Genomic DNA, 67,364 nt, shown 5'->3' with positions numbered 1-67,364 from the left:
GATTTATTTTTTAAGGTTAGGGTCTTCTGTAGCCCAGGGTGGCCTCGAACTCCTGATTCTGCTGCCTTCACCTTTGCTGTGCTACTCCCTCACACCTGGCTGCAAATGGTTCTCTGAGATGACCTCAAGGTCTTCCGGGGTCTCATGTGCACAGCTCTTCTGGAGAAAAGCAGGTGGAGGAAAGTCTTCAGGGCCTGACTTACCCCCTAAACCGGGACCTAAGCTAGGGGAGCTGGCCTCTCTCTTCCCATGGCCTAGCACTGGGTCAGAATGTCCAGCCAGGTCACTGGACCCCAGGACTTCTATACACAACCTTTTGAGTTTGAGCCTTCAGAGTAGCATGAACCAACAAACCAGAGAGTGAGAGCAATGTGCAGCAGGCTAAGACTAATGAGGGCCTCAGGCAGGCAGGAGAGAATGAGCATCGTTAGCTTTGCTCCGGAAGCCAAATAGAGCTTGTCTCAGCCCACTTACGTGACGTTTCCAGGGTCCTCTCCTAACCTGCCAGCTGTGGACACCCTTACCTTCTCAGAGGCTCACTGGGAAATTAAATGGGTGCAAACATGGAATTGGACTGGTTCTAGCCTTTCCGGCCACACCCTGCCACAACTAATGTGCCAGAATGAAGGAGACCTGGGTTCAACCTGACACCTAGTATATGAAAATACAGTCTCAAGAAAGCCTATGTCAGGGGTGGGAGAGATGGCTCAGCAGTTAAGAGCACTGACTGCTCTTCCAGAGGTCCTGAGTTCAATTCCCAGCAACCACATGGTGGCTCACAACCATCTCTAATAGGATCCAATGCCTTCTTCTGGTGTGACTGAAGACAGCTACGGTGTACTCATATACATAAAATAAATAAATAAACCTTTAGAGAGAGAGAAAGAGAGAACACCTATGTCAAAGACATAGACAATAACTGCGGAGGTGAGATTTGAGTTCAGCCCTTAGCACTGTATAAGCTGCTGAGTCTGGGTTTCTGTAGGTTCACATACACCCCAGGCCTGCTTCAGAAGCAGTCGTGGAGGCCTGGGGCCTGGTGCTGAAGCTGCATGGACTCCCAGGATGTGCAGGCTTGTAGAAGCTTTTGGTGGCATGCCAGCTCACTTCTGTCCCCTGAGGTAACCTGGGTTGGGAACCTGTTCCTTGACAAAGAAAATGCTTTGAATGTAGATTTAAAGGGAGATTTTTACTTTGGGACATTTCAACCCCACCTTCTTAAAACTGTTATGCAAAGCTGGACCTGGCAATTGGAGCCTTGCCTGTTATCAGGCTAAGGCAGCAGGGTCCGGAACCAACCTAAGACACAGAGGGTAAGACATGTCTCAAAAACCAAACCACTTTAGAAAAGAGGTTGGCAATTTTCCTGGAATTAAAAAATACACCCAGGAGCTGGGTTTGTCTCTCAGTTGTCCATTGCTTTCCTAGCAAGCACAAGGTTCTGGCTTCCACACCAGTACCAAAACAAACAAGCAAAAGACTAGAAATAGATGCTACAGAGAACATTGGAGAGTAAGAGCCCTTGCTGCTCTGGCAGAGGGGCCAGGGCTGGGTTCCTAGTGTCCCCAGGTCTGCTCATAACCACTTGTCTCTTCAGTTCCAGGGACTCTAATACCCTCCTCTGACCTCTGTGCATCAGGCACATGGTATACATGCAGGCATGCACATATACACATAAGATAAAAATAAATGATAACAAAAGGGGCTGGAGAGATGGCTCAGCAGTTATGAGCCCCACCTGCCCTTGCAGAGGTTCTGAGTTCAATTCCCAGAACCCATATGGTGGTCCACAGCCATCTGTAACTCAAGTTCCAGAGGAGCCAACAGCCTCTTCTAGCCTCCATGGGCACCAGGAGGTTATATTTGAGTGTGTGTGTGTGTGTGTGTGCTCAAGGTGCACTTACATGTCTATAGGCAAAACATTCATACACAGAAAAAAAGAAACATTTAAAAATAATAAATTAGGGCTAGAAAGATGACTCAGCAATTAAGAGCTCTTGTTGCCCTACTGCAGGGCCGGGCACCCACATGATAGCTCATAACCATCTGTAACTCCAGAGGATCTAATGCATTCTTCTGCCTTGTTTGTTCCCTGACTCCTTTGTTTATGCCTTAGGCATGACCATATGTTTTGTATGTACCTAGAATGGTATAAAAGCAGACTGGAAAAGAATAAACCAACTGCAGCTTCAGCCCTGGCTGGAGTCTTGTTATAGTGTTGCCTTTTTTTTTTTTTCTTTTGGTTTTTCGAGACAGGGTTTCTCTGTGTAGCCCTGGCTGTCCTGGAACTCACTCTGTAGACCAGGCTGGCCTCGAACTCAGAAATCTGCCTGCCTCTGCCTCCCGAGTGCTGGGATTAAAGGCGTGCGCCATCACGCCCGGCTTAGTGCTGCCTTTTTGGTCTTTAATCCTCACTCACTCCCTCAAGACCATGTTGACTGACTGAACTGGCTTGGTCAGCCCGGAGAACCCCAAGCCCTGCCTACCTCGACTTTGCACAGTTATAGCTGTAGGCATCTTTATTCACTCATCAGGGATAACTTGGGGGGCAAGGTCACAGCATCACTTGGGTCTACTTGGAGATCCTTGCGTCCCTGGGGGTCAACCAGGCCTTGGGGCCAGCATTTAGCATTACAGTACAAGCAAAAGACCAAACCTCAATGCCTTTATGCTCCTTATCCTCTTCCACATCCAGAGGGCTGAGATTATAGGCTTGCACCACAGTGTCTGTTTTTCCGCTGTGAGGGATCAGACCTCAGGCCTCAAGCATGCTCAGCCACTGAGCCACATCTTCATCCTTACATCACCTCATCAGTTCAAGAACTGAACCCAGGCCATGCCAGTGAAAGTCCCAAGTGCCAGACTTTAGCACCAGGGACACCTGGCTTTTGGAAGATTCTTTGTGACCCAGCACCGCCCTCATTTCCTGAAAGTCCGTGGTTCTGAATACCAAAAGCATTAGATAGGTTGGTCTCAGTTGAGATTCAGCAGATCCAAAGGTGGCTCAGCTGCCCAGGAATGTGGGAGTCCCTGCTTTCTGAACTGGGGAATGTAGCTATACAACCACTCCTACATTCTGGGGAGCAGTAGCGCTTGATCTATCCTCAATCTCCAGCAGACAGGAGCAACTCCAAATGAGAGCCATTCAGGGAAGGAGGTCAGTGGTGACCAAGAGAAGAAACACGTGTCATCTCACATTCCCTTCGGTGCTGAGTGGGATTTCTAACTCTTTGATTGTCTGATGTCGGGGGGAACGTCTGCAGTGGGCCAGAACTACTTAGGAGCCAGAATGACGGCAGCTTAAGGCCCAGACACTCTAGGGAATCTATGAGACAGTGGAGACAAAACCTAAAGGGAAAGCAAAGCTCTAGTCTGCCCGGTCCAGCTTCCTCTTTCATGAGGTCATGTCAAAGCCATACTGGGGCGGCACAGTGCCAGGGATTGAGTGAGGTTGTTTTTTCCCTAACTTGGTTCTGAGTCACATAGCATCTCCTCTTCCCAGAATACCACAGCAGGGCTCACCCTTGGCAGCAGATCAAGCCAGTCCTAACACGCGATCCCTAATGGCATCTGGCCAGCCCTCAACTTGAGCATTCTAGCCCAGAGGCTTCTCTGGGAGGGGACATTCCCTCCCAACCTTTAAAGAAAAGGCCCTGTGGTACTGCTCTCGAGGGGGAGGGAGGCACAGCAGATTTTCGGGGACCTATAAAAAAAACCGCTGCTGAATCATGGGGCTTCAAAAGTGCAAGTCCAACGGAGGGCCTGTAATCTAAGGCCTTCGACTGTATAGATCAGTCATCGGTAAATACAGGGTACCACAAAAGGCATGACAAAGAGACACCTTTACCCACTCTACCTTTCCCCCTGATTTGATCTTGTGTAAAAAGGGTGGGGTGGGCGGTTGTTCAGTTGGTAGAGTGCTTGTCTAGCATACAGGAAGCCCTAGGTTCAGTCATACCCTCCAGTTGCTAACACTGAAGTAATGACGGGAGCTGCAGGCCGACTCCAATATGATCAAGGTGGAGTGCTTGCCTAGCACACAGAGGCCCTGTGTTCAGTGTCCAGTACCCAGTAAATTGCGACTAATCCCAGCAGTTCAAGGTCCTTCTCAGCTACTTAGAGAGTTCAAGGCCATCGTGAGTTACATGAGTCTGCCTCTCTCTCTCTGTCTCTGTGTCTCTGTGTCTCTGTCTCTGTCTCTGTCTCTGTCTCTCTGTCTCTGTGTCTCTGTGTCTCTATCTCTGTCTCTGTGTGTGTGTGTGGGGGGGGGGGGGCATTCATGCCACAGTCTGTGAATGAAAATCAGAGGACAGCTTGTGGGAGTTGGCTTTCTCCTCCTGCTGTGTGGATCCTGGGCATAGAACTAAAGGTTATTTTAGGCTCTTTAGGCTTGATGGCAGGCATCTTTGCCACAAGAGCCATCTCATCAGCCAGAGACATTATCTAAAACAAACAAACAAACAAACAAACAAACAAAAACAAAAAACAGGCAGTGCCTTTAATCCCAGCACTTGGGAGGCAGAGGCAGGCAGATTTCTGAGTTCGAGGCCAGCCTGGACTACAACATGAGTTCCAGGACAGCCAGGGCTACACAGAGAAACCCTGTCTTGAAAAGAAAAGAAAAGAAAAGAAAAGAAAAGAAGAGAAGAGAAGAGAAGAGAAGAGAAGAGAAGAGAAGAGAAGAGAAGAGAAGAGAAGAGAAGAGAAGAGAAGAGAAAAAAGAAAAAAGTTCTAGACCTTGGAAAATTGGAAACAGCGTCCTACAAGATGAACAAGTCAGCCTTCATAGAATTACAATCTGGCAAGAAGGAAACCGAAGCCAAAGAGAAGCCCTATTCTCTGCTTCCTGAATCTAGTATAGGAAGCATGCGTTGGTGCAGCTGGACAAAGCTGGGCTGAGCCAGACCGAGCTGCATTACAGGCAGGTAGACCTGTTCCTGCTGCAGCCTGTCCGGGAGCTCCAGGCACTTTTGTCCTGCTTTTGCGTCATAGGAAAATTGCCAGAAGCTGGCTGAAGCTAAACAATCAACTTCAGGGGTCATCGATTAACTGCCTAAGACATCCCTCCGTGTTCTACTCCTATCAATGAAGGCCTCTGGCTAGATTTGTTCCAGCTAAACTGTGTGTCAGCCAAGAGCAAGGGTGAGCGTGTAAAATTCACTTGCATTGGCCAAAGAGGAAGTAAGAACACAGAAATCTCTCCTTTCTCCATGATGAACAAAGAACTGCAAACGCTGCCTGAGAGAGCCTGGGAAAGAAATGGAAAAGAAACTGCAGATTGCAGCTCCTGTAATCTTACTGTTAGGGGCCTGCTCTCCTGCTGGGGCCATCTTTACTTCAATGAAACTCCTGTCCACAGACTCACAGTAATGGCTCCTACCCAAGTAACATGGACTGCAGGCCAGGAAGTGTCTTAAGTGTTTGTTTACTTATTTATTTATTTATTTATTTATTTATTTATTTATTTATTCTGGATCTTTTTTTGAAGGGGGACATGTTCATTATCCTCCTTCCTCAGTTCTGTTTATTGTATTTTATTTTATTTTATTTTATTTTATTTTATTTTTCCTTTGTGAGTCAGGGTCTCTTTATGTAGATCTGGCTGTCCAGGGACTTGCTAGGTCAAGCAGGCTGGTTCCAACTCACAGAGATCACCTGGCTCTGTGCCCCTGGTGATGACATTAAAGGCATGTATCCCTGTCACACGGCCACTCAGTTTATTTTTTCCTAAAATTTACTTTATTTTTAATTATGTGTCTGTATTGTGGGGTTGGGGAAGGGTATGTGCATATGAGTGCAGGTGCCCTTGATGGCTAGAAATGGCCACTGGATTCCTGGAACTGGAGCTATAAGCTACTATGAGCTGCTGGATGTGGGTGCTAGAGCCCTCAGGAAGAGCAGCCAGTGCACTTAACCACTGAGCCACAGCCCCTTGGTTATTTTTAAATTGGTGTCCACTCACTGTATAAAATGAAGGGCTTTGCTTTATCATGGTGTTATATATAGTACGCCTTGCTCAGACTCTCCCTCCTCCCCTCGTCTTCCCACCAGCTCTCAGTTTCAGAGGCTCTCAGTGAGCCTCTGTTTCTCCTCTCAGGGCTTTTTATGTTTTATGACCTAGATTGCAGATCTGAGAGGAAGCATGGGATGAGTCCTGTTACATGACGACACTCCTGTATTTAATCTCTGCATGAGAGGCCAGTGTGCCCACTTGTCAATTGAGGGAACAGATTAGCATTGCATGGTTAATAAGTAGTAAAAGTCGACTTTATGCAGTCTTTCCTTGATGCCACTAGCTTATATAATATGTTCCTTTTATCTCCCTTGGTTTCCAACTCAAACGTGTCTCATTCAGCAACACGGTTAGGTGCCCTACATATGAGGGGCTTTTTGTTCTCAGCCCCCAAACATCTGGCTGCATCCCTCCATCCTGCCTCCCTTTCTCAAAATCACACTTTCAAACCTCTACTGTTCTGATCTGTGTGTGAGAGCTCGCAGGGCAGTGGGGGCCGGGGCAGAGAAGCCGGAGCCACAGACAGTTTTTCCAACTTCTGCTTTGAGGAAATGAAGGCAGGGTTCTAAAGGGAGAAAGCTGAACGAGTACTGGGATGAAGTTCAGCTCCTCAGGAGACATAGTTTAAAAACCACATATTAAGGGGCTGAAGCAATGGCTCCATAGATAACTCATTAGACCCACAGCAGCTCACAACCTTCTGTAATTCCAATCCCTGGGGTCCTACCCGCCTCTGACGTGCACAGACAAACATAAAGGAAAAACATCCATCCATACAAAACAAGTGTTAAGCTAAAACGTTGTTTTAAAACCCAAATAGGCCCCAGGCCACCTACTGAGGATACCATAGGGGTGTTTACAAATACAGTGGTAAAGGGCCCACGGGGGCTGTACGCTCCTGAAACTCATCCATCCGCTGAGGGTTTCGTTAGATTCGGGTGTGGTTCAGAGATGAAGCACAGGGTTAGCATTCAAGAGGTTCTGGGTTCAATCTCCAGCACCAAAAAAGTATTAAAAGGCTAAACAAATAGATAAAATGATGATTTTGCAACTACTACAGAGTAAACAAACAAGAGGCCGAGAAAGAGGTGAGGGTGGGAGCCGAGCCAAGTCAAGGGAAGGAAAAGAAGGAATGAGCTGCTCTGGAAGAGGAAGGGAAGGAGAGCTGGGGCGGCGGCGGGGGGTGGGGGGGGTGGGGGGAGGGGGGGTTGGGAGGTGGTGGGGGTGTGTTCGAGCAGCTAAAGGCCTGTTTCTCCAGAATGAGAACCCAGCTGGTGGGATCAGCCCTTGTTACTTCCCAGCTTTAACTCGTCACTCAGCCCCCACTCTCATACCCCCTCCCTGGCTTAGGGATTCCATATTTTCCTAGCTTCCTGGGTGGCAGACCCTGCAGTCCCCAGAGACACTGGGAAATGGGGTGAGACGTCGTGAGAAAGAACGGCAACAAGCTGGATCCTCTGGGTCATCGCTCGGTCCCATTCTGGCATGGCCACAAGAAAGGTCCCTGATCGGAGAGGACAGTGAGGCTAACTGGACCCAGCTGGAAGTTGGGATTCCAGATGTAGGAGTTGGTGCTGAAACCTGAACCTGAGGTCTTTTTATTTTCCCTCCCTGACCCAAGCCCTGGGGAAATTTTCCATCACAAACAAGTTATGCATTCCTAACCATGGGGGCCTCCTGCTCACTCCCTCCAGTTTCCTTTCATCCTCAGTACCCCCCTCCCATCTGTGCGTGAGGGTCTGTGTGCACACTCGTGAGGGTCTGTGTGCACACTCGAGGCATCCGTGCTCTCTCATTGGCCCTGCTTTAAGTGTGTGCGTTCTTTGGAAAGAGAGCGTGAGCAGGTGTGTGGTAGTCTCAGCTCAGGTGTAGATGTGAAGATGCTGGCAAGACCGTACTAGAAAACGGATGTTTGTTTATGCCTACAGGAAGCAGTGTATGAAAGGTGGAAGCAGTGAAGCATCTAAGCCAAGTGTGAGGCTTGTTTTCCTAAGCATCCTTGGTTGAGAAAAATGAGAGCTCTTCTAGGGCTGACAAGATGGCTCAATAGGAAAAAGTGTTTGCTACCAAGCCTGACGACCTGAGTTCAATCCTAGAGCCCATATGGTAGGAGAGAACTGACTCCTAAAAGTTGTCCTTTGAGCCACACATCACCAAATAAATGTAATAATAATTTTAAATTTTTTCAGGTTGAACTGAGGGAGGTGGTGGCCCACGCCTTTAGTCCAGACACTCAGGAGGCAGAGGCAGGTGGATCTCTGTGACTTCAAGGACAGCCTGGTCTAAAGAGTGAGTTTCAGGACTGCCAGGGCTACACAAAGAAACCCTGTCTTGAAAAACCAAAATAGCTCTTTAAGCCGTCACCTCTCTTACTCTCTAGCCCTCCTTCTCTCTTTCTCTCCCCCCCTCTCTCCACGTGGCCATGGCCCATCTCTCTTTCTACCTTCTCTCTTTCTCCCTGCCTTTCTACAATAAAGCTCTAAAACTGTAAAAAAAAAAAAAAAAGAAAAAAAAAGAAAAACCAAAATAAATAAATAAAATAAAACTTTTGGGTTGAATATAGCTCAGTGGTAGAACATAAGCCTAGCATACACGAGGCTCTATTTAAAGTCCCCATTTAAAAAGAAGAAAAGAAGTCCCATTTTTTAAAATTAAATTTATTCATTTTATTTTTATTTGTGAGCAGTTTTGCCTGCAGGTATGTCTGTGCACCCACCTGTGTATCTGTTTCCAGGGGAGATTGGAAGAAGCCATTAGAGCCCCTGGAACTGGAGTTATGGATGATGGTGAGCCACCATGGGGACACTGGGATTCTAAGTCAGGCCCTCTGCCGGAGCAGAGACACTCATATCCTCCCAGCCACCTCTCCAGCTCCCCAGCCTTTCTTAGGACATTGTTTATCTGAGAAGTCTAGAGGAATTTATTAATGTTCAGAAGCTTGCAGGACCTAGCTTGTCTAAGGATACTGTGTGTGCATGGTTCTGCATATAGTTCTTTATTTTCATCTTCACTTAATAAGATTATGGAGGGACTGGAGAGAAGCCTCAGCAGTCAGGAGAACCTGCTGCTCCTGCAAAGGCCCTAATTTGGTTCTTAGCGCCCAAATCAGGCAGCTTATACCCACCTGTAAATCCTGTTCCAGGGGTTCCAGTACCTTCTTATGGCTCTTCTGGTCCTTGCACATGTGGAGTGCACATATATGCCTGTACACACACACACAGACACACACACAGACACACACACACAGACACACACACACAGACACACACACACACAGACATACACACACAGACACACAGACACACACACACAGACACACAGACACACCGACACACACAGACACACACAGACACAGACACAGACACACACACACACACGTTTTTAAGGATTATTGAGCTAGAACTGCTTGCAAGGCCCTGTGCTGGGTTCTATGAAGGACAGGGTGTGTGAACCACAGCTTCTGACTGAATGATGGAGAAAATCATATATACTCACCAGGCTTACAATGAGATAAAGTTCCCACCCAGGTACAGCCCAGAGCCCTGGAGCCCCTGAATATCCTTTCTCTGATGATACTCAATGGATTACCTACATCAAGTGATCTCATGTCTCCTGGAGTCTCATTTCAGTCAGGTTGCTGTTCGTCCCTGCCCGAGGTCCCTACAGTAGCTTGTGGCCCCTCATATTCTTCCCCTCGGGGGCATGGTCCTCATCCCAGGCAGCTTCCAGTTTAGACTGCTCTTATTCCTGGCCTGTGCTCTATGATCTGGGGTCAAACGTGGGTTTTCAGCCTGTCTGGTGAGCTCTCCTCTCTGCCCAGCTCCTCTCCTCCTCTCCCACCATCCCACTGTTAGCACTTTCCATGACTCTTACACAGGAAACTTACCGTGAGGTGGCTTTCCTTGAGATTCCCCCAAATCAATCCTGTACTTTTCCAGCTTTGAGCCTCTGCTGATTTTTTTTCTTTCTTTCTTTCTTTTTCTTTTTTTTTTTTACAGTCACCCTTTACATCTGAATGTGTCATATCCCACCTAACGGGTCATCTCAAATGTCACCCCTGACTGAAGCCTCCCTAACTATGAGTCAGATGTGAACACTAACTCCTCAGGGTCCCCATCAGAAGAGTCTGGTCATGGTCCCCTCCTAAGTCCAGGGGATAAAATCTTTCAGACCAAAGTGACAGCTTTATCTGGCTTGCTTTCCTCTCATGGAACTGAGCTCTGAGCTCTCAACAGTGCACATATATTCATATATAATTCAATTACTTATTTGGGAGTATGTATGTGTGGGCATATGTGACCACGTATGGGAGTCAGAGGGTGACTTTCTAAGAATTAGTTATCTTCTTTGACCATGTGGATCCCAGGGGTCAAACTCAGGACATCAGACTGAGCCATCTCACCCAAATTGTTTGTTTTAAGATATCTCTCTCACTCTCTCTTTCTCTCTCTCTCTCTCTCTGTTTTTTTTTTTTTTTTTTTTTTTGTTTTGTTTTTTGTTTTTTGAGACTGGGTTTCTCTGTATAGCCCTGGCTGTCCTGGAACTCACTTTGTAGACCAGGGTGACCTCAAACTCAGAAATCCACCTGCCTCAGCCTCCCAAGTGCTGGGATTAAAGGCATACACCACCACGCCCAGCCATATATCTCATTTTTACTTTACGCATATGAGTCTTTTGTCTTTGAGTATGTATGTGTACCACATGCATGTGGATGCCTACAGAGATCAAAAAGGGAAAAGGGCATCAGATCTCCTGGGATGAGATGCCACTTGAGTTCTGGAAACTGATTCCAGGTCCTCTGCAAAAGCAGCAGTGTTCTTAATAACTGTGCCACCAATCAATCTCTCTCTCTCTCTCTCTCTCTCTCTCTCTCTCTCTCTCTCTCTCCCCCTCCCCCCTCCCCCCCTTTCTATGTTATGGTTTTGGTTTGTTTGTTTGTCGTTTGAAACTGGAGCTTGTTTTGCTGTGTCTTCCTGCCTCTGCTCAGCAGGCTGGGAAGAGGGCTGAAGTTTCATGTTGTGATGGGTAGTTTCCACCACACTTTCACTCGGACTGTTAGGTGCTCAGAAATGTTGACTTCTGTGTTCAGGGAAAGCAGTCTCTCAAGCATTACAGAGATCCCGTGGGTTCCTAATGGTGCTATTGACGACGGGCACAAAGTCTCATAATTTTAGAAACTTCTTCACTTTACATCTTATTTTGTGACCCACCTAGTATGGGGCAAAGGCAGGAGCTTCGGACTTCCTGCCTTCCCTCTATCCCTTTGAATAGCGTCTCAGGAGTGTCCCTAGGTAACCATTGCAGTTTTGTGTCCGTGTGCTCTGTTGAAATCTCTGTGATGTGTGTATGGTTTTCACGTGAACGGAGGCAGGCAGAGCCGGGTCTGTGGGTTCTAGTGTGTTCTTAATCTTCTTGGAAGTTTGTGCAATGACTTCCCTCCTGTTTCCTACGCATACCTCCAAGTACGTGAATGTGTTTTCTGTGGTCCCTTGATCTTGCTGGACTTCACTAAGGAGGGTGGCTGGACCATCTGCTACGTGTCTGAGAGACCCTCTCTAGCTACCTCATGTCCGGACGTGAGCTTACTCCCAATGTTTTTACCCACCAGCATTCACTACTCCCAGGAAAGAACGTGCACTGGGGCACCTAGAGAATAACCAATCAAGGCTCCGCCTACATTTTGCTTCCTCCTTGGAATTTCCAGCCCTGTGCAGCCAACTGCTCCCCAGCTGCGAAGGGCGGAGTTCCCCCCGGCCCGGCCCCTTCTTTGGCTCTATAAGTAGCTCTGCTTTGCGGGGGATTTGCACTCCTCTACTCTCTCTGCACGACGTCTAAATTATGTGCCACTCGCGCAACCATCTCCACACCATGACTGGCCTGAGGGCCCCTTCTTCAGCTCCCTCCACCGGCCCGGAACTCCGGCGGGGCTCTGGTCCCGAGATTTTCACCTTCGACCCTCTCCCGGAGCGGGCCGTAGTGTCCACCGCGCGTCTGAACACTTCTCGCGGGCACCGAAAACGCAGCCGAAGGGTGCTCTACCCTCGAGTGGTGAGTATCGCCCGAGTGGGCAGCAGGAGGTCGCGTCGCCCTGGAACTTGTAGGGAACAACTAGACGCGGGGACCTTCGATCTGACGTTTCCCTCTTTTGTCTGCTCAGGTCCGGCGCCAGCTACCAACCGAGGAACCCAACATTGCCAAGAGGGTCCTCTTTCTCCTGCTCGCCATCATCTTCTGCCAGATTTTGATGGCTGAAGAGGGTGTGTCGCAGCCCCTGGCTCGGGAGGATGCTACCAGCGCCGTGACACCTGAGCCCATTTCTGCGCCCATTACTGCGCCCCCGGTCCTCGAGCCTTTGAACCTGACCTCGGAGTCCTCGGACTATGCGCTGGATCTTAAAGCTTTTCTCCAGCAACATCCGGCGGCCTTCTAAACGCGATGGGTCACAGTCCGAAGAAACAAAGGCACCATGGGTACCTGGTGCGCGAGAACGTATCCCAAACTGGGATTTCTAAGGCAACGCTAACTCAGAACACTACCGCCAAGAGGCACCGTGGGTCCTGGCTAGGCCCACTGGGGACGGACAGAAACTTTCTCCGTGTCTAATTAATATTTATGTATTTATGTATATCCTCCTATGTGGAGGGGTGTATGTAATATTTATTCTAACTTATGCAGGGGTGCGAGATATGCTTCCCTGCTGTAACACAGATATTTATTACGATTTCTAGGGTCGGTAAGACAGAGTTGTGGGAGGGAGGACCCGGGTGGTAGGAGTCCCAGCTTGGGGATTAGTTTTGGGGGGGGCATAAGATTAGGGGTAACACTCCGTCTTCCAGCACTTCAACTCTGTAGTCTGTTGTAAGGCTTTGGAAGACCCTTGGGAATCCGGCCTTTGATGTCTTCTGGTTGCTTCTCAGGGGCAGCTGCAGGAGTCTTGGGTCCATGGATTGTCAGAGGGCGGCTGTCTGGGGTCGCCTAGTATGTTCTGTGAACACGAATAAACTTGATTTGCCTGTCATTATTATCTGCAGTTCTCGAAGTGTATCATTTCAAGCAGGGGGGGGGGGCGGGGGAGGGAGTGGCGGGAGAATGTGACTAGGTGCTCAGTCCTCACCCTTTCTTGGGTCCTGAACTCTTTCTTGGAGTTACAGACCTATATCCGGTCACCGGATGCAGTCATACATTGCAGGGTGTGCGGTTTTCCCAGTTAGAGAGTGGTGTGGCAACCTGCTTACTCATGGCAGGCGGCGGGTATTCAGGAACCGGAGTGGAAGGGCGTGGCCTCGGTTGGGGGCGGAGCTTCCAGGCGATGCTCCGAGCAGGGGGAGTTGGTTGTTGAGGGGGGGGGGGGCGGAATGTCTGGCATCCCCCTGGGCTGCCGAGAACTGGAGTGCTGCGGACCCGAGCGGAGCCTGCCGGGAAAGGGGCGGACCAAAGGGTTGGGAGGGGGCGGGGTCGCGTCTGTTGCTGCAACAGGGTGCGGCCGGGTGGGGGGCGCAAGTGCAGCTTCCACTTAGCCGGGTGTCCGAGCAGTCCCCACCCCGTTCTGGGGTTCTGCGGGTCTCCGCGCTTCCCCAGACCCCGGTGGGGTTGCTTACGGACGTTCCGGAAGGTGAGTGGGGATGGGAGGCGGAGCCTTGGGCTACCGAAGAGCCTGGAGGCTGCGGAACTGCTGCAGACCCCTGGGCGCGGGAGAGCTTTGTGTGGTAGAGGGGCTAGGGGGCGCGGTGAGAGGAAGATTGTGAGAATCAGCTGGCACAGAGGAAGAAGTCCCGGGGGGGGGGGTGGTATTAGGACTGTCACCGGGGCGCTCAAGGGACTGGGCGGTGGCAGAGGCAGTCGGTGCTCCTGATAGGAGGGTAAGGAGGTGCCATAGGGCCCCTTCCCCTTTGCAAAGGCTTCCTCTCTATTCCTCTCCAGCTGCAGCTTCAACCATGTTTTTCACTTGTGGCCCAAATGAGGCCATGGTGGTCTCCGGTAAGTCTCCTCCCAGCCAGTGACACCCACCCCACGCCCTCTCTTAAACCTGACCTCTGCCCCCTCCTGTCCGCACCAGCTTCCCAGCCCCAACGTTCTGCCCGCGATGGCCACAAACAACCTGTGATTCTCAGCCTCCAAGGCATAGTAATGCACCCCCCACTCCCCAACATCCAGATTCTCCTCATGGGCGTTCCACCTTTTACCCCATGGTCTTTTGCTCTGCCACGATCACATTATGCCCCCACAATACAGGGTTCTGCAGGAGCCCCCCAGTCATGGTGGCCGGAGGCCGAGTGTTTGTCCTACCCTGCATTCAGCAAATCCAGAGGTAGGTAGCAACAGAACCCAGGAAGGGAACCCATTTTCCTCTCTCTCTCTTACTGTCTGCTCCTTTTCCCCCTAGGATCTCTCTCAACACACTGACCCTCAATGTCAAGAGTGAGAAGGTCTATACCCGCCACGGGGTCCCCATCTCAGTCACGGGCATTGCCCAGGTGAGGCTCTCAGAGCCTTCCTCCCAAAGCCCACCCCCACCTTTCTCCTGGCCATTAAGCACCTCTGGCCGTGGACTTCTCAACTCTGCCTTTCCGCTGGTCTCACTTTCAGCCGCCACCCCCAAGACCCCTAGCTCTTGCTCCTCCTCTCCTTGCTTCCACCATCATACCCTTTCTATCTCTACTACGGCTGCAGGTGAAAATCCAGGGCCAGAACAAGGAGATGCTGGCAGCTGCCTGCCAGATGTTCCTGGGGAAGACGGAGGCGGAGATTGCCCACATTGCCCTGGAGACACTGGAAGGCCACCAGAGGGCAATCATGGCCCACATGACTGTGGAGGTAGGGCCAGGGGACAGGATGAGAGGACCATGACAGACCAGCTCACCTGTGACAGGTGATGAATCTGACTGCCCTCTTCCAACTGTTCTTCCTCTGTAGGAGATCTATAAGGATAGACAGAAGTTCTCAGAGCAAGTTTTCAAAGTGGCCTCCTCCGACCTGGTCAACATGGGTATCAGCGTGGTTAGCTACACTCTGAAGGACATTCATGATGACCAGGTAAAAACAGTTGGGCGAGGCAGACTTGATAGCTGGCACCTATAATCCCAACACTGGGGTGGGGGTGGGGTGGGGGCCTAAAGCAGGAGGGATCCATAGGTCATCTGGGCTACATATGAATTCCATTCCAGCCTGGGCTACATAATGAGTTCCAGACTAGCCCTGGCTATGAGGTGAGATCCTATCTCAAAACAAACAGCCTGATGTGGTGATACAGGCCTTTAATCCCAGCACTCAGGAGGCAGAGGCAGGTGGATCTCTGTGAGTTGGAGCCCAGTCTGGTCTACAAGGCAAGTACCAAGAGAGACCTGTATAATAGACCTTATCTCAAAAAACAGAATGTGGTTAGTGGTAGAGCAGTGACCTAGCCTAGTGTGCTGGGGGCCCCCGGCTCCATCCTACACCACAAGACAAACAAAAGCCAAGGCAGTTGATCCTTCCTGATCCCATCTCAAACCCTCCTGAGACTGATTTCCCTCTCCCACAGGATTACTTACACTCGTTAGGAAAGGCTCGCACGGCACAAGTCCAAAAAGATGCTCGGATTGGGGAAGCCGAGGCCAAGAGAGATGCCGGGATACGGGTGAGGGAGATGGGGCTGCTCAGTCACCACTGGCTTGCTAGATTCTCAGGGGACAAGGGCACAGGGTGGTTGGAAGGTCCAGCTGAGTGTGGTTGGCTAAGCTGTGTGTGTGTGGGGGGGGGGGGGGTGTCCTGGCAGAGAGCAAGCAGGGGGTGGCGATAGAGAGTCTGGCAGAGAGCAGGCCCTTACCCTTTGGCCTCCCTCACTAACCCTGACCTAGGAGGCTAAGGCCAAGCAGGAGAAGGTATCTGCACAGTGTCTCAGTGAAATAGAGATGGCCAAGGCGCAGAGGGACTATGAGCTGAAGAAAGCCACCTACGACATCGAGGTTAACACCCGGCGAGCACAGGCTGACCTGGCCTATCAGCTGCAGGTAAGCACTGGTGTTTATAGGCTGCTTGTCAATGACCCTTCCCCTTTCTTGAGTCCATCTGTATTAGGAGACACATTGATCTTTACTCTGATTCTGGTACACCATTTTTAAAAAAGATCAAAGGTCATTTATTTATTTTGTTTATGTGAATACACCATAGCTGTCTTCAGACACACTAGAAGAGGGCATCGGATCCCATTACAGATGGTTGTGAGCCACCGTATGGTTGCTGGGAATTAAACTCAGGACCTCTGGAAGAGCAACCAGTGCTCTTATCCACTGAGCCATCTCTCCAGTCCCCAGGGTACCTCATTTTCGGTCCTTTCCTCAGTATGATAAAAGACATAAAAGCAGAGACTCAAAGCATAAATACCTGTACATGTATGTGTATCTTCACATACATGTAGGCTGGAGCATTCAGATGAAAACCCCAAGACAGAGACAGACAGACAGACAGATAGACAGAAAGACAGGAACTCAAGTAGGGACTGGAGAGAGAGCTCAGTTGATAAAGTGCTAAATGGCACACACTTGTAATCCCCACATGGGGGGAGCAGAGACAGGTGAGTCTTGGGGGATCACTGTCCAGCCAGGTTAGTACAATCATTGAACCTCAGGCCAAGGAGAGACTGTACGTATGTGTATCTGCACGTATATGTAGGCTGGAGCATTCAGCTGAAAACCCAAGACAGACAGACAAAAAGATAGAAAGGCAGGCAGGCAGGCCATGAATGCGATTGACCAAGAGGTAGACTGTGCCTCTCTGTAAAGGCACCCGGTTGCAGGTGGAAACCAAAGTGAAGAACCGCCCTGTCCCCCACTCACCAAGCTGTGTTCTGGGTATGGGTCTGCACCTGTTCAGGAGAAGAGAAACCTCTTCCCTTGTGCATAGGGTGCCCCAAAACTTTGGTGATCAAAAGAGAGGGTGAGGAAGGAAACAGCCTTGAATGACGGAAAGTGAGTCTTGGGTGGCCCTTTCCATGACAAGAAGGTATAGCTGGGCCCTGTCATTCATGCATTGCACATTTGACCAGGATTTATGGGTGAAGCACAGGTCAGTGCCTGCAGCATTTGCTGTGTGTGCTGGACACGAGAAGGCTGAAGAATTCTAGTTGGCTGATGCACCCTCCAAATAAGCTCAGACACGGAAATGCTGCCTTGTGTCTGCACTCAAGCTGCAGACGGTTTCGATGGGTATCGTCTCTCAGGTCTGAAGGTACAACACACACACTCACACACACTCACACACACTCACACTTTCGCTAAAATGATTCAGATAGTACTAAAGTGCTTTGTGGAGTTCCTTAGCACTGGAGGCCGTGAAGTGTTTATGGATAAAGTGTGTGTTGTTAGGTTACCTCTGTTCAGGCACGCATTAAAATGCAGTTGGCTTCTGTTCTACACTAATGCATCAGTTCTGTGTGCTTTAATATAAAATTTCTTTAATTATTTTGTTTGTCGGTCAGTTGTTTTTGTTTTCTTTTGTTCTTTGAGATAGGGTCTCACAGTGTAGCCCTGTTTGGTCTAGAACTCACTATGTAGACCATGCTGGTTTTAAACACAGAGATCCATCCACCTGCCCTCAAGTGCTAGGATTAAAGTTGTGCACCACCATGCCCTGCTTGCTTATTTGAGACAGGGTCCTTGTGTCTGCACTCACTCAGGCTGCAGACGGTTTCGATGGGTATCATCTCTCGGATCTGAGGGTCTGAGGGTACAACACACTCACACACACACACACACACACACACACACTCACACTCTCACTAAAACGATTTAGATAGTACTAAAGTGCTTTGTAGAGTCCCTTAGCACTTGAGGCTGTGAAGTGTTTTACACAGTAGCCCAGGCTAGACTAAAACATGTAACAGTCATCCCATTTCACTCTTTTTACTGCTGGGATTACAATGCCTAGCTTAAAAGGTATCTTTAAACAGAAACACTTAAACAAAATTATATATTGATTAGCTGATAAAAGTATAGATTACACTGTTCCTTGAACTCAGAGATCCTCCTGCCTCTGCCTCCAAGTGCCGGGGTTAAAGGTGTTCAGTGTGGTGGCACACACCTTTAATCCCAGCGCTTGAGAGGCAGAGGCAGGTGAATCTCTATGAGCTGGAGGCCAGCCTGGTCTACAGAGCTGTTCCAGGACAGCCAAGGCTACACAGAGAAACCCTGTCTGGAAAAAAAAAAACAAAAAAGATTTATTTTTATGTTATGTGTTTATGGGATGAGTGTTTTGCCTACATGTTTATGTGTCCACCGTGTGCATGTGTGTTCTTTCTTGGTGCCTGTAGAGGTCAGAAGAGGGCATCACATCCCCTGGAACTGGAGTTAGAAATGGTTGTAAGGTGCCAGGCAGGTGCTGGGACTTGAACTCAAGACCTCTGTAAGAGCAGCCAGTGCTCTTAACTGCTGAGCTTTCTCTCCAGCCACAATTATGTTTAATTTAATTAAATTTATGTATGTTCAGGTCAGAGACAACCTGCTGCAAGAGCCAGCTCTTTCCTACCATGAGGTTTCCCCCAGGATCAAACTCAGTAGTCAGTCTTGGAGACAGGCTTGGAGACAGATGCCTTTATTCCCCAAGCCATCTTAGTCCAAGATCACATCAAGTTTGAAGCCAGCTCGGATTCTATCCTTTTTTTTTTTTTCTTTTTTCTTTTTCCTTTTTTTCTTTCTTTCTTTCATTCTTTTTTTTTTTTTTTTTTTTTTTTTTGGTTTTTCGAGACAGGGTTTCTCTGTATAGCCCTGGCTGTCCTGGAACTCACTCTGTAGACCAGGCTGGCCTCGAACTCAGAAATCGGCCTGCCTCTGCCTCCCAAGTGCTGGGATAAAAGGCATGTGCCACCACTGCCTGGCTATTCTATACTTTTAAGGTAGCCTTTCTACAGAGTGACAACTCCCTACCTTAAAAAAAAAAAAAAAGACTGGAGAGATGGCTCAGCGTAGCTGCTCTTCCAGAGGTCCTGGGTTCAATTCCCAGCAACCACACGGTGGCTCACATAGCATAACTGTAGTCCCATGAGATCGAATGTCCTCTTCTAGGATGCAGGTGTACATGCAAAGCACACCATGTACATAAAATGCATGCATGCATAAACAAACAAGCGAGTACTGAGAGATGGTTGGTGGCACATGCCTTTAATCTCTGCCTAGGGAACTAGGGAAGGCGAATTATCTCCTTCAGTTCGTTATATATTTTAGATATTAGCCCTCTTTCAGATATGGGGTTAGTGAAGATTATTTCTCAATTAGTAGTTTTCTGATTTGTCTTTTCGACTATTTCCTTTGCCTAACAGAAGCTTTCCAGTTTCATGACGTCCCATTTATCAATTCTTGATCTTAGAGCATGAGCCATTGGAGTTTTGTTTAGGAATTTTCCCCTGTACCAATGAGTTCAAGGCTCTTTCACACTTTCTCATCTCTTAGATTCAGTGTATCTGGTTTTATGTGGAAGTCCTTGATCCATTTGGACTTGAGCTTTGTACAAGGTGACAAATATGGGTCTATTTTCATTCTCCTAAAAACAGACAGCCAGTTAGACCAGCACCATTTATGGAGTATTCTTTCTTTTTTTTTTTTTTTTGGTTTTTCGAGACAGGGTTTCTCTGTATAGCCCTGGCTGTCCTGGAACTCACTCTGTAGACCAGGCTGGCCTCGAACTCAGAAATCCGCCTGCCTCTGCCTCCCGAGTGCTGGGACTAAAGGCGTGCGCCACCACGCCCGGCTGAAAAAAGAAATTTGAACACACATGATCTCTGGAAGCTGGTTATGGCAGTTGCTTCTAGAAAGGGAACCAAGAGATTTGAGGCAAGAGGTGAGAGGAAGCCACTTTCTACGTGTCTCCTTTCCTTTTGAGTTAATTTTGTTCCTTATTTTGTGTGCAAAAGATTTTTTTAAAAGATATCTGCCGCCGTGGTGGTGCACGCCTTTAATCCCAACACTTGGGAGGCTGAGGCAGGTGGGTTTCTGAGTTCGAGGCCAGCCTGGTCTACAGAGTGAGTTCCAGGACAGCCAGGGCTACACAGAGAAACCCTGTCTTGAAAAACCAAAAAAAAAAAAAAAAAGATATCTGCTGGCAGGGCGTGAAAGGCAGTACTGACCGTTGAGCTGCCCAGGCTGGCGTTGATGGTGGCTTACTCTTAAGACTGGCAGCAAAGACAAATGGAGACATGTGAACAGGACTGCGGTGGTAGATTATGACCACAAAGGGCTCAGTGCCCTCGGGACCCTCATACTGTAGCGAGTTACCCAGGGAGGGCAGGTACCAGCTTCATCCATTCTGACTCAAGTGCCCTTTGCTCCCTAGGTGGCCAAGACGAAGCAGCAGATCGAGGAGCAGCGGGTGCAGGTGCAGGTGGTTGAGCGCGCCCAGCAGGTGGCAGTGCAGGAGCAGGAGATCGCCCGGCGCGAGAAGGAGCTGGAGGCTCGCGTGCGCAAGCCAGCAGAGGCTGAGCGCTACAGGCTGGAGCGCCTGGCGGAAGCAGAGAAGTAACAATCCCCTCCCTGAGCCCCCTCACGGCCCCTTGACGCTCATAGTCAGAAAAGGCGCCCTTGACTGTGAACTGCTTCCCTTCTGTCCCCAGGGCCCAGCTGATCATGCAGGCAGAAGCCGAAGCTGAGTCAGTGCGGGTGAGTTGGGGTATGGCTCCTGATGGACACAGGGAAGGGCTTGTTAGGGTTTCTTACTCTCTATTGCTTGTTTCTGGATTTCTGAGGCAAGACTATTACTGTGCCACCCTGGCTGACCTGGAACTCACTGTGTAAACAAGATGGCTTCAAACTCAGGGAGACCCACCTACCTCTGCTTCCCAAGTACTGGGATTCAAGGCACTCACAATGGAAAGCTGTTATTGTTGTTGTTGCTCCTCTCCTCCTCCTCCTCCTCCTCCTCCCCCTCTCCCCCTCCTCCCCTCCCCCCTCCAATGGGGGGGGGGCAAGGTGGTGCACCTTGCCAATGTGGAGGTCAGATCTCCTGGAAATTTTAAGTAAGGTTGTTGGCCTTCCTGGCAAGCACCTTTACCCTCTGAATCTCATTGTCCTCAGAATTTGGTATCCTTAATGAGTTGCCATCAGTCTTGAATGCCCTGTGCCCTCTACAGATGCGAGGGGAAGCTGAGGCCTTTGCCATAGGTGCCCGCGCTCGTGCTGAGGCCGAGCAAATGGCCAAGAAGGCAGAAGCCTTCCAGATGTACCAGGAGGCCGCCCAGCTGGACATGCTGCTGGAGAAACTGCCCCAGGTCTGCAGACCAGTGGGACTCTGAGAAGAGGGGTGACTGGGGTGGGGGTCCTCGGGGGTGCCAAATATAAGGCAGGACCGAAGCGAGGAATTGTGGTCAGTTGTGGGGTGAATCTGATGGATGGTGTAGTCATAGCTATCTCTGCCTACCAGGTAGCAGAAGAGATCAGTGGTCCCCTGACCTCAGCCAATAAGATCACGCTGGTGTCTAGTGGAAGCGGAACCATGGGGGCAGCCAAAGTTACTGGGGAAGTACTGGACATCTTGAGCCGCCTGCCAGAGAGTGTGGAGAGACTCACAGGCGTCAGCATCTCCCAGGTGAGGGGGCAATGCAGAATGTGTGTGTTACTGAGTACCCAAATTGTGTGATACAGTAGGCTGGGTACTTAATGGGCATCCGGGAGCCCATGAAGTCACAGACAGTGACTCAATTCCCAGAACCTATGTCAGGTCCCTGCTTGGCTAGCTCCAGGCCAGTGAGAGATCCTGAAAACGTACAGTGCTTGGGGAATGACAGCCAAATTATCCTTCGCCTTTCACACACAAGTGCACGCGCACACACAAAAGGACTCCCTCCAACATGACTAAATGATGCAGTCCCCGTGACTGGGAAGCAGAACACAGGCCAGTCTTCTGTAGCCTGTGTGCCTGGGCACCACAGGAGAGCAAAGAATTAGCTGCTACCTGTTGGCAGCTGTCTCATTTCCTGCCGTGTCATTTCTTCCCTGGAGTTTACCCAGCTGTGGCAAAGGTAAGTAAAGTCACCTATGACAGGTTGCCAATCTGTGCCTGTTTCCTCGTCTTAAGATTGTCTTCTGTCCTGGAACTCACTCTGTAGACCAGGATGGCCTCAAACTCAGAAACCTGCCCCCCTAGTGCTGGGATGAAAGGCATGCCCTGCAAGATGGTCTTAATGAGCTGGCCATGGTGGGCTCCCAGCACTCAGGACGCAGAGACAGGAGGGTCTCTTGAGTTTGAGGTCAGCCTAGCCAAAGAACAAGTTCCAGGACAGTCAGGACTACATAGAGAAACCCTGTCTCAGAAAAAAAAAGAAAAAAAAAAGCCGGGCGTGGTGGCGCACGCCTTTAATCCCAGCACTCGGGAGGCAGAGGCAGGCGGATTTCTGAGTTCGAGGCCAGCCTGGTCTACAAAGTGAGTGCCAGGACAGCCAGGGCTACACAGAGAAACCCTGTCTCGAAAAACCAAAAAAAAAAAAAAAAAAAAAAAGAGCACCTGACTGCTCTTCCGAAGGTCCGAAGTTCAAATCCCAGCAACCACATGGTGGCTCACAACCACCCGTAATGAGATCTGATGCCCTCTTCTGGTGTGTCTGAAGACAGCTATAGTGTACTTACATATAATAAATAAATCTTTTTTTAAAAAAACAAACAAAAAAACCAAAACCACATGTGTATTAAAGCAGTCTTTATCAAGCTGGGTTTGTTGGGATATCCTTGAAGCCTGCTCTAGGGTTTGAGCTAAGGAGTATGCAAGCAAAGCTCTAGTACCTCTGACCTCTTCAGTGATGGGTCCCCGTGACTACACGGATACCTAGAACTTGCTATGAGTCTACACCAGACTCGAGATGCACCTCCCCTCAGCTTTTTCAATGTCCAGAACCCATCCTTCCAAATGGATGGGACAGAGAACAGATGCTGGGTTCCCACGCTGTCACATCTTTTTTTTTTTTCCTCTAGGTCAATCACAACAAGCCTTTAAGGACAGCGTGTGAGCCCTCAGCCCTGGACGTGTGGCCTGAGCGGGTCTCATTGGGGAGTGGTCTCGTTGCATGAACCTCACCTGGCCTCCCTGAGCATGGCCCCCGACAGGGGTGCACACCTCTCCTTGCCAAATAGTCTGTGCCTTGCCTTGGAGGGTTTGCCCTTCTTAGCCCATTCATTGCCAGTGCCCTGCACCAAGACTGACTATCTCCAGCCCATCTCAACTATTTAACTTCCTGATTAAACTAGACTGTTTGAGCCTGGTTATTTATACTTCTTTCCTCACTCAGACCAAAAGATACCCCTAAAGATCTTGTTAAATAAATGAGGTACTGACACTAACAGCTAAAATACCAGTTTGCAGCAGGCTGGAAGCAGAACAAGTTCCAGGCCAGCCTGGGTAGCGAAAACCTGACTCCCATCTTCCCTAGAAGTTGGCCCTGCAGACTCCTGCAATGAAGTCCTTAAGTACAGCCCTCCCTGGGCTCACAGTACCAGTCAGGTGCCAGTCTGTGTTATAGGAAATGGTGTAGAATCCACATGCACCCCTCAAACACCCTGCTCTACATATTAAATCCCGACGACGTTTTATACCTAATACCTCTACTAGGTAGCTTCAGCTACTATTAACAAGGAACTCAAAGCCAGCCTGAGCAAGTCTCAAACTTAGAATGGTGTGACTACAGGTTAACCCCAGAGGGATGTGCAATGTGTTGGGAGGGTTGCTGATGGGGTGTCAGGTGCTATTTTTAGGATTGTGGGCTGCTTTGAACCCACAATCTTTCCTTTGAAAGCTGGCATTAGAGGTTTGTCCAATTGGAATACCTAGAGAGCTGGGGATGTCACTCAGTGGTCCCCAGCCCTGAAAGAAACTGCTAGGCATGCCACATGTACTATCTCAGCTATTGGAAAGGCATGGGTAGGAGACTCACCTAATTAGTGACAACCTTGGTGTACTGGCTAGTTTTGTATCAACTTGACAACAGGCTGGAGTTATCAGAGAAAGGAGCTTCAGTTGGGGAAATGTCAGCTGTAAGGCATTTTCTCAATTAGTGATCAAGGGGGGGAAGGGCCCCTTGTGGGTTGGGACCATCACTGGGCTGGTAGTGTTGGGGTCTAAGAGAACAGGCTGAGCAAGCCAGTAAGGAACATCGCTCCATGGCTTCCCGCCATGCTTGAGTTCCAGTCCTGACTTTCTTTGGTGATGAACAGCAGTGCGGAAATATAAGCTGAATAAACCCTTTCCTCCCCAACTGCACCTTGGTCATGATGTTTGTGCAGGAATAGGCAAAACCCTGACTAAGACACTTGGAAACAGTATATTTCAACCTGGGACCGGTTCCTCCACCAGCAGCTTTAACTACCCCTGAATGAGCACACAGCCTCACACCCTTTTTCCAATTCCCATTTATTTTTGGCTCTGGGGCAATGTCATCTTTTCAATATGAAAAAAGAAAAAAAAAAAGCAAGTACAACACAATAGAAAGGTAGGAAATGACCAAACCAAGGGCAGAACAGGGCAGACGTGGTAACAAGCCCATCTGGGGAGTGTCTGAAACACCCAGGTGGAAACATACTTTCCCAAGTGTGGAGTTTCAGCGGGAATTGGAGTGTTCAGAGACCAAGGCCTTGCCACACCCCCAACCCCCATCTCTCGGAGAAAGGAGAACCAATACAGGGAAGACACTTCCAATGGCAGATTTGGCTCAGGACAGCTGGGAGGATATAAATGGAGTTAATACTGCTAATACCTCTCCTGAGGCTGAGAGATGAGGCAGGAGAAAAACAAAACCCTGCTGACTGAAAGCCCAGGTGGATTCTAAATGGCCCTGACTGGAAAACCCCACACCCCTCTCTTCCTGGTGGTCTCTACCTAGTATCCCCTCCACCCATGTTTCCCCGATCCACTACTTTGCTTTAAAATGGTGGTTACTATCTGAGTTCTTAGGATTGGGCTGGGTTCTACACAGGATCTGGAGCAGACTTCAGGTTTCTGGAGAATATTCTGGAATATTAACTGGACAGTCAAATAATAATTTAAAAATGGATACTTGCTGGACGGTGGTGGTGATTAAAGGGCACACCTTTAATCCCAGCACTTGGGAGGCAGAGGCAGGCAGATTTCTAAGTTCGAGGCTAGCCTGGTCTACAAAGTGAGTTCCAAGACAGCCAGGGCTACACAGAGAAACCCTGTTTGGAAAAAAAAAAAAAAAAGATACCAGTAGGAAGCACAGGGTAACAACCAGAATGTCAGAAATCTAAGTTTGTCAGAGTGGAAAGAGAAAGGAGACATTCCACAAACAAATATTTATTGAGTGCCTGCCATGTGCCAGGCACCGTTTACCCCCAATGAGAAAACAGAACAAAACAAATACAAGACAGAGGCAGCAGAAAGAAACTGGAGGACAAAGGGCAGTTGGAGAAAGCTGAGGGATCTAAGCAGCCTGAGCTGATGCGGGGCTCTCCGCCTCAGGCCTCCTCTTCTGCCTCCTCTCCGAAATCCTCTTCCTCTTCTGCGGTGGCATCCTGGTACTGCTGGTACTCAGAGACGAGGTCGTTCATGTTGCTCTCGGCTTCGGTGAACTCCATCTCGTCCATGCCCTCACCCGTGTACCAGTGGAGGAAAGCCTTCCGGCGGAACATGGCCGTAAACTGCTCAGAGATGCGCTTGAAGAGCTCCTGGATGGCTGTGCTGTTTCCAATGAAGGTGACTGCCATCTTGAGGCCACGTGGTGGGATGTCACAGACAGCTGTCTTGACATTGTTGGGGATCCATTCCACGAAGTAGCTGCTATTCTTATTCTGCACGTTGAGCATCTGCTCATCCACCTCCTTCATGGACATCCGTCCACGGAAGACGGCGGCAACTGTGAGGTACCGGCCGTGGCGCGGGTCGCAGGCGGCCATCATGTTCTTGGCGTCGAAGACCTGCTGGGTAAGTTCAGGCACAGTGAGGGCCCGGTACTGCTGGCTTCCACGGCTGGTGAGAGGGGCAAAGCCAGGCATGAAGAAGTGGAGACGTGGGAACGGCACCATGTTGACAGCCAGCTTTCGAAGGTCAGCATTAAGCTGGCCCGGGAAACGGAGGCAGGTGGTGACACCGCTCATTGTGGCTGAGACGAGATGGTTCAGGTCTCCGTAGGTTGGCGTGGTGAGCTTGAGGGTACGGAAGCAGATGTCGTAGAGGGCCTCGTTGTCAATGCAGTAGGTCTCATCCGTGTTCTCCACCAACTGATGGACGGACAGGGTGGCATTGTAGGGCTCGACCACGGTATCAGACACTTTGGGTGAGGGCACCACACTGAAGGTATTCATGATGCGGTCAGGATATTCTTCCCGGATCTTGCTGATGAGCAGGGTGCCCATGCCAGAGCCAGTGCCTCCACCCAGTGAGTGGGTCAGCTGAAAGCCTTGCAGGCAATCACAGCTCTCCGCCTCCTTCCGCACCACATCCAAGACAGAGTCAACCAACTCAGCTCCCTCTGTGTAGTGGCCTTTAGCCCAGTTGTTGCCTGCCCCAGACTGACCTGGAATGCAGTAAGGGAATAAGCTTCATCACTAAGATATGAGAGAAATACAAATACTTCTTACTCTTTCAACGACTGGAATTAATTCAGTTGAACAAATAGAAATCGATTCCACACTCACCGAAAACGAAGTTGTCTGGTCTGAAGATCTGGCCAAAAGGACCTGAGCGAACGGAGTCCATAGTCCCAGGTTCTAGATCCACCAAGATAGCTCGAGGGACGTACTTGCCACCTGCAGGAATTCAAGTCGATGTTTGATGGATCGGCAATGCATTAGCTCGGGGTTGGGAAATCAGCCACAAAGCACTAAAGCTGTCATTCCAGGCACTACCACCTGGTGGCAGTAGAGCTAATCTTTAGACCCTTAGGGTGTGAGTCTACGGAAAAAATGGGAACCATGCAGAGGGGTAATAGATACTTAAAAGTGTGGAAAAACAGGGCGTGGTGATGCTCTCCTTAAACCCAGCACTTGAGAGGTAGACCTACGGGAGTTCCAGGGCGGCCAGTGATGAATGGGCTGGGCTCACTGTCCAATACAGAGGGCAGGGAATAAGTGTTAAGTGGGGATTTCTGCTCTCACCTGTGGCTTCATTATAGTACACAGAGATTCGGTCCAGCTGCAGGTCGCTGTCACCGTGGTAGGTACCGGTGGGGTCGATGCCATGTTCATCGCTTATCACCTCCCAGAACTGCACAGGGAAGAGCAACGAGGCCTCAATGTCTCAAGTCCTAAGGCATGCCTCCCGCCCCTCATTTCAATTCCAGACACACTGAAACGAGGCTGAGGTGACACTGCAATCCCGTTATCTGCTTGCGGAAGTTCCATGGAGGAACCTACTCGCTGGAAGGCTACAACCTTTGGGTATAGGACCGGTGATGGGTGGGTCAGGCACTATAAGACTATGTGGGCGGATTGGAGGCCACCTATTTGGCTTTGCACCCAGGTTGGCTCCTAAAGCCAGGAACCGCCCTTCCAGGCCAGCACAAAAGAGTTGGGGGAGAAAGGTGCGGCCACTGCAGTCGCCCACCCCTTACGCGCTCCACGTGACTGCGGTGGCGGGCCGCTCCTCCAGCAAACCACAAAGGCGGGAGCAGCGCGGGCGGGGCCTAGGCCGAGGGGCGGGGCCAGTGCGCCCCCGCGGGTAGGGGCCGCATTGTCCCTGCGCGCCAGGGGCTCCAACCCCGCCCCCAAAGGGTCCCACCCTTCGGCTACAATTTAGCGGCCGCACTTCCTCCCTCCCCTCCCCCGCTACATTGTAATTGCTAGCAAAAAGGGGAAAAAAATCTTTAAAAAGCCCCATTGCCTCCTATCTTTATTCCGCTCCTTCCCTCTCCTTAGTCTCCCAGGCAGTCTCTCACATATTTGAAAAGCTCACTTTCATACCGCTCACACCCTAAGATCTCTTTTAAGGGCAATGAAAAGTAAAAGTAGGCCCCTATACAGAATCATTACCAAAAAAAAAAAAAAAAAGCCTTGGGATGGCGGGTTCAATGGAGTCTCCAAGCCTTTGTTGAGAGGTAATGCGTACCGGGGCACCTCTGCAGCTGCCCGCCAAACCTCGCCCCTTCCCCCCTCCATTCTGTTCCAGTAGGGCCCTCCAGGCTGGGTGGGGGTGGCGCAAGGGGAAAACCTCGCCTCGGCTTTGTCTCGGATCGTTTCCGCATCCCTCCAGTCCTCGAACCGTTAGAAAACCCCTTTTAAGACCAGCTCTTCACAGTCCCGACAGCCTCTCCTTTCCCTAAACTCAAAAGGCTCTTTTATTAGCCTTCCGAAAATGTGCCAAGAAAAACATTTCCTCATTTTTCAGTATCAGAACGCTAGCTACAAATATGGGTTATATTTATACGTGCAAAACTTTGAGGGGCCAAATCTGACGAGTGGAGAATGCAAGAGCTCCGTGAACAATGCTCATAATTAACACAGAATTCTCATCTTTACATATTTCAGCTAAAAATTTAAAGTCCTTACCTTAGCACCGATCTGGTTGCCACACTGTCCGGCCTGGATGTGCACGATTTCCCTCATGGCTACGGTTTACTGAAATAATTTTTTTTTTGATGGTTCCAATGTAGGTACCGAGCAAGAAAGATAATTAAGGTTTTTGGGGTTTTTTTCTTCTGGGCCGGTCTCAGACTAAAAGGATGGACCGGAGCCCGGGAGGCTGCAGCAGCGAGATGCAAGCACGACCGCAGGAAGGTTCTAAGAGGCAGAAGAGGCCGGCGAGCGCAGGAGGGAAGGCGCGCAGGGCGGGGCTCGCGTTCGCGCGGCCGGGGGCGGGAGATAGGCGGGCGCCCCGGGTCTTAGACAAAGCCTACCCAACCAGTCGCTGATTAGACCAGCCGATCACGTGCCAGGCGGCCATTGGTTTCTGAGCCAGTGGCGAGCGCAGTCCTTTTTGGGAGTTGTAGTTCTCTATTGTTGTCCACACTGCAAAAAGAAGTTAGGAATGGGTGGGTACTGTGTGAGGAATTGGGGTTATCGTGTGTGTGTATGATTTTTTTTTTTCATGAAAAATGTCCTCACAGGAGATTCCTATTTTCTATTCTGAGAGACGATTTTGTACTAAAAGAGGTTTGGAGAAATGTAGTAATTAGGAGATCTGAGGTGCCTGAGTTGGAAGGTGGGTTGGGCACGCCCTGCCAGCTGCCCACCGCAGTAGGTCTAGGAAAGCCAGACTGCATAGCTCAGCGGAAAATCCTGAGAACTGTGTTGTCCTTCCCTGATACACAGTATCTAGTTCTTTGTGATCCCAAGACAGGAATTTCAGTAAGGCACAGCTCCCTCACATCCCTCAGAAGAAAGAATTACCCTTCTGTTTCCAAGGGAGTTGTCTCAGGGATTTTCAAGAGAGAAACAAAATTGCAAAGATCGTGGGGAAAACTGCATGGAGCTGATGTCCCAAAAGAATGAAGGTGTACTGGCTGGTTTTATGTGTCAACGTGACACAGGCTAGAGTTATCACCCAGAAAGGAGCTTCAGTTCGGGAAATGCCTCCATGAGATCCAGCTGTAAGGCATTTTCTCAATTAGTGATCAAGGGGGAAGGGCCCATTGTGGGTGGGACCATCTCTGGGCTGGTAGTCTTGGTTCTATAAGAGAGCAAGCTGAGCAAGCCATGGGAAGCAAGCCAGTAAAGAACATCCCTCCATGGCCTCTGCATCAGCTCCTGCTTTCTGACCTGCTTGAGTTCCAGTCCTGACTTCATTCAGTGATGAATAGCAATGTGGAATTGTAATCTGAATAAACCCTTTCCTCCCCAACTTGCTTCTTGGTCATGATGTTTGTGCAGAAATACAAACCCTGACTAAGACAGAAGATGTATGTAAAAATCTGTGTGGGATCTGGGCCTTTCAGACGACGCTGAAGACATTCTGGTCATCCTGTCAGGACAGACTGTAGGGTGGACAGACTAAGAGAATGTCAGTCTTTAGACAGTGCCTCCCTCTCTCAGACACTTGCTTGAAGCAAGGGGATTTGTTTGTTTTTCCAGTTAATTGACTTTATTCATTAGGTGAGTCTGTGGCAACGTGCTGGAACTGAAGAAGGGAATTGAATGGGCTCAAGTTAGAACCCTTTAAGGTTCTCTTTCCAAGCTGGGCGTGGTGGTGCACGCCTTTAATCCCAGCACTCGGGAGGCAGAGGCAGGTGGATTTCTGAGTTCGAGGCCAGCCTGGCCTGGTCTACAAAGTGAGTTCCAGGACAGTCAGGGCTATACAGAGAAACCCTTTCTCGAAAAACCAAAAAAAAAAAAAAAAAAAGGTTCTCTTTCCAGGGTTTCGAAAATTACTAAGTATCCTCAAAGCTTTAAAGGGATACAAAATGATTAACTAGAACAAGAGCATGAGTGGTTCACAAGGTTAGTCCCGGAATTCTGACTAGAAGGCAAGGGAAGTTCAAGGTCAACATGGGCTACCTAGAGGCTACCTGGACAGCTTGAGGTACAAGCTTTAGCTTCAGTCTCTAAATGAACAAATAGAAAGGAAAAATTAGATTGTGCCTACCCAAACTCCCAAGAAATACGGATATTGAGGCAGAAGGATCCTTGGCACTTTGGAGGCTAACCTGGTCTACAAAATGAGAGTCTGTCTTGGAAACAAAACATACGTGGGGCTAGAGAGATGGCTCAGCAATTTAGAGAATTTGCCGTTCTCAGAAGAACAGGTTCAATTCCTGTCATCCATAGTAGTACAGAGACATACATGCAAGCAAACTACCAATACACATAAAACACCTCTTTTAAAAAGAGAAACAACAACAAAGGGACGGGTCTAGTAAGCAGTATCTAGAATGTAATTGTGTAGGTCAAACGTGGTGGACCAATGAAAGGAAGGAGGATCCCTGTGAGTTCAAGGCTAACCTGCTAAGTTGGTTCTAGGTTAGCAGAGGCACATAGTGAGACCCCTTCTCTGGCTTAAAGAAAATGAATCAAAGACATGCAATCAACATACAGCTCAAGTCATCTTTTAAATAAAAGAACATTTAAGCCGGGTAGTGGTGGCACACACCTTTAATCCCAGCACTTGGAAGGCAGAGGCAGGTGAATTTCTGAGTTCGAGGCCAGCCTGGTCTACATAATGAGTTCCAGGACAGCCAGGGCTACACAGAGAAACCCTGTCTCAAAAAACAAAAAACCAAAACAACAACAACAAAGAACATTTAAGTTACATCAATACTCCTTTATTCATTAAAAATATTTCAACTTTGGTCATGCTAACAATGAAAGCGATTATTGATTATTTCGTGCTACTTGAATTTGTCCCATTTACTGTAGGTACACGGGTAAGTCATCCAACTTAAAGCTTCAAACGTCTGGCTTTATTATGGACATACTGAGAAAACCAACGGGAAAGAACTATACAAGCCACTTTCCTGGAATACCTTCATGTTTTACTATAATGAAATAAATTATTTTATTATATTTTTCTCCCCTTTTGAAAGATGACCACAGACTTCGAGGTTTTAGCAAAACAGCTTGCTGTATTTAGGATCTTCCATTTAGGAAGATGACCTCAAAATGTCCGTCATTTTATACATTCATACGTACATACAATGATGTGGAAGAAACGCAAGTAAGCAGTCCAAATCAAACGGAAATAAAATCCCTCTGCAATGGGGAGTTCTAAAGTGCCACGCCTACAGGGTGTTTTCCAATCTGCAGCCTCCAGCCACGACTGCTGCCTGCAACCCCTCATTTCTCGTGAGTCAGCTGGCGCCATTTCTGGGATGACCGAGAAGGGCGCTCTGGCCTTGGAATGACTTCTATGATAGAGCCCTTCTAGCCACCGCCGGTAACTGGCGCCAGACTCTCTGGTAGGGGTTTGGAAATCTGCGCGGGAAGTAGTCCGTGGATGACGTAGCGACGGAGGGTTGGTCCAGGACGCTACCCAATCACGGCGCGGGATTCTCAGGCCACACCCCCTGATTGTCAGCGTTTTCTTCAGCCTGTTTCCCGCCGGTAGCCGCACTTTTGAGCTGTGAGGAGGCCAGGCGGGGGCGGGGCTTCCGACTTGAGTCAATCGGCGCGCTTCCAGCAGTAAAAGACAGTTCCAGGAGCCAATCAGCCAACCGACTCTCTTCCGGGATTCGCACTCCCGCCACCTGGTAGCGGCCGTTACTGGTGGCGCGCGCGCGCGGATTCAGTCGGTGAGTTCGGCAGCCCGCGCCCCGGTTACCATCTTTGATTCCTCCTGAGGGCGGGAGGGGCGTGCCCTAGGTGTCACTGGGCGGAGGTAATTTGGGTTGCGGTTTTAGGTTTTTTTATGCTAATCCTTGCTTGGCGCCCTGGCCGGGGTGTAGGTTTGGTGACACGGAAACCTTAGGCCACGAGGGAACAAACTCCCGCGTAGGTACCAAAGATGGTTGCCCTTCACTTGGAGCAAAGGGTCGTAGGCGTCTCCTGGGTTGGCAGGACGGAGTTTACTTCTTGGGGTACACTACTTTTCCTTTCAGCGTTTTCCCGGTGTGTGACATCTTTATAGGTAAAATCCACCCCTGCAGTTTTGAATTTCTGTCTCTAGTTTGTCTGTTAGTCAGTTACGCCGGCTATGTAGTCACCATGAGAGCAGGAGTCATTTTGAGGATGCATGCCCAAATACTGACCGGTACCAGGTGTGCATAATTCCTGCAGAGTAACTAAGACGGACCCGAGTAGGGGAGGTGGGGATGTAGATACTGTTCCACCCTTACTGATCTGGAGAGAGATGTCAAAGACGGAAAGAGGGCCGGCGGGGCGTGGTGGCGCACGCCTTTAACCCCAGCACTTGGGAGGCAGAGGCAGGCGGATTTCTGAGTTCGAGGACAGCCTGGTCTACAGAGTGAGTTCCAGGACAGCCAGGGCTACACAGAGAAACCCTGTCTCAACAAACAAACAAAGCCGGAAAGGGTCTTGCCAAGGAATTACTTTAATTCTGTGAACTTAGCAGCCACGAGAAAACGCTAGGAGTGATTTAGAGACGTTCCTTAACCCATCTATGTTGACGTTTCTCATCTGGAAAAAAAAAAAAAAGGAATGAAGAACAACCATACCCTTACAGGGTTCTTCTCAAGGATAAATGAGTCGGTCAGCCTAATGTGTTAAAGCTGTTTAACATATAAATGCCTCTTTATATGTTAGCTTCTCTGGTTCTTTGCACTTCAAGCTGAAGTATGCTGATGAGAGTGTATAAACTAGGGGCTTTGTGACTCATTTCTATTTACATGCTGTGTTATTCTGAGCAAATGAATTTTTGGAGTTATTACTTCCCTGTCTCTTTTGGCTATTATACCTGATACAACACAATACTCAATAGTGGATGATGAAATCAATTAGGGAGTGGTAGATGGGCTTTTAAAAACTAGAACATGTACAAGACCCTAAGTTTGATCCTCACTAGTTTTTCCTCTGTGTGTGTGTAAAATATCTGTCCCATCAGATCCCATAACACATGTCTGTGAACCGTGTAGTTGCTAGAAATTGAACTCAAAACCTCTGGAAGAGTAATCAGTGCTCTTAACAGATGAGCCATCTTTCCAGGCCCAGAAACAGTATATTTCACATACCATTGTTTCTCAAAGCCCATACCCTCACACAGGTGAGTGCGTGGCTCCAAGGAGGGTGTCAGATACCCTGGAATTTGAATTACAAACTGTTGTGAACCAGTGTGGGTTCTGAGAACTGAACCTAGGTATTCTAGAAGAGGATGCAGTGCTTTTAACCACTGAGCCACCTTGCTGGGTTTTTGTTGTTGATGTTTTTAAAGGGGTCTTACTGTGTTGTCCATGCTAACTTAGAAGTCTTGGACTCAAGCAATTACATTGCTTCAGCTGCCCCAATAGCTGGAACTGTGGGTATACACCACCTCAGTCCAGCTTACCATGGTTTTTTTGTGCTTTAAACAAAGTACCCATCTGTGGGCTGAGGATATAGCTTGGTGGTAGAGCATTTGTTTTGGTGTGGGAGGCTCTAGATTCAGTCTGTAGTATCTAAAAACAAACAAATCCCATAAAGTATCCCTTTCTATATAATGGTATACTTTGTGTCATGGCCAAAAGTATAAATATGTACGTGTATATTATTCAGTTTTGGATGGCAAGGTCTCACTGTAGCCAAGGCTGGTTTCTACATTTTTAAAAAAAGATTTATTTTATGTATATGTGTACACCATTGCTCTCTTCAGACACACCAGAAGAGGGCATCAGATCCCATTGCAGATGGTTGTGAGCCACCATGTGGTTGCTGGGAATTGAACTCAGGACCTCTGGAAGAGCAGTCGGTGCTCTTAACCACTAAGCCATCTTTCCAGCTTCCGCCACCCCCCACCCCCCTTTTCTTTTGAATCCATGATCTAGCTACTTCTGGCTAGCCTGGAACTTGCTATGTAGACCAAGTAGACATCTGCCTACCTCTGCCTTCCCATTGCTATAATCAAAGCTGTGCATCACCATGCCTGGTAAGGTCTCTAGTTCTTAATTTTTCTGCTTCATCATCTCAGATGCAGGGATTACAGATAGATGCCAACATGTTTTTATCAAATAGATTTTTTTTCCCTTATTGGTAGTACTAAGAATTGAAAACATGGCCTCACATAGGCTAAGCAAACATTCTATCTCTGGCATACTCTCCCACCCCTGAATATTGTTACATGCTTTAGAATAACTGATAGGAAATCATCACCTCATGGTTGTTCACATCTTTAATCTCATGGGAAGCAGAGGCCAGGGGATCTCTGAGTTTGAGGCCAGCTTGGTCTACAAAGTGAGTTACAGGACAGCCAGGGCTACATAGAGAAGCCCTGTCTCAGAAGAGAGAGAGAGACAGAGACAGAGAGAGAGACAGAGAGAGAGATCATTTCCACATTTACCTCCAGTTATTTTTTTTTCTCTGACAAAAGCAATGATTATGTGTTTCCTTTACAGATCATGGAAAGCACCCAGGTGATTGACTGGGATGCTGAAGAAGAGGAAGAGACAGAACTATCCAGTGGCTCCTTGGGGTATAGTGTGGAGCCTATAGGGCAGCTACGTCTCTTCAGTGGTACTCATGGACCAGAAAGAGGTCAGGGGATATTGGGAACTAAAGTATGATTGTGGGTCTTTCTTTTTTTTTTTAAAGATTTATTTATTATATGTAAGTACACTGTAGCTGTCTTCAGACACTCCAGAAGAGGGCGCCAGATCTCGTTACAGATGGTTGTGAGCCACCATGTGGTTGCTGGGAATTGAACTCTGGACCTTCGGGAGAGCAGTCGGGTGCTCTTACCCACTGAGCCATCTCACCAGCCCGATTGTGGGTCTTTCTTAGAAGAAGTTGGAAGTTGGAGGGTTGGTAGAACCATTTATATATATGTATGTGTGTGTGTGTATATGTGTGTGTTTCAAAGGGGATATGAATAACTGTACCACTAAGGATGCCAAAAGAGGCCACCTGAGTTGACTGTTTGAGGCTGGTTCTGGGATTTTCTTGGAGTAATTTTCTTTTGTCAAGAGAAAATGAAGAGCTTCAAATAAAACTACAATGTGGGGGCTGAAAAGATGGCTCAGTAATTAAGAGTGCTTACTGCTCTTGGAGAAGTTTAGGTTCTCAGCACCTACATGGTGGCTCACAACCACCTGGAGCTCTAGTTACAGGGGGCCTGACACTATCTTCTGACCTCAGGATACCAGCACACATGTGATAGACATGAATTCATGCAGGTGCACACATACACACTGTGGGTGTTGGTGACAGTGGCTGTATAATAAGACGGGACAGCATATGTGCAATGATTGAAGTGGTTAGAGTTGTATTGTGTGTAATGTTTCCTTTGTTTTTGTTTTTCCTTTGAGATAGGGTCTCTCTATGTAGCCTGTGCTGCTCTGGAATTCACTATGCAGACCTGGCTGGCTTCACAGAGATTCACTTGCCTCTGCTTCCCACGTGCTGGAATCAAAGGCGTGTGCCACACTATACCTAGCCTGTATTATATGTACTTTGTACTTTTTTTTTTTTTTTTTTTTTTTCCGAGACAGGGTTTCTCTGTATAGCCCTGGCTGTCCTGGAACTCACTTTGTAGACCAGGCTGGCCTCGAACTCAGAAATCCGCCTGCCTCTGCCTCCCGAGTGGTGGGATTAAAGGCGTGCGCCACCACGCCCGGCGTATTATATGTACTTAATCACACAAAAGCACCCATTGGGCATGGTGGTACATGTTTGTGATCCCTGTACTAAGGAGGGTACTGTAGTATTTGAGGGTAGCCTAGGCTATATAGTAAGCTTGAAAATCATCTGGACTACATGATAAGACCCTAAATCAAAAAAACAAAACAAGAGCTATAGTTCAAGGGGAAAGTGTTTAGCTAGCATGCGTGAAGCTCTGTTTTCAAGTTTGAGCAATTGAGAAAAGACAAAAATGTGACTAGACAGAATATTGCTGATGAGTAGTGTGTTATAAATGCTCTTCTGTGTTGGCATGCCCTCAGGGTTTTGTTGTTGGTCGTTTTTTAACGCCTGTAAGAGATCTGAGTGAGCAGTAGGGTATCTAACCAGAACATCTTCAGGGCAGGACTCTGGCCTTACTCTCATATTTTTTTCTCTGATCCTCAGATTTCCCCCTCTACCTTGGCAAGAATGTCGTTGGTCGAAGCCCTGACTGCTCTGTGGCCCTGCCTTTTCCATCCATCTCCAAACAGCATGCAGTAATTGAAATCTCTGCTTGGAACAAAGCCCCTATTCTCCAGGATTGTGGGAGCCTCAATGGCACTCAAATCGTAAAACCTCCTAGGGTCCTACCTCCTGGAGTGAGCCATCGTCTGAGGGACCAGGAATTAATTCTGTTTGCAGATTTTCCCTGCCAATACCATCGCCTAGATGTCCCACCACCCTTGGTCCCTCGGAGTCTTCTAACTATAGAGAAAACCCCCAGGATACGGATAGGATCCCAAAATTCCAGAGTTTTGTTGGCTGAGGATTCAGAGGAAGAAGGGGGTAAGTTTGTGCCTTTGGTATAGGTATGAAAAGACAGGGATGATGGATATAAACTCAATTTATTCTTTCCTATTCTTGCCAGATTTTCCTTCTGGAAGGTGTGTGGCGAATGGACCAAGGAATACAGCATCCCCTTCAGCAACAGTAGTTCCAGAAAGGTGGGTACCAAAGTACCAGATACCTGCATCTTTTTGTTTGTTTGCTTTTGTTTTTGGTTTTTTTGAGACAGGGTTTCTCTGTGTAGCCCTGGCTGTCCTGGAACTCACTCTGTAGGCCAGGCTGGCCTCGAGCTCAGAAATCCGCCTGCCTCTGCCTCCCAAGTGCCGGGATTAAAGGGGTGCGCCACCACTGCCTGCCAGATGATTATCTTGAAAGGTGGTGCTAAGAGCCTCCGAATACTCATTTCCTCAGCTGAGTTAAGCCATAATGAGCACTACCACCACCACTTCCTCTTCTTTTTCTTCTTTTTAAAGACTTATGTATTATATGAGTACACTGTAGTTGTTTTCAGACACAGCAGAAGAGGGCCTCAGATTCTATTACAGATGGTTGTGAGCCACCATGTGGTTGCTGGGAATTGAACTCAGGACCTCTGGAAGAGCAGTCAGTGTTTTTTTGTTTGTTTGTTTGTTTTAAAGATTTATTTATTATATATAACTACACTGTAGCTGTCTTCAGATACACCAGAAGAGGGCGTCAGATCTCATTAAGGATGGTTGTGAGCCACCATGTGGTTATGGATTTGAACTCAGGACCTTCAGAAGAACAGTCAGTGTTCTTTGTTGTTTTTTGTTCTTGTTGTTGTTTTTTCCGAGACAGGGTTTCTCTGTATAGTCCTGGCTGTCCTGGAACTCACTTTGTAGACCAGGCTGGTCTTGAACTCAGATCAGTCAGTGGGTTTTTTGTTTTGTTTTGTTTTGTTTTTTAATATTTATTTATTTATTTATTTAATGTAAGTACACTGTAGCTGTCTTCAGACACTCCAGAAGAGGGCATCAGCTTTCGTTACAGATGGTTGTGAGCCACCATGTGGTTGCTGGGATTTGAACGCAGGACCTTTGGAAGAGCAGTCGGCGCTCTTAACCGCTGAGCCATCTCTCCATCCCGAGCACTTCTGATATACTCAGTGGAGATGAGAAGACAGCTACCAGCAGTGCCTGCTTTCAAGGTCTTCATAGCTGAATGGGGTGTCTCTTTCCAGGACATACTTTCTATGGATTCTTTTTCTTTACAGTGATGAAGAGGTCTCTTCTCCGGCCCCAAGTGTCCCCGGGCCATCTTCACCCTTTGGTTTGGGTAGTGACACCGATGAAGAACAAGGTCAGCAACCAGGAGTCGAGGAGTCCTCTTTAGCTGACAGCAGTGGTGCTGCAGGGGAGGCTGAGCAGCCTGGAGCTAACGGAATGACAGCTGGCATACAGGCTCAGCCCACTGAGCACAAGTTGAAGGACACAAAAGTCAAGAAGGAGGCAGGCAGGGCAGGGGTCTCAGATGGGTCAGTTCTGGAGAAGAGCCCCACTCTTGGGGAGGACAGTGACACAGAAGTGGATGAAGAACACAAACCTGGGTTTGTGGACAGTGAGACAGATGTGGAAGAAGAGAGGATCCCGGTGACCCCCTCTGTAGCCCCTGTGAAGAAAAAACAAGTGCTGCTTGCAGTTGGTATAGGAGATCCTGGAGCACCTGGTGTGGCACATCTGCAGGACAGCCTAGCTGGTAGTGGCACAGATGTGGAGGACAAGACTGCACTGGATGTTCCTCTAGAGAGAAACCACACACCCATGGTGATCAACAGTGATACAGATGAGGAGGAGGAGGAGGAGGTCTCAGCAGCACTCACCTTGGCCCATCTGAAAGAGAGAGGAATTGCTTTGTGGAGTAGAGACCCAGGCGCAGAAGAGGTCAAGTCCCAACCACAGGTCCTTGTAGAACGAAGCCAGAGTGCCTCTGGGAGAGACAGTGACACGGATGTGGAGGAGGAATCCTCAGGGCAAAAGAGAAAGATTGTCCCAGACAGTCCCATGGATGTAGATGAGGCTCTTACTGTCACACAGCCAGAGAGCCAGCCTCCCCGTAGGCCCAATGATGCAGATGAGTACATGGATATGAGCTCCCCTGACAGCCATCTAGTGGTAAATCAGGCCTCCTTTGCTGTGGTAGGCAAGACCAGAGCACAAGTGGAGGAGGAAGTCCCAGGGCCATCTGTTATCCTGGGGGAGAAGCACCAGGTGCCTCTAGAGGGAGCCCAGCCTCCTGAGGAAGCCTGGGAAACAGCTGTACAGGAAGGCTCATCCTCACCAGAGGCAGCAGCCTCTGTAAGGCCTAGCCAGCAGCCAGTAGCAGAAGATGCTGGGACAGAGTGTGCTACAGCTTTTTCTGAGCAGGAAAGTACTCTTGAGGTGGGGGCCCAAAGCGGGTCACCTGCAGCACCAGTGGAGCAAGTGGTGATATATACAGATACTTCAGGGAATCCCACCCTGCCACAGAGAGAGGGAGCCCAAACCCCCACAGGAAGGGAGAGAGAAGCACATGTGGGCAGAACCAAGCATGCCAAAGAGTGTTGTGATGGTAAGTGTTGCCCTCTGCTCTGCCTTTGGCCCTTAAAATAAATTGGGTATAAGAGGAGAGAACTGTAGAGGTCTTTAGGATGAGAGTTGATTTTTCATCTGTCTCACATCTCTTCCCACCAGAACCTGAAGATGTGTGCCTTCCAGCTACCCAGTGCTTTGTAGAAGGGGAGAGCCAGCACCCAGAAGGTGAGGACATTGTGTGGTTTGGATGTGAGTACCAGGAAGAGCTGGGTGATGATTAGACTGATGGTCCTTGAAAGGCGATGTGGCCAAGTAGGGTATGGGACCCTGGCATTCTGGGACCAGCTGTGTTCTATCCACCTTTTCTTTGGCAGCAGTCCAGAGTTTGGAAAATGAGCCTACCCAGCTCTTCCCATGTACTCTTCCACAAGAGCCAGGACCTTCCCATCTCAGCCCTCCGACTCCAGGTACAAGGAAGTCTCTCTGAACTCCCAACTTTGCCTGCTTTCTTGTTTTCTTCCTCTGCATCCTTTCATATGCTGTGTGTTAGATTTACCTATGTTACATGTATGAGTGTTTTGCTTGCATGTATGTATGTATATATGTGTGTGTGTGTGTGTATGTGTGTGTGTGTGTGTGTGTGTTCACAGTGTGCATGCCTAGTGTCCACAATGGTCAGAAGAGGTCTTATACCCTGGAACTGGAGTTGTAAGCTGCCATGTGGGTTCTCAGAACTGCTAGAGCAACCAGTGCTCTCTCTTCAGCCCCTCATTCTTGTTTGCTTGTTGACAAAGAGTTCATGTAGCTGAGGATGACCTTGAACTGCTGGTTCTCCAAGGGCTGGGATTACAGGTGTGTGCCACCCAGCTAGGGATGGACCAAGACTTCATATGCTTGCTAGATGAGCTCTCTATCCACTGAGATGTATCCCCAGACCCACCTTTCATATTCTTTTGTTATTTTACTGATGTTCTCCATTTCATCAGGAAAAGAATCTATACCAGACATGTGATCCCAGAACTTGGGAGGCAGAGGCAGGAGCCCAGGGCCATCCTGGACTGCATAGAAAGTTTGAGGCCTTGACTAAATGAGACCTTGTCTCAACAACAACAAAATCCAACAAAATGGGCTTGGCTCAGTGGTTAAGACTGGCAATCATCTTAGAGGACCAGAGTCCAGCACCCATGTCAGGCAGCTGGCAACCATCTGTAACAGCACTCTTGGAGATTTCATCACTCTCTGGGTACCCCCCCCCCCCCACACACACACACATGGTATACACATATACATGTGAATAAAAATTTTTAGAATAAATCTTTTTTTTTAAAGATTTATTTATTTATTTATTTATTTATTTATTATATGTAAGTATACTGTAGCTGTCTTCAGACACTCCAGAAGAGGGAGTCAGATCTCCTTACGGATGGTTGTGAGCCACCATGTGGTTGCTGGGATTTGAACTCCAGACCTTCGGAAGAACAGTCGGGTGCTCTTACCCACTGAGCCATCTCACCAGCCCCTAGAATAAATCTTAAAAAATAAAATAACAAATAAAAATTAGATTGCCTAGATTACTCTGATTCTAGTTCAGGAGATTTGGAGTTGGCCCAAAAACTCAAAAATTTTTACACTCTACATTCTCTCTGGAGATTTAATCAGGGCTTTATGCATACCAAATGAGTATTCTCCTAAAATGAGTGTTTTCCTAAACCACATCCCCAGTCCTTGTTTTTCAAATGAAGTTCCTGAGGAAACCGGTGTGTGAGGTTATAATCTTCTGAATAGCATTCAGTGTTAGAACCACCACCCTACCCCCAGCTTCCCTTTTGTAACCCAGGTAGCTGTTTGCAAGTCTGCCTTCGTTCTCAACCTTAGTGCCTTTTTTATCTGTGTTCTTACCTCCTTTCTCTCATCCTGTTTAGGTGCAGATACCTTGGATGTGCCTTGGGAAGTCTTGGCTACACAGCCGTTCTGTCTAAGAGAACAGTCAGAGACTTCTGAGCCCCAGCTCATTGATACCCATGAAGCTCATGGATCTCGACCATCTCTGCCTAGGGAACCACCAGGACACCAACATCTGGTTCATACCAGCCCAGTTCACACAGAGCTGTTGAGAATTGAAGGCAGAGAGATACAGACTGTGGAGAAAGCCATGGGTATACCAAAGGAAATGGCAGACAGGATGACCCCAGAGAGAGAGCCATTGGAGCGGGAAATCAGGGGAAGAACAGAAAACAGTGAGAGAGATGTGATAGGAGAAGAACTAATTCAGGGGACAGAGGACAGAGAGCCAAAGGTGTTAGCTAGAGACAGTCACAGAAAAGAGGCTGACAAGGATCTTGAAGGGAATAGGGAGAGTTTGGAGGTAGAAATAGAGATGTCCAAAGATTCACAGAAGAGAGAGAGAAAAGTAGAGAAACCAGAACCAAAGAGAGAATGGGAGCCAGCTGATTTAGAAGTGACCCCAGATAGAGGGGTGACAGAGGAAGGGAGCCATGATCAGAAAGGGCAAATTGCTAGTCTAACACTAAAGCCTGGAGTTGGGGTGAAGGACCTTGAGGGACTTGCCTCAGCCCCAATAATCTCAGGGAGCCGGGCAGATGGAGGAAAGGGAGACCCTTTGAGCCCTGGGAGGCAGCAGAGAGGTAAGTGTGAGGCAGGGGAGCCAAGGGGTATGTAGTCCTCATGGCAATTAGTGTATGAACTGCAGGCTGCACAACACTCAGCCAGTCTTGTTTTATTCTTTGACTAGGCCGCTTGAGTTGCCAGACGACACCTGCTGGAAAGGCTTCCAGGGTGAGCTGCTTTCTTATCATGCCTCTACAGCCCTTTGCCTAGTCTTACTTTAATCTTTCTTTGTCTATATTTCCCATTTTCTCACTGCATGTACATTTGTGCATGTTTGTGAGGGTTTGTGTTTAGGGGCAGTGCATGATGAAGCCAAGTGATAGTCTTGTGTGTTGTTCTTCAGGAACTACCCAGCTTTTTAGAAGGGTGGTGGTGTAGTGGTCAGGATCCTAAACTAGCTTAGAATATGCTGAAGTAGACTAAGATTCTTGCCAGCAAGCTTCAGGGATTCTCCTCTCTCTACCTCTCTAGCACTGGGATTCAAAACATAGCCATTATACCTGTCATTTTTACATGGGTTCTGGAGATTAAATTCAGGTCTTGGTGCTTGCTTTGCCCACTGACCTGTCTCCCTGATCCCATGTTCCCAGTTTTCTTTTTTGTTTGTTTGTTTGTTTTTGTTTTTGTTTTCAAGACAAGGTTTCTCTGTATAGCCCTGGGTGTCTTAGAACTCACGTTGTAGACCAGAATGGCCTCGAACTCAGAAATCCGCTTGCCTCTGCCTCCCGAGTGCTGGGATTAAAGGCGTGCACCACCACGCTCGGCTCCCAGTTTTCTTGTTCGTCATTCATTAGTTGGTTTCCATTCCCGTGTCATGCCACCCATAGTTCCCTATATTGACCCAGAGGTCTCTGTGTTTCATCCCTCTTTGCCCCCGCCATGTCTTAGTTGCCATACCCACCCGTGCATATCACTGCACTGAAGTATTAGGGTTAGGGATTCCTTATGGTGTCCAAAAGATTGCTTCCTTCCCCAAGGAGTTCCCAGCCTAAAGAGAGGTCACAGAAAGAAAGGTGCCAGTGAGTGTCCTGTGACCATAAATAGAATCAAACCAAACATACAAATAGGCCTTTGGTCCCAGCACTTGGAAATTAAGCTAGAAGAGTCAGTGGAGGACACTGAAGGCACATGAGCTATGACTTCATAGAAACACTAAAAAAAGTTAAAGATCCTTGTCCACCTCTTTCTTGGTGCCTTTTGTCCATTGCTTCTTCTCTTTGTCAGGGTGATCCAGAGCCCCCAGACCACTGCCTGTTTTCTTCAGTGCCTGAAGCTTCAACTCAGAGTCTCCTCCCCTCTCAGAGCCAAAAGCAGTCTACAACTCAGCCTCTGCTTTCCACCTCCTCTTCTGAGATACCCCTTCCTGAGAGTCTTCACACAAAGCCTAATGTCAGGCCACGGCGGTCCTCCAGGATGACCCCCTCCCCACATTCCTCTGCTGCCCTTAAGCCTTATACTACCTGCCCCACAAACCAGCCTGCTGCCTCTAGACCAACATCTCGACCCACTCGGGGCAGGGCAAATAGGTCCTCTACCAGGACCCCAGAACTGACTGTCCCTGCAGACCCCGAACTCCAGCCTTCCACCTCCACAGCACAGCCTGTCATCCCAAAACTTACATCCCAGGTCACTGAGGGCAGGGTACATTCCTCTGTTAAGATGCCTGAACCAGTTCTCACAGGTCCCGAAATCCAGTCTCCCACCTCCACAGAACAGTCTGTCACCCCAGACCTCAAACCTCGGGCCACTCGGGGCAGGCAAAGTAAATCTCTCAACAAGACCCCAGAACCACTTATTTCTACTGGCCCTGAACTCCAACCTCCCACCTCCATAGAACAACCTGTCATACCTAAACCCACTTCCCGGGTCACTCGGGGCAGACCACGTAAGACTTCTGTCAGAACCCCAGAATCAGTTGTCTCCACTGGCCCTGAACTTCAGCCTCTCACCTCCATAGAACAGCCCGTTATCCCTGAACCTAGGGCCACTCGGGGTAGACCAAGTAAGTCTTCTATCAAGACCCCAGAACCAGTTGTCCCCACTGGTCCCGAGCTGCAGCCTCTTACCTCTGCAAAACAGCCTGTCACCCCTAACCTCACATCTCGGGCCTCTCGGGGTAGATCAAGTAAGTCTACCAGGACCCCAGAACCAATTGTCCAAACTGGTCCTGAATTCCATCCATCCACCTCCACAGAACAGCCTGATACCCATGAGCCCTCATCTCAGGGTAGGACACGTAGGTCTTCTGTCAGGACTCCTGAATCGAGTGTCCCCACAACCCCTGAACTCCAGCCTTTCACTTCTAAAAAACAGCCTACCCCTAAGCCTACAGCTCTGGTCACTCGAGGAAGGACATATAAACCCTCCACTGAAGATTGTGAATCAGTTGGGCCAGTGGCCCCTGATTTTGAGCCTTCCACCTCTATAGACCATCTTGTCACCCCTAAGGTCACAGGTCAGAGCTTAACACAGTCTTCACCCCTAAGTGCTTCCCCAGTTTCCAGTACCCCTGATCTCAAGCCTCCTGTCCCCATAGCCCAGCCTGTTACCCCGGAGCCCATTCCACAAGCCAATCACCAAAGGAAACGAAGGGCTACTGGGAAGCAGGGTTCCCGCACAGTCCCTATGGGTCATAAGTCTTACTCTGCCCTCTCTGAACCTGAGCCCCAATCTTCAGCCAGCCAAAGCTCAGGAGCATCAGAAGCAGGTGAGTCAGTTACAACCACTCTTGAACCTGCCATGCCCCTGATGCATAATGAAGCAGCTGGGAGCTCAGGGCCCATTCCTAAGCCCCAGCCTAAGGCTTCTCAAATCTCACTACCACAGACTCACCCCGTCAAAAACGTCCCCGAAGACAAGCCTCCCAGAAAACCATAGTCATCAAGGAAGAACCTGTAGAAACAGAAGTGAAGGAAGAGGTGAGAGGAGAGCTGGGGGTGGGATGGGGGTGTCCCTAGCTAAGAGCAAGTGCTACAGAGCTCAAGGATGCCCACTGAGATGCTTTTCAGCCTCAGGAGACAGCAATTCCAACACCAGAAAAGAGAAAGAGGGACCATGCAGAAGAAGAGTCCCAGGGAAAACCAACTCGAAGCCGGCGAACTAAACCTAACCAAGAAACAGCCCCTAAGGTAGAAAACAAGGGGCTGGGGATTGAGAGATGGGTGCTGCTAGTGTGGGTTGCTGTGACCATCTTTATACCATAACCCCCCCCCGCCCCCCCCAGGTATTGTTCACAGGAGTCGTGGATTCTCGTGGCGAGCGTGCAGTGCTGGCTCTGGGAGGCAGTCTGGCCAGCTCAGTAAATGAGGCCTCCCACTTGGTTACTGATCGCATCCGCAGGACAGTCAAGTTCTTGTGTGCCCTGGGGAAGGGAATTCCCATCCTGTCCCTGAACTGGCTGTACCAGGTAAGAAGCCAGGAGATGATGAATGGCTGGAAAGGACTGCTCACCTAGCAGTGGAGAAGTAGTGGGAGGGAGGAGATGGAGAACTGGGTTGCGAAGCAGTGGGCTGCTTTGAGAAGATACAGGGCTGGGATGACTCAGTACCAGAGCACTTGCCTAGCATGCTTGAAGTCTTGAGGTCAATCCTCAGCACTGGGAAGGACAAGCAAGACACGGAAAGTTCACTTCCGTGATGAACAACAGTTCTGCCTGTTCTTCCTTAGTCCCGAAAGGCTGGCTGCTTCTTGCCACCTGATGACTACTTAGTGACTGATCCTGAACAAGAGAAGAACTTTAGCTTCAGCCTTCGGGATTCCCTGTGCCGGGCTCGAGAACGAAGACTGCTGGAGGTAAGTAAGAGTCTGTCTTCTGCACCACGCAGCCGTCCTATCCCCTGGAGCCCTTAGAGGTTTCCCAGTGGCCTTTGGCCTGTCACTGCAGGTGTCTGTCTCCATCATTCCTCTCTTAGGACTATGAGATTCATGTGACCCCTGGTGTGCAGCCGCCCCCCCCTCAGATGGGAGAGATCATCAGTTGCTGTGGAGGCACTTTCCTGCCCAACATGCCTCACTCTTATAAGGTATGGCAAGCATAGGAAGTGGGAACGAGGAAGGGTTGGAGGGATGATGGACGGAAAGAAGAGCAAGAATGAGGGTGCTGGCCTCAAAGGGACTCAGTGTTGTTGTTTTTTTGTTTTTGTTTTGTTTTGGTGTCAGGTATTTATTTTTTTATTTTATTTTTTTATTAGATATTTTCTTTATTTACATTTCAAATGCTATCCCAAAAGTTCCCTATACTTCCCACCCCACCCCCAGCCCCCCCAGCCCCCCTCCCCTGACGCCTCGGTGTTGTTTTTAAGGTTTAAACATTTTCAAGCAGCCAGATATGGTGCTCCACATTGGCAGTTTAGCACATGGGACTTGAAGCATGAGGAGAAGTTCTAGGTATATACTCATGGAAGCCAGCTGGGACTGCATGTCCCTTTCTTACTCACCCCACCCCCACCCTAACCTTTTTAAGTCTGTTTTACACACAGAGAAGAGGGGCTGGAGAGACAGCCATGGTTAGGAGTACTTGGTGCTCTAGCATGAGCACAGGCATTTGGATCCATCACCCACAGCAGGGCTCACACACACAGTAACTACAGCAGCCAGGAAGGCAGAAGCCTTTTTTGGCTTTCTAGTCATTTAAGTGACTGATTTATTTATTAAGATTTATTTATTCGCCGGGCATGGTGGCGCACGCCTTTTATCCCAGCACTCAGGAGGCAGAGGCAGGCGGATTTCTGAGTTCGAGGCCAGCCTGGTCTACAGAGTGAGTTCTAGGACAGCCAAGGCAACACACAGAAACCCTGTCTCGAAAAACCAAAAAAAAAAAAAAAAAGATTTATTTATTCGAGGCTGTAGCGAACGGGGGCCAGAGCAAGTGGGCTGGAGCAAGAGAGAGAAGAGAAGGAAAGGGGGGCTGGGATGGAAAAAATTATTTATTTATTGAGCTGGCCATGGTGATGATCCCAGCAATCAGGAGGCAGGGGCAGGAAGATCTCTGAATTTGAGGCCATCCTGGTCTACATAGCAAGTTCCAGGATAGCCAGGACTACATAGGACTGTGTCTCAAAAAAAAAAAAAAAAAAAAGCCGGGCGTGGTGGCGCACGCCTTTAATCCCAGCACTCGGGAGGCAGAGGCAGGCGGATTTCTGAGTTCAAGGCCAGCCTGGTCTACAAAGTGAGCTCCAGGACAGCCAGAGCTATAAAGAGAAACCCTGTCTCGAAAAACCAAAAAAAAAAAAAAAAAAAAAGGAAACAAAGAAAAAGACTTATTTTATGTGTATGGATGTTTTGCCTGAAAGTATGTCGGCACTATTTGTGCACCTTGTGCTGGTAGAGGGCAGAAGAGAGTATTGGATCCCCTGAGACTGGAGTTACATATTGTTGGGAGCTACCATGTAGATGTTGGGAATCAAGCATGGGTCAAAAATAGATAAATAGATATACTTTGCTTTGCACCCATAGTTAATAGTTTCAATAATGTTACACTTCTTTCTTTTTTTTTCTTCCTTCCTTCCTTTTTTTTTTTTTTTTTTTCTGTAATCAGGCAACCTTTTAATGCAGTTCCTTATGTTATGGTGACCCCCAACCATAATATTTATTTATTTATTTTTATTTATTTATTTATATTTTTCGAGACAGGGTTTCTCTGTGTAGCTCTGGCTGTCCTGGAACTCACTCTGTAGACCAGGTTAGCCTCAAACTCAGAAATCCGCCTGCCTCTGCCTCCTAAGTGCTGGGATTAAAGGTGTGCGCCACCACCGTCCGGCTCCATGTATTTATTTATTTATTTTTTATTTATTTATTTTTTTTTTGGTTTTTTGAAACAGGGTTTCTCTGTGTAGCCCTGGCTGTCCTGGAACTCACTTTGTAGACCAGGCTGGCCTCGAACTCAGAAATCCGCCTGCCTCTGCCTCCCAAGTGCTAGGATTAAAGGCATGTGCCACCATGCCGGGCTCCATGTATTTATTATATTTTCTGATTCTCTATTGTGTAGTGCCCCTAGGCCTCACTCCACCCCCTGCCTTTGTAGGAATTGACTTCCAGCAGGGAGGAGGCCAGCTGTCCCTGAGAGTATTCCTCAGTCAGGATTTCCCTGTGTTCTCTTGTTTGCATCGTTTGCATCTTATCCCACTATATTCTGTGTCTCATGCAGATTATGATAAAAGCTGCAATGGGGGCTGGGAATGGAGCTTGGTTGGCAGCCTGTTTCCTAGCACATACAGAACTCTGGGCTTGATACTTAATACACATAATACCTACCTGTAATCCCAGCACTCTGGAAATGGAGACAAGAGGAGCAGAAGCTCAAGGTTATCTTTAGCTATGTAGTACATTGCAGGCCAGCTTGGGTTAGTTATATGAAACCCTTTTCAAAGACAGGGGAGGGTAGGTTGAACGTTTGAGAGTGTGTGTGTAGGTTCAGTTCTGAAACAGTTTAATGGGTCCTGCATCTGCTTCAAAGTTCCTTCCTTCCTAACCGTTTTTGCTGTCTCTTCACAGCTTCACCGAGTTATCATAACTTGCACTGAAGACCTACCACGCTGTGCTATTCCATCCCGCCTGGGGCTACCCCTCCTCTCTCCTGAGTTCCTCCTGACTGGAGTGCTGAAGCAGGAAGCCACACCAGAGGCCTTTGTCTTCTCCAATTTGGAAATGTCATCTACCTAAAAAAATATGTACCTTTACCTTCTCAGACCAGCAAACAGTCCTAGAAAACACTTGGAAAAAGGAACACACACATACATAATTAAGACTGGACAAGGTGGTTCACACCTTTAATCTCAGCACTTGGGAGGCAGAAGTAATCATATTTTTGTGAGTTCTGGGCTAGCCAGAGGTACATAATGAGACCCCATCTCAAAAACCAAATCAAACAACAAACCTCAGGGTTTCACAAAGGCCTAAGGTATATTGTATCGTTATAACTGTTTTGGGAATGTGAATAAGGCCTAAAATGTTTTGGGAAAAATAAGAAACTTTTTTCCTAAGATAACCAGTTTTTTAGTTGGCTCACCTGAGCTGGGTGTGGCTCTCTACAGAGCACCTGCCATCAGCCCAGCTGTGCTCTGAGGAAGCTGTTCCAGGCTCAGTGCCCTAACTCTACCCCTGTTCAGAAGCCAGCGTTTCCTCTTTACTTCCCGGGGTTCTACTCAACATGAAGCAGCTCCCAGGAGTGCTTGGTTGAGAAGGTGAGGGTAGCTCATGGGTGTGGTTAGGAAGGGCTTTAGTTTTGCTGCACTTGCTCTGCTTTGCAATGTTTGCAGTTAGCTGTGGTCATCTCCAGTAGGTCAGTGCTCACTCTGCCTTCTTGGTGGCAGGTTTCTGTGTGGAGGCACAATGGATTTGAACTTGCACTTAATTTATTATTATTATTAATTTAGAGTAAATTTTATTTGTTTTTTAAAGTTGGCTACTTTCCAGGATGTGCAGAAAGTAGAACTCATGAATACTGCTGGTGTTTGGCTTGTCCTCTGTAGTAAACAGTAGCAAAGTTACTTCAAAGTAAGTGCAGAGCTAGGCGTGGGCATTGCCTGTAGCCCCAGTTCTTAGGAGGCTGAAGTAGGAAGGTCACAAGTGCCAGTTCAGGCTGGGCTACAGAGTAAGAGTCTGGGTGTGGTGGGGCACGCCTTTAATCCCAGCACTTGGGAGGCAGACACAGGCAGATCTCTGAGTTCAAGGCCAGCCTGGTCTACAGAGTGAGTTCTAGAACAGTCAGGGCTGTTAACAGAGTAAATCCTGTCTCAAAAGAGAAGGAAAAAAATTTTTTTTGGTTTGTTTTTTGCCATTTTCTCTGGTCATCTCTAAAGTAAGTCAGTACTCATTGTGCCTGCCTGATTACTACATGACCCAGCAATACTGTTCTTCCTCCCTTTGGAAGTTCTGTAAGCAACGAAAACTTTGTTGTTGTTTTGGTTTTTCGAGACAGGGTTTCTCTGTGTAGCCCTGGCTGTCCTGGAACTCACTTTGTAGACCAGGCTGGCCTCGAACTCAGAAATCCGCCTGCCTCTGCCTCCCAAGTGCTGGGATTAAAGGCGTACACCACCACGCCCGGCCTAATTTAAAATATTAAAAAGTAAAGGCAAGTGGGATCAGAAGTTCAAGGTCAGTTTGGGGTTTTTTTGTTTTTTTTTGTTTTTGCCCCCAAGGTCAGCTTTGGCTACATAGCAAACTGGAGGCCAGTCTAAACTGCAAAAAGATTCAAAAATGAAAAGCACTTGATTAATGTTTTATCTTTTTGGTTGGGCTGGGGCTTGAACCTGGCGCTTCCTTTATGCATGCTAGGCAAAGCCTCTACCACTAAACCTCATTCCCAGCCCCTCACCTCTTTCCAAATATAGAAAAGCTGATGTTTGTTCAGCAAGGATGAACATATAAATATACTGTCTGCACAGAAATGTTCAGAGATGAAGTGAAAACACTGTTTGAGGGTGGTCAAAGACACTCTAACACAAGGGCGAGACAAACGGGACAGGTTTGATTCCACCTGCATAATATATCTATAAAGTGTGGTGTGAATTCACAAAGGTAAGAGCAAATTGATGCTTGCTAGACCATGAGTACACAGAAGCCGTTCAAGGGGTCTAGCATTCCCCTGTGGGGAGTTGAAAGACTTGGAGTCAGAAAGAGGAAGTGATTGTACATAATGCAGAATATTAAATACTACTGTATAAAAGGGTTTTGTTTTTTTTTGCTTTATGAATTTCACTTCAATAAAAAAGTTGCTTACTTTATATTTTTCTGCAGTGAATTATGTATAAGCTTAGAAAACTATTGGTGGTTGGCACAAATGAGGCCCAGCTCATGACAGGCAATTGCTTTACAATTCATTCACACCCCAGTTATATGCTTGATCTTTAAGGTTTTTCTTTTTGGGAGGTGCTGGGGGTTGAATCTAAGGCTTACTGAAATGCTGCTCAAAATCTTCACCACTAAGCAGTAGTCCTAGACCTTTGTTCATTTGATGCCTGTGGAGGCCAGAAGTCAGCCTTGGATGTCCTTCCTCAGACCACTTTGTTTTTCTTTGAGATAGAGAATCTCACTGGGACATGGGGCACCCTTAGTAGGCTCGGCTGGATGGACAGTGAGCCTTAGGCATTTGCCTTCCTAGAGCTTGCATTATGATTTAAGGAGGAAACAGGTTAAAGAGAAACCATGCTTGTTTCCCACCTATAAGCTCTTCTGGGATCACTTCACAGCATCTAGATCAGTGGAGCCAGGATGTGGTGTTAGGCCAAAATCCCAGCACTTGGAGGCAGAGGCAAGAGGATCCGCTCAAGACTATTCTCAGCTACATAACAGCAAGTTCAAAGCCATCTTGAGCTACATGAAGATTCTGTCATTAAGGCGTGTGCCACCACCTGGCTAGATTCTGCCATTTTTTTTTTTTTTTTTTTTGGTTTTTCGAGACAGGGTTTCTCTTTATAGCTCTGGCTGTCCTGGAGCTCACTTTGTAGACCAGGCTGGCCTCGAACTCAGAAATCCGCCTGCCTCTGCCTCCCGAGTGCTGGGATTAAAGGCGTGCTCCACCACGCCCGGCTAGATTCTGCCATTTAAAAAAAAAAAAATAAAGGACTGGTGAGATGGCTCAGTGGGTAAGAGCACCCGACTGCTCTTCCGAAGGTCCAGAGTTCAAATCCCAGCAACCACATGGTGGCTCACAACCATCCGTAATGAGATCTGGCGCCCTCTTCTGGAGTGTCTGAAGACAGCTGCAGTGTACTTACATATAATAAATAAATAAATCTTTAAAAAAATAAATAAATAAAATGTAAGTGGGGGCTGGAGAGAGCTCAGTGGTTGAGGGTACTGCGCTCTTCCAGAGGACCTGGGTTCAAATACCAGCACCCACATGGCAGCTCACCACTGTTACTCCAAGATCTGACTCACATGCATGCAGGCAAAACATCAGTACACATAAAGGCAAAATAAATGTATGTAAATGGATAGAACGGCATGGAGAACTTCAAAAACATTCACAGATGTAGCCCACTCAGTAAATTTCCCAAGCAGAGAGCAGGGTGGGTTGGAAAAGTGCTATACAATGCATTAGAACTTGGTCCAGACGTCTTGGGAGCAACCAGCCTCCCTGACCTTGCTCTGTCTGTAATCTGAGAGAATCAGCTCTTCTGAGGACCCTGTACTTGGATAGCTATGGTGACGGAGTCTTTCATTACTCCGTCTTTGGTTTTAGAGACAGGGTTTCTCTGTGTAGCCTTTGGCTATCCTAGAATTCACTATATAGGCCAGGCTGGCCTGGAATTTGGAGATCCATATACCACCATCTCCCGGCCTTGTCTCATTTTTTTTTTAAATGGCTTTTCCGGAACCCGTTTCCATATGCAGTCCAAGCTAATTTCAAATTCTCCTGCCTCACCCTTCCGAGTACTGGAATTACAGGCAGGAGCCACCACACCCAGCTCTAAAACGGTCACTATACAAAAATCTATGTTGGGCGGGGTGGCGCCGTTTGTAACCCCAGCACACTAGGGACTGAGGCTGGAGAATAAGGAGTGATTATCTTTAAAAACAAGATGTTCTTTATATTTCCACGCAAGGGAGGCTCTGTCTTCACTTTCCTCGAGAACACTGACAGCGCTGAGATTCGACCCACAAGGGTAGCCGCAGACCTGCTACCCTGACGACGCCTGGGATTCCAAGCTCCGCGCTGTGACGCGCTGCTCGCGGTCCCCGCCTTGCTGCCAGCAACCCCAAGGAGGCGGGACCTGGGCAGGGCCAGCAGTCGCGGGAACCCTGAGCCCGCCTCCTCCGCAGGCTCCGCGCTGCTCGCCATGGCCCCCGCGCTGCTGCTGGTTCCTGCGGCCCTCGCCTCCTTCATCCTGGCCTTTGGCACCGGAGTGGAATTCGTGCGCTTCACCTCCCTGAGGCCGCTGCTTGGAGGGATCCCGGAGTCTGGCGGTCCGGGTGAGCCGCAGGGATCCAGGGCGAGCTGAAGCGGAGAGGAGGAGCCGAAGCAGCGTGGCGAGGGCGGGGCATGGAAACAAATGACAGGGAAACCGCCAAAGCTGGGAGGCGCCGCTGGGAAGGGAGCTGAGGCTAAATCAGAAACTCCAAGATTAATTAGTCCTGTGCAGAAAGCTGCGAGTGAAGACTGACAGAGTATGGCCGGGGGTGGGGGTGGGGTTTTGTGAGGAGAGCCAGGGGAAGGAGAAAGGTAAAAAGGGGAAACGCTAGAAAACCCCGGACAGCAAGATGTGGTAGCTGACACCTTTAACCCTACTATTGGAGGGGCAGAGGCAAACGGATCTCTTTTTTTTTTTTTTTTGGTTTTTCGAGACAGGGTTTCTCTGTATAGCCCTGGCTGTCCTGGAACTCACTTTGTAGACCAGGCTGGCCTCGAACTCAGAAATCCGCCTGCCTCTGCCTCCGGAGTGCTGGGATTAAAGGCATGCGCCACCACGCCCGGCTGCAAACGGATCTCTTTTTTTTTTTTTTTTTTTTTTTGGTTTTTCGAGACAGGGTTTCTCTGTATAGCTCTGGCTGTCCTGGAACTCACTTTGTAGACCAGGCTGGCCTCGAACTCAGAAATCCACCTGCCTCTGCCTCCCAAGTGCTGGGATTAAAGGCGTGCGCCACCACCGCCGGGCTAGCAAACGGATCTCTTGATTGAAGGTCTATCATTACTGATTTCAAGGCCTGATCTATTGAGTGAGGACTATGTATGTAGAGAGACCCTGTCTTGGAAAAACAAACAAGAAAACCACACCAAAGACCACTTCCCTGGGCTTGCTTGCGTGTGTGTGTGAATGAATATATGTGGAATGTGTGCTTGTGCTCCTGTGTGTGCAGTGCAAACGGCTGCTGAAGGACAACCTTGAGTGGTTTTTTTGTTTTTTTTTTTTTCAGGGTATTTCTATGTATCCCCAGCTGGTGTGGAACTCAGAGGCCCATGTATTCTTTTTCTTTTTTGTTTTTTTAAGATTTATTTATTTATTTATTTTGGTTTTTTGAGACAGGGTTTCTCTGTATAGCCCTGGCTGTACTGGAACTCACTCTGTAGACCAGGCTGGCCTCGAACTCAGAAATCCACCTGCCTCTGCCTCCCAAGTTCTGGGATTAAAGGCGTGCACCACCATGCTTGGCTTTTTCTTTTCTTTCTTTCTTTCTTTTTCTTTTTTTAAAAGATTTATTTATCTATTTATTTTATGTATATGAGTACACCTTAGCTGTCTTCAGACACACAAGAAGAGGGCATAAGATCCTATTACAGATGGTTGTAAGCCACCATGTGGTTGCTAGGAATTGAACTGAGGACCTCTGAAAGAGCAGCCTGTGCTTATTTGGGGGTAGGGAGGGTGAGACAGGGTTTCTCTGTATAGCCCTGGCTGTCCTGGAACTCACTGTAGACCAGGATGGCCTCGAACTCAGAAATCCACCTGCCTCTGCCTCCCAAGTTCTGGGATTAAAGACGTGCACCACCACTTCCCGGGCTCTAGCCAGTGCTCTTAACCGCTGAGCCATCTCTCCAGCTCTATCTCCCACATATTCTTGGGACAGAGTTTTTTTACAGAGACCTGAGGCATACCAAGAGGTTCGATGGATCACCTGGAATTGGGGTTATACAACACTACATAGACTGAGCCATCTACCCAGCCCTCCCACCTTGTTTTTAAAGGTGACCCTACCTAAAAACCTTTCCCAGGAGGAGGCCTAGAGAAGATGGTAGATTGAAGGAACAGGAGAGTGAACTGGGAATGGCCTTGACAAACTCTTGAAAGCATCAGGGGCGTGGCATAGAGCTCCAAAAGACGTGGGTAGGGGAATGTCCTAGCCATCTTAACTGGCCTTTTTGTCCCTTTCCTCCCCAACTCCCTCAGATGCCCGCCACGGGTGGTTGGCTGCCCTGCAGGACCGGAACATTCTTGCCTCTTTGGCTTGGGATCTATGTCTGCTGCTACTGTTTGTGGTACAGCACAGCTTTATGGCAACTGAGGCAGTGAAGGCGTGGACATCCCGGTACTTTGGTGTCCTTCAGAGGTCGCTCTATGTGGCATGCACCGCCCTGGCCTTGCAGGTATGAGGCCTGGCCAAGGGAGACTGGTGGAACAGAAAGAACATGTAGAGCTCAGCCTCCATCCCTCCTGGGCATATTCTCCTATCAGCAAAGCTGTATATATTTGACATTCCCCAGCACACTAAGAGAGTCTCACCCTTGCAACATTGTTCATGTTTTATTGCCTCAGCTCTGAATTCCTCCCCAGTTCTATACTACAACCTCCCTAGGCCTCGCAATAGCACTTGTCTTCCAGTTGGTATTCTCATGGATGTTTGGCATAGGCTAGTTAGGTGATTATTATCCACCAGCCCCCATCCCATCCAGTCTCCAAAAAATCCTGTGTAGGGATGGGCCATCTTCATGTCCTTGGTACCCCTCCCAGAACCCTCCACGTGGTAAATATTTACTGTTTATACCTGTCGGAAAGAGTCCTCATAGGTTATTGTGGGGCAAGGAAGACCACTGGTATGCCCAGTCTCTCATCTTTCCCCAGTTGGTGATGCGGTACTGGGAGACTACACCCAGAGGCCCAGTGTTGTGGGAGGCTCGGGCTGAACCATGGGCCACCTGGGTACCTCTCCTCTGCTTTGTGCTCCACGTTGTTTCCTGGCTCCTCATCTTTAGCATCCTTCTGGTCTTTGACTACGCTGAACTGATGGGCCTCAAGCAGGTGAGAATCCCACACCCCTACCTGAGACCAGTGTCTGCAAGTCTCTCCCTCCTGAACTCTTCTGGCTTTGACTTCTCTTGGCTTTGTAGTGCCTCTGTTTCCCTCCAGCTTGCCTTAAAGGACAGTGACTGTAGGTCTCCTGGGCTTGAGGGTGGATGCTGGGAAGGAAGAGGACGGAGGCAACGGAGATAGAGAGCTTGACTTGGAGTTCCGTGATGTTCTCTCTTCCAGGTTTATTACCATGTGCTGGGACTGGGTGAGCCTCTGTCTCTGAAGTCTCCTCGGGCTCTGAGACTCTTTTCTCACCTTCGACACCCAGTGTGTGTGGAGCTGCTGACTGTGCTGTGGGTGGTCCCCACCTTGGGCACTGATCGGCTCCTCCTGGCTCTTCTCTTTACCCTCTACCTGGGCTTGGCTCATGGGCTTGACCAGCAAGATCTCCGCTACCTTCGGTCTCAGCTACAAAGAAAACTCCAGCTTCTCTCCAGACCCCAGGATGGGGGAGCAGAGTGAGGAGCTAGTTCTAAGCCCTGTATTTACTTTCCACCTCAAAACCAAATCCCTTAGCATCCAGACCGAGTTTGCCTCAGACCTCGGAGGAGGTTGGAAGTCATGCCCTGAAGGGGCTGTGCCCTCTCCTGCCTGAGAACTCAGTTTCGGAATCTTGATCCTGAATTCTATTCAAAGTTTCCTCCACTGGTCTTCAAGATCCGCTTCTCACCAACCAAGGATGGTTACAAAACTCATGAGTCTCCTTTTCTCTGAGCATGACCTCCTCACACACAGGGTCAGCTCACCCAGGGGAGCACCTAAGCTCACCCAGGGGAGCACTCACTCCCCTGGCACTGTTATTGGCTCTGCACCTCGGGGATTCCCTTCCATGTTTCCACCTCAAGGAGCTATGTCAGGGCCTATCTGAAAGTTTATAAGTAGTGGCTCTTTTGTACCGCGGCTGTGCTTCCTCCCCACTCCTGCCTTAGTTTCTCCACCTCTTTAGGTCCTTCCCTACAGCTCTGTGTGGTCTCCTAAGGAGATGTCTCCCGACTTTGACTCGGGTTGACTCAGGGCTCCCTGTTCTCCCACAGGATATGCGCTGCAGAAAAATTAAAATTTTATACATATGATATCCAGTTGTCTGTCCATGACTCTCAAGCCGCAGAACCAATTGTGGGAAGGAAGATGAGACCTAGTTTTTGTGGTGATAGCGGAGCATTCTAAGATGATCGAAGGGCTGGGGCCACACCCCATGGACCCGCCCCATCTCTCAGTCGTCCAGTCCTGTTCCCTCCAAATATTACAGTTTCTCCGCGTATAAATCAGGGAACCCGCGGAAGACAGAATAACTCTCTGGGAGGAGAGCTAACTCCCAAAGCCATTTTGCCTCAGACCCCAGGGCCTGGCAGCCGCCTTCTCTGCCACGGTAACAAAGACTGGCTAGGGAAAGAAAAAGCGTGGGGAGGAGCAGCGAGAGATGGGAAGGGCGGGTCCGACTCCAAGCAGCTGCCGCTTCCTCCCCATGTCCCTCAGGGGGCCTGAGTCACGGGCCGCCGCCCCAGGTCGGCCAGCTGGAGAAGTGGGTCTCGACACCCCGCTCCTTCGGGGCTGCAAGGAAGGAAGCGGGTGAAGGTCTCTGGAGACACAACGGAGAGCGAGGGGATAGCCACAGCAGGAGAGAAGTCCCACCAGAGTCCCACGCGGGAAGGAGGGCAGCGAAGCCCCGCCCTTCGCCGGGCTCCTCCCTGCGCCCCCTTCCCTCGCCCCATTGTCCGTAGACAAAGCGGTCGCCGCCCCCGCCTGGCCCCCAGTCTGCGTCTCCGTCCCTCCTCTTAGGCTCCCTCTTCCCTCCTCCTCTGTTTCCCTCCCTCCCTCCGGATCTCCCTTCGCCTCTCTCCTCCTCTTCCTCTCTCCCGACGCCTGACTCCACTGCACCTCCTCCTAGGGACCCCGAGGCGTGTAAGTTGACTATGGGGCTCCCACTTTAAGAGAAGTGCCTCCTGGCTCCAGATCTTCCCTGGACTGTCTCCCCTTTTGAATAGATTGTCCCTTCAGTTCCCTCTGGTGCACGGCCCTTTGGGTCAAGGTCCCCTGAGAGCCGGGTCCCTGGTTGGGGAAGACAGCAGAGGCGTGATGTGGGTCCTCGTCGCGCCCGAGTTCTGGAGCGTATCCGGTGGGGAGGCCGGCGAGATTGTAGGGACTGAACGCGGCTGGACGCCAGGGTTCTGGGAATGTACGGGGCTGCACACTTGCTCGGGTACCAAAAGTCCCCGAGGAGGGTATTTCCCCTGACCCGCCTCGGGGGCGGAATAGGCAGTGGGGTAGGGGCCGGACTGAGGGGCGGGGCCGAGCGCAGCCGGGAAGGCAGCCGGGAGCTGCGGGGGCCCCGTGCGAAGAGGCGCCGGCGCCCTTGCCTGTTTCCCGGTCTCCCCTTCTACCCTGGACCTCTGCCCTCTACATCTGTCCTCACCGCCTCACATCCTGCCCGACCTCCTCGCCCTTCGCCGTCTGGTTCTCTGTTCTTCCCGTTTATCTCCCCCTGGGTACCAGGGGAGGCAGTCTTGACTGAATCCGCTCACTTCTCAGCCCCGGCTCCTCTGGCTCCTCTCTCTCTCCTGCTTTTCCTCTCTCCCCTTTCTCATATCTTAGGGACGGTCTGGTGCCCACAAACCCCAATCTGGCTCTGCCTCTGCCCGGAATCTCGACTCTTCCTCTCCCATTATCCCCACCCCCAACTTGGCACCCAGCTTTTCTCTTCAGTTTTTTCAGTTCCTGACTCTTTTGCCGTCCTTCCTTTCACGGCCTTCCTCTATCTTCATTCTTAATTGCACTGTCCCCTCCTGCCCTTCTTAGTCCCTTCCCGCATCACTTCCTCCCCCAACCCCCATTCTCAGTCTCCGGGCTCCTCTGAAGCTTACCCTTCCTGTTCCTGTCCCCCAATACTCTCTCCTTCACTTCCAGTGACCATGACCGCTATCCCAGATTGGAAGCTACAGTTGCTAGCCCGGCGGAGGCAGGAGGAGGCAGCGGTTCGTGGCCGCGAGAAAGCAGAACGGGATCGCTTGTCCCAGATGCCAGCCTGGAAGAGGGGAATCCTGGAACGACGCAGAGCCAAGTTGGGCCTGCCTCCTGGAGAGGGGAGCCCTGTGCCTGGGAATGCTGAGGCTGGACCTCCAGACCCAGATGAATCTGCTGTCCTTTTGGAGGCTATTGGACCAGTACATCAGAATCGATTCATCCAACAGGAGCGACAGCGGCAGCAGCAGCAGCAGCAGCGAAACGAGGTGCTTGGTGATAGGAAGGCTGGGCCTCTGGAGGTTCTAGAAAGGAGATCCAGTCCTGGTAATTTAAGGGATCAGAGCCCTAAGGGAAGAGAGTCCAGAGAAGAGAGGCTAAGTCCCCGGGAGTCCAGAGATAGGAGGCTGGTGATAGGGGGAGCCCAAGAGTCAAGTTCGAGGTCTCTTCGAGACTGGAGGCAGAGCCCAGCAGAGGCCAGAGACCTGAGTTCCAGACCAGCAGAGGCTCAGAAATGGAGGCTGAGCCCTGGAGAAACTCCAGAGGAGAGTCTGAGATTATCGGGTTCTGGAGATGACAGTCCCAAGAGAAAAGAGGTGTTGGAAAACATTCTGAGCCCTAGGGAGCCTGGAGACCAGAAGGGCAGCTCGACAGACGTCCATAAATGGAATCTTGACTCAAGAGAACCCCAGAAACAGAGCTTGTTACAGCTGGAGGCCACAGAGTGGAGGCTGAAGTCCAGCGAAGAGAGAAAAAACTACTTGGAGGGGTGTGGGAGAGAGGAAGAGAAATTGAGTTCAGGGATTGTTCCAGACCAGTCTCCAGTGACAAAGGAGGTTCAAGACATCACCTCGAGCGAAGTGGAGACTGCTGAGCAGAGGCCCACTGAAAGCTGGAAATGGACCCTAAACTCTGGGAAGGCTCGAGAACGGACGCCCTGGGACATAGATACACAAACGCAGAAGCCAGATCCTCCAGCATCTTCAGAGAAGCACCCAGGACCTTCTGGTGTGGAGGCTGAAGAGGAGGCTGAGAAGGAGGAGGCGGAGGCTCAGAGCAGGCCTCTGAGAGCCCAGCAGAACCTCTGCTCTGGGCCCTCCCCCCTCCCACCAGAGCACTCTGGGACGGAAGACTCAAGACAGCAGGAAGAGGAAGCGGCAGAACCCCGGCCCCCAACAGCAGCCCCTCTGTCTCCCCCACCCTCGGCCCCAACTGCCCCCCAACCCTCTGGGGATCCCCTCATGAGCCGTCTGTTCTATGGGGTGAAACCAGGACCGGGGGTGGGGGCCCCCCGCCGCAGTGGACACACCTTCACTGTCAACCCACGGAGGTGTGCGCCCCCTGCCAGCCCAGCCCCTCCAGTCAACCCTGCTACAGCTGATGCTGCAGGGTCTGGATCTGGGAAGAAGCGGTACCCAACTGCAGAGGAGATCTTGGTGCTGGGGGGCTACCTCCGTCTCAGCCGCAGCTGCCTTGTCAAGGGGTCCCCTGAAAGACATCACAAACAGGTAAGAGAGCTGCTATGCCTGACTGGGTAGAAGTCTCTTTCTAGTTCTGACTGGATGGCTTTTTTATATGCGTGTGTTCTTGTCTTCTATTCTTTTTATTCCTGCCGACTCCCTTCCTCCCCCTGCACACACCCTTCCTCTGGGTAGCCTTCCTTTGCCATTCATTTTGGAGCCCCAAGGATTCTGTTCTGCACTCAACTGCTGTGTTGGGGTGTGTCGTTTTCGGGGTGTGCCCTGCCTGTTTCTTCTTTCCCCACTCTCTCGGTCCCCTCTCCTTTTCTTCCTTTGGGCTTTTGACCCAGTTAAACCCTTCTGGTAAGAGAGAAAAGATAAGGACATGTGAAGGCGTGTGAAAATAACCCAGGGGGATAGAGAAGGTTGACGGAGAAGTTCAGGGAAGTTGGAATGAAGGTCTCAGCCCCAAGAAGGAGGGGTCATAACTAATGGAGGACATTCCAGAACAGAGGTGGGGGGGGGGTTGGGGTGATGGAACAGAGCTGGCTGAAGGAAGAAGGAGTTTAGACCCCAAGTCAGCCCCAACTCCCGGCAAGAAGAGGCCATTTGAAGTGGGTGACCTCAGGGTTACCTACCCCTCCCCCCAACTGGGCAAATGTTAGACAGTGCTTCCTTCTCTCTGGGGACAAGAAAAGCCTTCTCTTCCAAAATATCCCAGTCCCTTCCCCCATCTTTCCTCCCTGGGCTTCCCCTCCCCCCACAGAACTGTCTCAGCCTTGGTTTTTTTCCCCCTCTGTTCCTGCTACCCTGGCCTCTCCCTCCCCTGGGGTAGAAAAAGAGAAGTTCATTTGCGCTGAGCTGAGAGCTGCGACTGGTTCAGGCGCTGTGAGAGTTGGGGGCGGGGATGGGGTGGGGTGGGGCTGAGGCCAGCAGAGGGTCAGAGGTTAGGCTGAAATGCAGACATGCAAGAAAGCACTGGATAGGGTAACTCTTCCCTTTGGCCCTGGCCCAGCGCCTTCCTAATATGTCCCAATAGTTTTCCTAAGTCAAAAAAAAAAAAAAAAAATCTCTGGGGAGAGACAGTGCTACAGTCAGACGCCTCAGACCAGAAGACCCTCCACACAATACAAATCTTCCCGGGGCCTGGCAAGCCTGTCTCACCCTTTTTTCATGTGTTTGTGTGTGTTTTCAGTGTCAATAGGCCACCATGAGGACCAAAGATCAGGGCTAAGCTCATGAGTCACTTGGTTCCTCCCAGTTTGTCTTTTTGTTGTTTTAGATTCATGTACGAAGTGTCCATTTTCATTATCCTATTCTTGAACGTGACTTTCCTTCCCCTGCCTCTGTCTGGGTTATTGGCTCTCTCTTCTCAGGGCTGGGCAGCTAAGGACAGAGGACAGGAAATTCTCTTAGGGTGAGGTGTTCCTACTGAGGCTGGCTGTGACTTTGGAGACCAAGCAGAGAGAGGCACAAGGCTCTGTGGCTCCTACCTAGGAACCATCTGGGGGAAGCCAAGGAGCCTAGTACAGAGCAGGACCTGTGCTGGTGACCGTACCTAGGTCATCCAGTAGGAGGGGCGGAAGCAGACCTTCCAAACAGGAAGCCTGGGGTGGGGGCCCGGAAGGCTGGTGGCACTGAGTGGGAACACTGGGCCCAGGCCCCGAAAGAACTACTCAGGATGTGGTGAGAGAATCAGGAAGCAGCTACACTGGGGTGGGGGTGGGGAGGAGGCTGCACAGTTCCCTAGACCTGACCATTTACCTCTTCCTCACCGTCTCTTAATCTCCATCTGCACCGCTCAGCTCTCTGTCTGTGCAGCCTCAGCAAGGATTACTGTGCCTTGCGCTGGCTCTATCCCAACCATTACCACCATCCCTCATGTTCCCTAAGTAGTTCCTTTTCTGGCTACTTCTATCAAACCTGCCATCATGAGAGACACCACCCCAGTCCTTTGAGGGGCGGGTGCTGTAGCTGGTGCTTTTGCCCAGCATCCTCTCTGGCTGGAGACCTTCCCCTCCTTCCCCGGCCCCCTGGTGACCTTATATAGCTGATGAGAGGATCTAGTGAGTCACTTCCCTCTCTGCCCGCCCCTAATTCGGGTTATGCATTCCTAAGAAGCCCAGTCAGAAACTGGGGGGGGTGGTGAAACAAAGGGGGGGGGACACAGAAGTAGACACTGAAGTCTATGGAGTGGATAAAATGAATTATTTCACAGAACAGATGATAAACTGCAGAGGCTGGAGAAGGGAGCTTAGGAAGAAAGGAGAATGAACAAGAAACTTGGCTAAGTCTGTCAACAACAGAACCAGTAAGGGTTCCTTTCCAGATACTGAAGTTTGAGCCGTCTGGTGGCCGCCCCTTGCTTCTATGGGCGTTTTCCATAGACTTGGTTCCTTGTTGGTTGTTGGAACCAACCAACCTTAGCTGATGTCCAGACAGACCCTTATCTTATGACATGTGACAACTGTGTATATGAATAGTCGGTACAACACAGCCTTCTGCACCAAGGGTTATTCTTGATTTCAACCAGGTACAGGCCAAAAATATTCAAGGCCCTCCAGGCAGGTGGCTTGGGCTTGAAATTCCATCTCTGGATGCCAAGTTCAAGACCAGCCTGGGCTGCTTAGTCAGCTCGAGTTTCAGAAATAAAAACAAAACAGAACAGAACAGAACTAGAGAGAGATGGCACAGCCATTAAGAGCACTTGCTGCTCTGGCAGGGAACCTGGGTTCAGTTCCTTGCACCTATATCCTCAGACTCCTCTACTCCAGTTTCAGGGTATCTGATGCCCTCTGCTGGCCTTCTTAGGCACTGCATGTACATGGTGCATATTGGCACAGGCAAAACACCAAGTCGGTGATGATGATGATGATGATCTTGAAGGTACAAGGAGGACCTGTGTAAGTTGTATGCAGTACCATGCCATCTTATATAAGGGGCTTGAGGACACTGGCATTTTGTGTGAAGATGCCACACTACAGACTCCCCCCCTCCCCCCCGCCAGATATTAAGAGAGGTTGTGCCTCTGTAGTGGGTTAGAAGTGGGTGAGTGATTATGGAAATACTGGTACAAGGGTGCATGTAAAATGTTCAGGACACAGAGCAGGATGCAGATGTGGCAGCTTCTGAACAGGATGCTCTGGAGGCAGAGGGACCAGTCAGCACGGAGGCAAATCACGTTTGGTTAGGCTTTGGATTTTGTTCAAAGTAAGGTGAAATAAACCACTGCAGAATACTGGGTGCTGATGGTGGTGCATGCCGCATTTGTGAGGCAGAGACCAGCCTGGTCTACTGAGCCAGATCCAGGAAGCTAGGGCTATACAAAGAGAAACACTGTCTTAGAGAAAGAAGGGGGGGGGGGTGGGAGCCAAGAAGAGTTAGAGGAGGAGGAGAAGCAGAAGCAGCCACTGCAGGATTTGGAACCAAGGAGTGACACATACAGTCTTGGGTACCCTGCTTTCCTTAGGGACCAAGTTATCCCCTCTCATTCAGCCCCTTGCAGCCATGCTGTAGATCACGTGGAGGCTCTGGGATGCTGGGTCACAGATGCCCTGGATAGATCACCTGGAATCCCTTTCTGTTTGTCTTCCTAAACCCCTGGGATTGCAGACTTAATCCTACAGCGTCCCAGAACTCCTTAGGAGGGCAAAGGGGAAGGATGCGAAGACAGCCTTGTTTTGGGGGGATTTCTGGCTTTCTCTGGCCTCTGTTTTTGTGAGTACCCTGTGGGCTGCTCTCCATTCCTACCCAGTGTTTGCCTGGACTTGACTCTCTATCCTTATCAGTTCCATATTCCAGGGACTCTTCTGTATGTTGAACATCCCTTGGCTTGTCCAAACCTTTCTGTTGTCTTATCCATTCCTGAGTCTGGAGTGCCCATCTCACTTCAGGTTGGTTGGTTGGTTGGTTTGTATACTACCTCTGCATCACAACAGTGAAGGAAAGAGACCCTAATTCTGCCTTACTTACCCAGAGTCCCAGTCCTTGCCATGGCAAAATCTCTCTGTCTTTGTGTGTGTGTGTGTGTGTGTGTGTGTGTGTGTGTGTGGTTGTGTGGGTGTGTGTCTGCTTATTTTTAAAGACAGGGTCTCTATGTAGATCAGGCTGGCCTCAGACTGGTCACCTCCCTCCATCTGAATGTCAGCTTTTTTTTTTTTAACTTATTTATTTCTTTATTTATTATTTCATGTGCATGGGTGGTTGGTTGGCTGCATGTCTGTGTGAGAATGTCTGAGGAACTGGTGTTATAGACAGTGGTGAGCTGACATATAGGTGCTGAGAACTACAGTTACAGATGGTTGTGAGTGCTAAAAACTGAACTCAGGTCCTCTGCAAGAGCAGCGAGTGCTTTTAACCACTGAGCCATCTTTCCAGCCCCTAAGTTTTGTTTTGAATGACGCCATTAGAAGGAAGAATCAAGATGTAAGGGGAAGCTGAAGCCCCAAATGGATGGAAGGGAAGGTCTGCCTGGTGCCTAAGGCCAGCCCCTTTCCACTTGCCTCTGCTCTCTCAGCCCTCCCTGGGGTCCCCTAGTAATGAACTTCCCTCCTCTCCTCTCACTTCTCTCAGCTCAAGATCTCCTTTAGTGAGACAGCCCTGGAGACCACATACCAATACCCTTCTGAGAGCTCGGTACTGGAGGATCTAGGCCCGGAGCCTGAGACCCCCATTGCCCCCTTAGCAACCCAGCCTGACGATGAGGAGGAGGAGGAAGAGGAGGAGTTGCTTCTGCAGCCTGGGCTCCAGGGCGGCCTGCGCACCAAGGCCCTAATCGTGGGTAAGCGGCTGCGGCGTGGTTGGCGGAGAGCGCCCCCTGGTGTCCGTGGTGTGGTGGTACTTTGAAGGAGCGTGGCCTAAATTCGCTGATTCCTGAAAGCCAAGTACACATGGGATCTCCAGATTTCAAAACCAGAACTCGCTCATTCTCCAGCTCTCTAATCTGGTTAAAAATACCCGTGTGGGGTCAGACGGCGTGGAGTTGGAATTCCAGCTTGTCTGTTACTTAGGTGTGATCCTGAATCAATCCGAGCTCAGGTTTCCATTTATCTTTATGTGGGGGGGTGCATGCCTGCACTCTAGGATCAGATCCAAGGCCTTGAGCATACTAGGTGAGTGCTCTACTGTTGATTGGTAGCCCCAGCCTTCATTTATCGTTCTTTAAAATAGAGTTAACATTGTATCCTGGGTCTTTAAAATAGAGTTAACATTGTTATCCTGGGCCTCAGGGTGTGTAGCTCAGTGATAAGATTGCTGCCTTGAGCTGAGAATAGTGTAATCCTATCACTCAGGCAGAGGTAGATCGGCCTGGTCTACACAGTGAGTTCCAGGGCACTCTGGACTATAACAGATTGAGAGCCCTGCTTTAATCCCAGCACCACAAACAATTTGATAATAGTAAGTTGTCCTGAAGTTGTTGGGAGACTTAAGTGGCTTTTATCAAGCACCTAGGACCATAGCTAGGGATTAAATTACTTCACCTTTGCTGAGATGACTGTGGAATTAAACAAGATGCCTAGCACAGGATCCAGTTAACTGTGATGACTACAGTTCCTGGTGACAAGGCACGCATCCAACCCGTTACAAAGACTTCTCTTCAGTTCTGGGGTGCATGGGGAGGCTGGAGGCCCTCTCCCCTTCTCTGCCTTGATCACTTCTTTTCCTGCAGATGAGTCCTGCCGGCGGTGACCATCTTCCAGTTTGGGCACATACCTCCTTCCTTCCTTCCTTCCCGTACGTACCTGAAGCTTCTGGAGTCTGGATGATTCAGAGTCGACGACAGACCTGGCAGGGAGCCTGCCTGGCAGGGAAGGGGGTTGAGCATATCCTGACTTGCTTTTCCCATCCCATTTCTGGGGCAGAGCCAGTAGCCTAAATTTACCCCTAACTCAGGGTGTTTCCCGTGGGTGACCTAAGAGTGAGCATCAAGTCCTGGGTTGGAACTCAGAAATGATCTGGAATTGAGATGGAGCACCCCTAGCCCCACAGCCTTCCTTAACTCCCAGCCACTCCCGGGGACCTACAGACACCCTTTTTTCTAGGTCACTACCCCTTTGTTTACAGCTTCCTTCTCTCTTGATCACAGCCAGGTTTACATACCCCACCCCCACCCCCCAGCTCCCAGTCCCACCTGCGAAGTCCCAGGTTTACAAGCCATGCCTACCCACGGAGAGCCCCCGTGGGACCCTCCACCTTCCCACCGTTTCATTCAGAGTGACTTGGGAAGGTGTGTGGCCTTCTTCAACTTTGCTCAGTATTACTGTGCCTCGGTTTCCCCCAAGAGGGAAGGCTGGGGATCCTAACCTTGAACCCCATGAAAGTTATTTAATTCTGTTCCTCTGCTTGGTTCATATTGAATTGAACTGCAGCGTGGGGGTGCTAAGGAGGTGCTTCACTTCCCTGGCGCTCCTTTGTCAGCTGCCTGATTTGTATCGTTTTTTGTAACTTTCCATAATAAAATGGAGCTCTTTTCAACTCTCTTGCTGCCTTCCTTTGTTTCTTTTTTAAAAAGATTTTGTTTATTTCATGTCTATGAGCACACTGTAGCTGTCTTCAGACACACCAGAAAAGCCCATAGGATCCCATCACAGATGATCGTGACCCGCCATGAGGTTGCTGGAGGTTGAACTCAGGACCTCTGGAAAAGCAGACAATGCTCTTACTTGCTGAGCCTCTTCAGTGCCCCTTTCTTTTTAAATTCACCATTGTTTTCATTTTATGAGTAATTTGCCTTCATGAATGTCTGTGTACTGCCTGTGTTCCTGGTGTCCCTGGAGGCTTTGAAGAAGGCGTCAGATCCCCTGAGACGTGAGTCCACATGGTTGTGAGTTGCCGTCTGGATGCTGGGAATCAAACTCGGCCCTCTAGAACAGCAGTGCTCTTAACCGCTGAGCCGTCTCTCCAGAACCTTCCCTAATTACATTTTGTCTGCTTCCAGCTTTCTGCCACGCCACCACCAATATATATTTGCTGTTTATTTATTTATTGCTGAAAGTATGTCTTAATGTGTGGCCCTGGATAGCTTGCAACTTACTGTGTAGAACAGAATGGCTTGGGACGCACAGAGAGAGCTTTCTGCCTATGTTTTCTAAGTGCAGGAATTAAAAATTTACACCACCACATCTGGC

At 49.3% G+C, this 67,364-nt stretch overlaps 6 protein-coding genes across 12 annotated transcripts; 5 read left to right on the top strand and 1 right to left on the bottom strand.

Annotated features, from left to right (window-relative positions):
* Nucleotides 1-11,808: 11,808 nt before the first annotated feature.
* Ier3 (immediate early response 3) lies at nt 11,809-13,037 on the top strand. Its single transcript, XM_021186531.2, has 2 exons — nt 11,809-12,061; nt 12,171-13,037. The coding sequence occupies exons 1-2, from the start codon at nt 11,852-11,854 to the stop codon at nt 12,441-12,443; spliced, it is 483 nt and encodes a 160-aa protein (XP_021042190.1). The 5' UTR covers nt 11,809-11,851; the 3' UTR covers nt 12,444-13,037.
* Nucleotides 13,038-13,442: 405 nt separating this feature from the next.
* On the top strand, nt 13,443-23,223 carry Flot1 (flotillin 1). Of its 3 annotated transcripts, none has more exons than XM_021186527.3 (13): nt 13,443-13,625; nt 13,934-13,990; nt 14,246-14,321; nt 14,397-14,487; nt 14,684-14,827; nt 14,927-15,046; nt 15,534-15,629; nt 15,850-16,002; nt 20,315-20,496; nt 20,592-20,637; nt 21,108-21,245; nt 21,398-21,562; nt 22,942-23,223. In XM_021186527.3, exons 2-13 carry the CDS (start codon nt 13,948-13,950, stop codon nt 23,035-23,037), a joined length of 1,350 nt encoding a protein of 449 aa, XP_021042186.1. In that variant the 5' UTR covers nt 13,443-13,625; nt 13,934-13,947; the 3' UTR covers nt 23,038-23,223. The 3 variants fall into 3 exon arrangements, with proteins under 3 accessions (XP_021042186.1, XP_021042187.1, XP_085689253.1); XM_021186528.3 differs by lacking the exon at nt 13,443-13,625 and adding an exon at nt 13,662-13,719; XM_085833127.1 differs by lacking the exon at nt 13,443-13,625 and adding an exon at nt 13,722-13,740.
* Nucleotides 23,224-25,257: 2,034 nt separating this feature from the next.
* Nucleotides 25,258-28,736, bottom strand: Tubb (tubulin beta class I). The gene is made up of 4 exons (XM_021185726.3): nt 28,462-28,736; nt 27,073-27,181; nt 26,614-26,724; nt 25,258-26,492 (listed from the first exon to the last, which is right to left on the bottom strand). Exons 1-4 carry the CDS (start codon nt 28,516-28,518, stop codon nt 25,435-25,437), a joined length of 1,335 nt encoding a protein of 444 aa, XP_021041385.1. The 5' UTR covers nt 28,519-28,736; the 3' UTR covers nt 25,258-25,434.
* Nucleotides 28,737-32,139: 3,403 nt separating this feature from the next.
* On the top strand, nt 32,140-50,815 carry Mdc1 (mediator of DNA damage checkpoint 1). 3 transcript variants are annotated; one of them, XM_029471555.2, is made up of 16 exons: nt 32,140-32,221; nt 34,887-35,025; nt 36,553-36,933; nt 37,016-37,091; nt 38,168-39,501; nt 39,624-39,689; nt 39,842-39,931; nt 41,387-42,109; nt 42,217-42,260; nt 43,317-44,799; nt 44,919-45,010; nt 45,101-45,220; nt 45,316-45,498; nt 45,759-45,884; nt 46,004-46,114; nt 48,585-50,815. In XM_029471555.2, exons 2-16 carry the CDS (start codon nt 34,890-34,892, stop codon nt 48,750-48,752), a joined length of 5,133 nt encoding a protein of 1,710 aa, XP_029327415.1. In that variant the 5' UTR covers nt 32,140-32,221; nt 34,887-34,889; the 3' UTR covers nt 48,753-50,815. The 3 variants fall into 3 exon arrangements, with proteins under 3 accessions (XP_029327415.1, XP_021005126.1, XP_029327410.1); XM_021149467.3 differs by having other exon boundaries at nt 39,839-39,931; nt 41,387-41,620; XM_029471550.2 differs by having other exon boundaries at nt 39,839-39,931.
* A 1,933-nt stretch (nt 50,816-52,748) lies between these two features.
* Nucleotides 52,749-56,992, top strand: Nrm (nurim). Its single transcript, XM_021149673.3, has 4 exons — nt 52,749-53,006; nt 54,920-55,116; nt 55,592-55,768; nt 56,000-56,992. Exons 1-4 carry the CDS (start codon nt 52,874-52,876, stop codon nt 56,279-56,281), a joined length of 789 nt encoding a protein of 262 aa, XP_021005332.1. The 5' UTR covers nt 52,749-52,873; the 3' UTR covers nt 56,282-56,992.
* A 136-nt stretch (nt 56,993-57,128) lies between these two features.
* On the top strand, nt 57,129-66,716 carry Ppp1r18 (protein phosphatase 1 regulatory subunit 18). Of its 3 annotated transcripts, none has more exons than XM_029471606.2 (4): nt 57,129-57,188; nt 58,724-60,285; nt 64,810-65,017; nt 65,906-66,716. In XM_029471606.2, exons 2-4 carry the CDS (start codon nt 58,729-58,731, stop codon nt 65,923-65,925), a joined length of 1,785 nt encoding a protein of 594 aa, XP_029327466.1. In that variant the 5' UTR covers nt 57,129-57,188; nt 58,724-58,728; the 3' UTR covers nt 65,926-66,716. The 3 variants fall into 3 exon arrangements, with proteins under 3 accessions (XP_029327466.1, XP_021005329.1, XP_085688853.1); XM_021149670.3 differs by lacking the exon at nt 57,129-57,188 and adding an exon at nt 57,210-57,721; XM_085832727.1 differs by lacking the exon at nt 57,129-57,188 and adding an exon at nt 57,892-58,019.
* Nucleotides 66,717-67,364: the final 648 nt, after the last annotated feature.

The sequence above is a fragment of the Mus caroli genome, unplaced genomic scaffold, assembly GCF_978045245.1.
Source record: "Mus caroli unplaced genomic scaffold, Mus_caroli_1 scaffold_18, whole genome shotgun sequence".
NCBI classification, from domain to species: domain Eukaryota; kingdom Metazoa; phylum Chordata; class Mammalia; order Rodentia; family Muridae; genus Mus; species Mus caroli.
This window is presented reverse-complemented; position numbering and strand designations above follow the sequence as displayed.

Bases quoted from the DNA above. Each gene is read 5' to 3' on its own strand.
- Ier3 (XM_021186531.2), top strand. From the start codon at position 11,852: ATGTGCCACTCGCGCAACCATCTCCACACCATGACTGGCCTGAGGGCC. The intron at 12,062-12,170 runs GTGAGTATCGCC...TTGTCTGCTCAG, and splicing joins GGGTGCTCTACCCTCGAGTG to GTCCGGCGCCAGCTACCAAC.
- Flot1 (XM_021186527.3), top strand. From the start codon at position 13,948: ATGTTTTTCACTTGTGGCCCAAATGAGGCCATGGTGGTCTCCG. The intron at 20,638-21,107 runs GTGAGTTGGGGT...TGCCCTCTACAG, and splicing joins CCGAAGCTGAGTCAGTGCGG to ATGCGAGGGGAAGCTGAGGC. The intron at 21,246-21,397 runs GTCTGCAGACCA...TCTGCCTACCAG, and splicing joins TGCTGGAGAAACTGCCCCAG to GTAGCAGAAGAGATCAGTGG.
- Tubb (XM_021185726.3), bottom strand. From the start codon at position 28,518: ATGAGGGAAATCGTGCACATCCAGGCCGGACAGTGTGGCAACCAGATC. The intron at 27,182-28,461 runs GTAAGGACTTTA...TTCCCTGTGCAG, and splicing joins GCAACCAGATCGGTGCTAAG to TTCTGGGAGGTGATAAGCGA. The intron at 26,725-27,072 runs GTGAGAGCAGAA...GAATTCCTGCAG, and splicing joins GTACTATAATGAAGCCACAG to GTGGCAAGTACGTCCCTCGA.
- Mdc1 (XM_029471550.2), top strand. From the start codon at position 34,890: ATGGAAAGCACCCAGGTGATTGACTGGGATGCTGAAGAAGAGGAAGAG. The intron at 36,934-37,015 runs GTAAGTTTGTGC...TATTCTTGCCAG, and splicing joins GGATTCAGAGGAAGAAGGGG to ATTTTCCTTCTGGAAGGTGT. The intron at 39,932-41,386 runs GTACAAGGAAGT...CATCCTGTTTAG, and splicing joins TCTCAGCCCTCCGACTCCAG to GTGCAGATACCTTGGATGTG.
- Nrm (XM_021149673.3), top strand. From the start codon at position 52,874: ATGGCCCCCGCGCTGCTGCTGGTTCCTGCGGCCCTCGCCTCCTTCATC. The intron at 53,007-54,919 runs GTGAGCCGCAGG...CAACTCCCTCAG, and splicing joins CCCGGAGTCTGGCGGTCCGG to ATGCCCGCCACGGGTGGTTG. The intron at 55,769-55,999 runs GTGAGAATCCCA...TCTCTCTTCCAG, and splicing joins AACTGATGGGCCTCAAGCAG to GTTTATTACCATGTGCTGGG.
- Ppp1r18 (XM_085832727.1), top strand. From the start codon at position 57,896: ATGTGGGTCCTCGTCGCGCCCGAGTTCTGGAGCGTATCCGGTGGGGAG. The intron at 60,286-64,809 runs GTAAGAGAGCTG...CACTTCTCTCAG, and splicing joins CTGAAAGACATCACAAACAG to CTCAAGATCTCCTTTAGTGA. The intron at 65,018-65,905 runs GTAAGCGGCTGC...CTTTTCCTGCAG, and splicing joins CACCAAGGCCCTAATCGTGG to ATGAGTCCTGCCGGCGGTGA.